The following is a 61,158-nucleotide window of genomic DNA, read 5'->3' on the forward strand; positions in this document are numbered from 1 at the left end:
GATTTGGGTCATCCTCAATTGATGCGCTGGCGGCGGCAATATTCTCGACAGTACGGGCACTTCTTTGTCTCACTGGCACGGAAACATTTTGTACTGTGCCTGTGGATTCAAATTGTTCCACTAGACGCTCAATTGTTGATCTGGCAGGACGATTGTGACGACCATAAATTGAACGTAGCGCTCTTAAAGTTGAGGCCATTGACTCCGAATTTCGGTAGTAAATTTTAATAATCTTGACTCGTTGTTGGATCGCCATTATGCCATTATAAAATGGCAAACATTACTGAAGAGAAATGTCAAGAGAGCTGGAAAAATATGGCGTCGTTTACTATCCCTATCGCCCCTAGGACCCCTGGCACTGAGAAAAGAGTGTCTATTGATCAACTTTAGAAATGTTTGTCCTATTTTAAAAACCGAGACGATAAGAATTTTGCCCGTAGCTCTATTTTACTATTATACACTCGACAAAAAATTGGAGAACAGAGTGTGAAGTCGGAAATTTTAAGTGATTTTTGACATGCTGTAACTTTGTGAAAAATCAACGCATATCGATGGGATGCACATCGTTCTGAAGCTTCAACAACTACAACTCTCAGAATGAACGATTCGTAACTCTCGTCTTTATGAGTTTGTGGGTGAAGAGTGCGTATATTTGTGAAATGCGTATGTAGATTTGAGACTTCTGACACGATTTGCGATTAAATGCTCCTCTAATTTACTCAAAATCTTTAAAAATCGGCTGAACGTGTCAATATGAAACGTTCACAGATGTTTAGGGAATACACTAGGCTAAAAATTGCCTGCAAACATAACAACTTACTGCGATATTTGCAGAATTACAGTGGATTTTGTAAAGCACTATAAAAATCCCGTTATTGGCACTTTTTTGAAATAGATGCAAAAAATTTTAATATATTTTTTTTTCGTCAAAGTAACAAATTATTCTTATGCAAATTGTTGGGGTTTTCAAAACTGGCTTTCGATTTGCGGTGCGATGGTTGCTTATTGAATTACTCATCATCAAAGACGAAGGCGTATTTCTTCATTCAAACTAAAATATCTCTGTGTGGGAAATCCTACAGGAACGTTCTTGGAACTAAATAAAAGCTGGTTAAAAAGGTTAATTGGATTGCTGTTGAGTTGGTTAGGGGTTGTCCACATACCACGTGGACAGAAAAAGCACGATTTCATACACCCCCCCTCCCCCTCCGTGGACAAGCATGGACATTTCTTATACCCATCCCCTTTCTATTTTCAAGAAAATAATTGAATTGCGTTTGAATATCATTTCATTTCCATTTTCTGTTTTATGTTTTTTTTGAAAAACAAAAAAAAATAAGAGTTGTTTCTGAACCATGACTGAATAGTTGACGTATTTTTTTTTTGGCAGACTTATCTCACTTCTTAACTAGGCGAACCTAGCCAGAATTTTCACCTGCCCCCGTGCTTCTGAATGCCAAAGGGGGACTAGGCTCTGCGGAATGCACGTATCTGCATGCTCGTGCTGTTTCAGTCCTGACCGAGAAATTGTCGGACAATCGCGCAGGTGCTAAGGATGACCGACTTTTGGATGCCGGCCAATTCCTTCTCCATATTCAACACCTTTAGCGCTTCCAGAAGTGTCTTCGGGACAATTCCAGTTCCAGAGAGAACGACTGGAACAATTCTTGGGACCTCCCTTAGCCCCCACAGTTCCTTGAGCTCCACGGCCAATGGTCGGTACTTGCAGATTTTGCGACCGTGGGTCTCCTCCAGATTCTGGTTCAGTGGAATAGCGACATCGATGATGGTGACTTTGCGGTCGCTCTTGTCGTAAACCATTATACCTGGGCGGTTGTGGTGGATCGAGAGGTCGGTCAGAACAGTGCGACCCCAGTACAGCTTGGAACGGTCATTTTCCAGGACAGGTGCAGGCAGGTACCGGTAGTTTGGTACGTTGTCTTCCAGTAGAGCACATTGGAGCGCCAGTTGTCGATGAACAATACGGGCCACGTTGTTGTGGCGCTCGGTGTAGGCTGCGTTGGCCAAAACGGGACAGCCTCCCATAATGTACTCTATGTTTTCACCTGGTTGATGGCTCATCCGGCAAATGCCATCAACGTCTTGATGCCAGACGTACCGCCTGCAGTTTCTCGTCGGCATTATCCTGTCCTGGATGGCTATCATGTCGGCTTCTACTACTGAAGAGAGTTCACCACGCGTTAGCCACAGATTAGATGCGGCCTTGTCGACGTGTGGCCGGTCCAGTTGATGGGGGTGGGCACCATGCACTGCCTTCTGCTTCCAAGCTGCAATCTTCTCCTCCACTGTCTGCAGATTGCAGTTGAGTTGGTACTCCGCTTGCGCCAAGTGCAGAGCGCTGTATCCTCTGTCGGCGGCGCAGACAGCCCGGTATAGCGCGTTTTGGTTGGCGCGTTCTGTGAAGTACTCGCGCAGTTGATGTACCTGGGCAACACACAGTGCAGATATGTCGACTATTCCAAGTCCACCTTCTTTGCGTGGCAGTGAAACTCTCTCCAGCCCCGATTGAGGATGGTGCATTCCGGCCTCTTTAAATGCTTTAAATACTTTCCATTGCTCCATTTGACTACACCAAAACTGAAGGTCAGCAGGGGAACCGCGAATGTGTTGATCGCGCGTACCTTGTTCCCCGCGTTGAGGAAAGTCCTCAGGACACAGTTCACTCGACTCAAGAACTTGTCTCGCAGCTCCGTCTTGATGTCGGAGTGGCGAATCCCGGTGAGCTGTCGGAATCCAATATATTTATAGGATTCGCCACGAACCATGTCTCTTATAAACTCGCCGTCATAGACCTCGTAACCTCCGGATTCGGTAAGCTGCCCTTTCAGCAGATGGACACAGCGGCACTTGTCGAGGCCGAACTCCATACAGATGTCCCTGCTTATGTCTTCGACAACCCGGATAGCTACACCTAGACGCTGACGTGAATCAGCGTAGACCTTGAGATCATCCATGTAGAAGGTATGGGTCACTTTTTCGTGGGCGCCGTCGCCATACCTTATTTTATAGCCATGACCGTTTCTATTGACCGTCCTACTGAGGGGGTTCAGTGCCAGACAAAACCAAAGCGGGCTGAAAGAGTCGCCTTGGAATATCCCCCTCTTTATCTGCAGCGTTCTAGACTGCAACACATTTTCCCCATCACTGAGGTGCAGAGACGTACTCCACTGCCTCATCGCATGCTGCAGGAACCTAACGACGAACCAGGAACCGCAGGAACCTAAGCTCTTCTGTGATGATGTGATGCTGTTCGCAGTGAGCAGAAACTTTGGCGGTAATTATGCTGCTCAGTATTTTGTACAGACTCGATAGGCACGTTATCGGTCTGTACTTTGATGGGTTCAATGTGTTGCTGTCTTTCGGGAGGAGGAAGGTGACGCCACGGGTGGCGAATTCAGGAAGGTTGTGTGGGTCACGTAGCACCTTGTTGAAGCACTCAGCTATCTTTGGATGTGCGACGGTCAGCTTCTTGTGCCAAAAATTCTGGACACCATCGGGGCCCGGTGCTGCCCAGTTCCTCAGGTACCGCGAGGCTTCGCGGACATCGTTCTCTCCGACGATGATAGCTGGCATCTCTCCAATTTCACCACAACTCTCCTCCTCCCGTCTTAACCACATTTTCCCGTCGCGATGTTCTACTGGGGTCTCCCAAATACCAGCCCAGAAGTTCGTCACATCGCTAATATCTGGCAAACCTTCGCGGTAGTCGGGCTTCTCGTCGCTAATGTGGTCGTAGAACGCTTTCTCGTTATCTCTGAACATCCGATTTTGTTCCTGGCGCTTTGCAGAGTCAGAGTAACGTTTCAGCCGTTTTGTAAGGACGCTCAATTGCTGTACCAGTGTGTCGAGTTTTTCCGTCAGCTGGTGAGCTGGCGAAGTTCAGTAGGCCGCACGATCAGTCTTCCAATTGCGGCGCGCTTGTTTAGGATCCGTTGCTCCAATCTTCTTCGCCATGGAGGCTCACGCCTTTCACGGAGATGTTGGAGCAGTCCGCCTCTTGGCCTAATACGGTATCCTAAACTTTTGGCGGTCGCCACAGCAGCACAGTAAACTTTCAGTTGCAGCTCCTCCATGTTCTCAGCATCAACCAAGTGCAGCGGAAGAACGTGCTCGTTCATGAGCTTTACTGCACTTGTCAGCCTGCGGGAATGCTGCAACTTCGGGATCCTGGGGCGCGACAAAGGGTCCGTGTCGCGGAACTGTGAGATCGCCTCGTCGTAATGGAAGACCAGATCGCGTAGTAGTTGTTGATCTGGCTGTGGATCTTCCGGCTCAGGGGGTTGTTGTACTGTGGCCTCCACTGGTGCTGATTCGCGTGCCCCACTCGCGAATGAATTGCTCAGCCGTACTGAACTTCGTCTCGACACATCGCTTGCTCTGCTTGTTCTGGAGCTTAGTTCTCTCTGCACCTGCTGCTTGATCTCGTCGACTTGCGTTTGGGAGAGCATATTGTTGCGTACAATCGCTCTACGCCTCGCGTTCATCGCGTTTTGGTCAAGCCTCCCGACGAACTCTGGATACGCGAGTATTCGAGGGCGACCGCTCATGTCCGTCTCCAAAGCAGTGCAGATGTAATAGGCGCGGATCACGAATTCGTTCATTTCGTGTGTCCACATGATCCGTCGCCTAGTAGTACCCACAAGTGTGGACGACTGTCGTCTGACAGTCGCAACACGCCTCGTAGGCGCAGCGTTTCGTTGGTGATGTCGATGGCTGCTGTTTCCGTGTGGCGGTATCTCTTCGGGTTGAACCCGGCTGGTGGCCCGCTCTTGCACATCGCCCTCCAGCCGCTGGCCGCTCGCTCTTACGCCCGTTCCAGGACCAGCTCCAGTTCGGGGACCCTCCTCGGGTGATCGCATTCGTAGTATTCGTCTTGACCATTGTCTGGGTGTATCTCCTTTGCCCGGGAGACAGCGGGTTGGCAAGGCCTCCATGACCCAGGAGGCCTTCCCCGGGAGAGATATAGCGCTCTGACTCGCTCGCACCCCCTCACTTAGCCACTTTCGACACCCGTTCTCGGAGCCAAGACCAGGTGTGTGTTTCCAGTTCACGCCCGATCTAAAAATGTCGTCATATGATCTTCGTGGAGGCGTGAGATAGGAACAATTGAGACCAACAGGTAGGCTCCTACCCTAGTGTTGATCCCCATTTGAGAACCAACTTTTTTATTTCTTTTTTTTTATTCTTTATTTTTGAGACTTTCAGCCTCCTGGGATGGTTCGTCTCAGAATAGTTGACGTAGGATTACTATAAGATTTTTGATGATGTTCAATTAGTAAAGATATGATTGATGATGTTCAAAAAATGAAGTAGTCACGGGCCGAGATTGTGTTACTTGTAGTGTTTTATGAGTATGTTTTGCGCTACATTAGAAGAGAGGTGGTCCAAAATCCGTAATTTTTAGCAATATGGTGCATTGGTGCCCAAAGCCATAGTAGGGATTTGTTCTTTATTCTTTGACCTCTTAAACATTACCCGGGAAGTTTTTTGTATCGCTCTTTAGTTCCTTTCGAATTCTATTTATGTTGTCTTCGGCTAGCTTTTGTGCGTAAAAATGCTATAATTGTTTTTGACAATGGGTATAAATCCTGCATCTCAAAGTTGTTCAGTCATTCCGTTATGAATTTATGAAATAGTCTGCAGGGAATTGCTTCACACTCGTTTGCGTGAAGCTCCCGTTTTTTTCAACATTCCAATATCAAATCCCATGATCGCAAAGCACAATTTCTTTTAACTCACTCTAGTCGATAATCTAAAAATGCTACAGAAAGTGTATTCGATAGCTTCGCCCACATGTTTGTCGAGCCGTTCTACATTGTAACTCTCAAACAAACTGCATCACGCACATTCTCTGCACGGAATTAAATTTCCCAACAGCATTGCTGGCTCGAAAAGTCACGATGATATGGTTACAATAGTAAAATTGTCATCACGCTGTTCAAGTTATGCAAAAGTTTCGTAATGGATGTAATTTTGGATCGTTCAACACCCAAGTTGTCGCTTAATCACAAAGTCGTCAATCAGTGGCCAAACTCAGAGCCCATTCACTTAGCTGATCCGCAGATTCATCACCCCATGAATTTGAAAGTGATATTTGCTATTTGGTATCGTCTTAGCAACAATGAACCCCACCTCTACAGAACACAAAACTAGACTGGGTAGTGTACCAATGATCTTCCTGTGTAATTGCTCGGAAAATATTTGGTTGGTCGGAAAGCTCGCGTAGGTTTTAAGGAAAAACTTAATTATATATATTTTCTAGCGGTTGTTCTACAATCTTTCGTCAAAAAACTATCAATGTGTTTTTTATACTATCCGAAGAATCGCAGTTCTTGCGCTTGAAATAATTGGGCAGTCGTCCGAATCTGGGTCATGCGGATAGAATCAAATTGGTTGTCAAAAAGAATCAAATAGAAATGTCAAAAGAAATCCAATAATCAGGAGGGAGAAAAAATGTTACTTTTCTTATAATAATCCACTACATAGAGAAAATATTATTATTAAAGGCAAAAATAATCGAATTTTGCTTGAAAAATGCTAGCATTAATCAATCAATGCTAGCGTTAAAATGATAAAAGCACAATAGATATTTCGATAGATACTGAAATTTCAGTATTATTGACTTCTAAACTTATCTAAACTTAATTGTAATTCAACTTTACTTCTAGCCAAATGTTTTTATGGTTTTTTATGACTCTGAACACTAGTATTATATTATTTGAACTAATTTCTTTCATTAAAACAACTTAAAAATATGAGTTACCCAATTTAAAATAATTATTTAATTTCTAGTTCGGTCACAAAAGGTAAATAAACAAAGTCCGAGTCATGAAAAGGTTTGCTTCTTCTATGGGAGAAACGTTTGACAGCATCGGAAAAACAGACAGTATGGAGAAAAAAGTTGCAAGAATTTTTTTTTTCAAGGAAAATACCCTTGAAAAATAAATTCAATTGAATCCCCATGACCCATGTATGAATAAGTAATAATCTGAAGGTGCTATATCCGGTGAATACGGTGAGTGGAAAAGCGCATTCCAGCAAAATTCCATTTTTTTACCGGAATGTCAAAGAGACATGAGGTCGCACGTTATTCCAATACCACCAGACACAGAGCATGACTCCCTCCGAGAAAAGACCGGCTTTGCGAGTAGCTGATGGTTTTTGAATTTTCCCAAAAATTTTCCATTCAAAATTGTTGTCACGATTTGCAATAAGAACGGCAAACAGAAGCTGAATAGGAACCCGCAAGAAAACAATGTCGAGCATTTCTAATAAAACAATACTAACAGTTTGTTAGCCTCTCTACACAGTACCAGTAACTGCTGAATTGGTTGAATAAATTAGAAACGAGAAACTTACAGACCAGACGTAATGTATTAAAAAAATCATTTTATGTGTCCACGTGGAAATTATCTGTACCCCCTTCCCCCTCACCGTGGACAAACGTGGACAGCTTCATAACCCCTACACCCTCTAAAGTTGTCCACGTGGTATGTGGACAGCCCCTTATTGGTTGTTAATCCAGAATATTCATGAAAAAACATAGAAATATCGATTTTTCAATTCTTCTCGGTATTGTTGCCCACTACACCTACACACACCAAGATAAAAATATCTACGTAAAATGTTCTAATACCTGAAAGTTGTAGCTTCAAAATGATGCGCATACCATCGATGTGCGTTGATTTTTTACGAAGTTACAGCATGTAAAAAATCACTTAAAATTTCCGACTTCGCACTCTGTTCCTCTAATTTTTTGTCGAGTGTAGATACCGAGCATGTGGATAGCATCGACCGAGTGAAAGCTATCAGAGCAACTGTCATGATTTTTCCAGTTGGTTGGTTCACTTGTTACATATCTTCAGAGAAGTATTTTGTTTAGGTTTGCGTCCCTGATATTTTCCTTCAACGTGTTCTATACTCGCACATAGATGTGATAGTCCGAGAATCAATGAGGTGGCTGAATAAAATGACTATTAAAACTGAATGGAGTTAAAGAAATTTTTTCTGAAGTTCCTTCATTCTATCATATTCTTTTCTCTAAAAAAATACCAATAACGCCTAAAAATACACAATAGTAATATTACAGGGCACGCACAGTCTGTGAGCACATAGGTCAGGCGCGCTTTATATAAGCGCGCGAGTACAGGAGAGTTAAGAAACATTTCAAAAACACTTTAACAACACCATGACATTCGAGCTCGGTCTCGATTCACAAAACACGAAATTTTGCTCGGTGTGATAGTAATAGTCATTGTATCGACTTCTAGATTCGATTTATATAATATGGCCCTATGTTTGTTGTTTTTCTTAGAATAAAAACTTGTCTTCACATCTGACATCACTGATCATACCGAGAAAATGTAACAGAAGTCTTTACAGTCTACCAAATAAAACATTTCAACGAAACTCGTGTACTCGTGTCCTCGTGTATACTCTATACCCTATACCCTATACCGAAAACGAGACGAACAATTCGTCTCGGCTTCAGTCACTGGCAAAATAGTGACTGAAGCCGAGACGAGACGAGACGAATTGTTCGTCCCGTTTTCGGTATAGGGCCCTATATTATCACCTGTCTACATCTATTTTCACGTGAATAAATCCATCTATAGCTATAGATATTCCTAATGCAAACGCGTCACAAAAAACAACGCCGTCTTGATCCGGGGTCTTGATATGTGTGACGCTAACCACTCGGCCACGGGAGCGATATATTTTAGGACACCTCTGAAAATTAAACGCTACAATGCAGAGAGAGGGACGTCTTCCCAAAAGTGTAAACACTACACCACTATGAACTGCCTGGATGCTTTGCATCCAAGTGTGACCACGATTTCATCTTTATTGAAATTTTTTCTGATCACGATATAAGAGTAGTACAAAAAGTATTTGTTTTGGACATTTTTCATTTTTCCTGGTTTCTGTTTTACAAGGTAATGTCTTTCAGCAGTGCCTTCTTATTTTGATTATTATATCTACTCTGCTATATTTTTTTAGAAAGTACTTATCGAAAACGGCCAACAAAATCGCAAGTATACATTAAAATATTTACAGCCGAACGCAATGGACGAAGGTTTCAACAACGGAAAGTGAGCTTGAAAAGTATTGAGATAATGATGATAACGCAGATTTCATCCTGGAGACGCTATGAAGCGCCGCTATGTGTTCTTCAGGAAGTACCGATGTAACGTGTTTTTTGATGTTGAGCTCGGATTTGTTGCGGTAGGCGTGGAGGAACTGGAAGCGATCGGACTTCCCTTTCGCCAATTCTGAAGTAACTCTTGCTGTACGTCAGCTGGCAGTGCATTGAATACCTCTGGATCGACACTTGAAGGTATGTTGTTATCGGTGCAAGTAGGACTGCTGTTCACGCTCACTGTCGACACGGTTGATGGCTTTGCAGGAGTGGACGAAGAAAGATGGTTTTTGAAGAATCCAGCCGATTTGGAGGAGGATGGAATGTCGGATAAAGTTACGTTGCAAGTTTCCTGGTCGTATTCTTTCGAGTTCAGCCGGAGATCAGCCACACGCAATTTACTCGGGGAGGAGGAATCTTCCTCAGTGGCCATCATCAAACTGCTATTTTTACGCACAAGGAATGTTGCCAACCGTCGGCTCTTTTTGGGTGATGGTTCAGCATCCGATTCCGATCCTGAATGAGAAGCCAATGAAGCGCTATCTGACATCCCAGCGCCAGATGATGGATCGCAATCCATTGGGATGGAGAAGGATTTATTCGATGTGAAACTATCACTAAGGGTCAACGACTCATTGCTAAGATTCGTGATTGACTGAACTTCGATATCTGATTTCTTGATAAGAAAATTTGCAATTGATTTAGTGCCGACCTTTCGCTCTTGGAATTTGAAAAATGAGAGCCCCAAAAGAGTTATGTTAAAAGGTTGTTGAAGATCTACCATCCGCTCGAATAACTTCATTACAATGCCGAGAATTCTGTCTTGGGCTCCTTCGGTGAGGACCAACTTACCGTCCTTGTGCCGGAAATTCGAAGGCAATATTTTGTCCTGCTTGCATTCACGATGACTCGTCTTTTTCGCGGAATCGTGTTTCCGGACAGTTACTTTGATGGCTATAGGAATACGACCATCGTCCGCTATATTTTTCACCAATCGAACGAGTAAATGTCGGAACTTCTCTTCTGCGTCCGCACGGATTGAAATAGCAGGACACGAATCTTCCAATCCTACGGATTTAGGTTTCCCCGTAGCTTTCACAGGGGTGTAGTCTTTTCCGAATGATATTTCCTTAAGTCTGCTAGCCTGCTCTTGGCCTAAACGTTTCACGAGTTGCTCCAATGGAACGGCTTGTAAATCGTTTACCGTTTTTATATCACATTCTTCAAGAATTTGGGCCGTCTTCTCGCCGATCCCTGTTATGCTTTTAACTGAACCGAGGGATCGCATGAAACTAGACGCACAATCCGGCAGTAACACAGTTTGCTTGTTCTGCTTATGAACTCCACCAACCAACTTTGCCAACAGTTTGTTATGAGCAATGCCTGCACAACATTTCAAACCAAGTTCGCGGAAAATACAGTCACGAATTTCCTGCGCCATATGCGTTGCAAGAATAAGCCTTCGATCACAGCCACAACCGCATGATTTTTGGAATGCTTCTCGGTCCGACAAATCCGTGTTTTCAACCGGCGGATGTATAAAACCCTCCACCCGCTGCGTTTCTTCCGGACAGACACCCTGCTCAAGCTTCTCGTTTATCTCCTTGGTGACGTCCAAAAAATTCTCATCCAAACCGAGCTTCTCGACGTTGGGCGTGAATTTGTGCATGATTTCGTTAATTCTACCGGACATTTGCTTATACTTTGTCAGATCTTCTCCATTAACAAGCACCAGATCGGGACACAGCTTCTTCGCCTCTGCTATCAGCGTCATCTTCTTGATGCCGTACTCCCGCGCAATATAGTTGGAAGTCACCACATTGAATCGCTGCTTCACTCCCACCGGCTTGTTCTTCAGGCTAGGGTCAAGTACCTCCTCGACCTGGGCGTAGAAATAATCCATATCTACGTGGATTATCACACGCGGATGTTCCTCCGAATCTCCTTGTGCTTCCAGATCATCCATTTTGCACACAGCTTGTTGCCGCCTTCACCGGCCATCCACCATCCAAACGGAGGGCACCTATGGTGGTAGAGATGAGTTGATGTAGAGAGCTGGAAAAAGATATGAAAAAAAGGAAAATTATATGAGACGACTAGCTTACCCGGCAAACTTCGTCCCGCCCAAAATTTGTTTTTGTTATCAATACCTTCAAACATTCCCTTTTTCTTACTAGACGCAAGTTCATGAGTCCAATCGCAGAACTGTTCATTGATTGATCTTCTATTCGACCCCGTTGAATTTACCTTTCACTAAAAAATTCCTAGTACTTCTACCAAAACTCATCGTTATAATATCAGATTATTTACAGACACAATTCTCGTTCAAGATTTTTCAACCACTTGCAAATGACATGTTTCTCCGTTACATGGAATAAATGTTTGATACAGAAAATATGATAGAATAAAGACAGACCCCTCCCCTTCTTCTTGAATGGCGTTAACGTTCCCTGTGGAATTTTTGCCGACTCAACGTATGCATTAACTAGCGTCATTTATTAATACTTTAGTTGAGATTTCTTAAGCCAAATAACACGCCTTGAATGTATTCCGAGGGGCAAGCTCTAGAATACGCGTGACCACAGTGCAAGCCGAAGGAAATTTCTTTGACGAAAAAGTCCCCCGGCCAGAACGGGAATCGAACCCGAACACCCGGCATGATAATGTGAGGAGGAGGAGGAGTGGTCATTCATCATAGAAACGTTTCGTGCCCCCTAAAATCTTCACATGTCAAATTTGGCTCCATTTGCTTGATTAGTTTTCGAGTTATGCAATGAATTTGTTTTTCATTTGTATGACAGCACACTCTAAGAGAGGCGGGAGGAATGTCGAACCACCTTAGAAATGTTTCTTCCCCATAAAACCTCCACATGCCAAATTTAGTTCCTTTTGCTTGATTTGTTCTTGAATTATGCGGAAATGTATGCTTCATTTGTATGACAGCCCCCCTCCCCCCTCAGAGAGACGGGAGGAGTGTTTATTCGCCATAGAAACGTTTTGTGTCCCCCTAAACCTTTACATGCCAAATTTGGTATTTTCTTGATTAGTTTTCGAGTAGTGGAAAAAAGGACATTCCGCCGTCGCCACCACCAAATTGGTTGAATTGCACTACGAACTGTTCCATCCACGGTATTCTTAAGATTTGGCCCGTGCGACTTTTTTTCTGTTTCCAAACATGAAAAAGTCTCTCGCCGGGCAGAAATTTGAGTCTAATGAGGAGGTTATCGCCGCCACGGAGGTCTACTTTGCAGACCTCGAGAAAACGTATTCTTCAGATGGATTAACGAAGTTGGAGCATCGCTGGGTCAATTGTATCGAGCTAAAAGGAGACGTTGAGAAATAAATCGCCACTTTCCATTTTTTTTTGTAGGCTAAGTACTTATCGGACTGCCCTCGTATATTCTCGTCTCGGCATCAATGATTCACTCCTTCTTTAACAGAACACAAAACTAGGTGAGGTACCTAGCGGAACCTAGTCAAAACAAAACACCTAGAGTATCATCGTAAGTGCCGATTTCATCTATCATTCATCTACCAATTTTTCTATATAGTTTCGAAAACCTCGTAAAATATTTGTTTGTACCAATTTCAAGAAAACAAACAAAAATCATTATATATTTACAAACTTTATATATATTTCAACAGATGGCGCCACTAAAAATTAACAAGATTCATTTCGAGAAATTCATTAATTCATTAGATGATTATTAGGGTAGCAGCGAAAATGGTCATGTCAAATTTCAAAAACCGACCGGTTCTCGAAAATCTTCCAAGGGGGGAGCAAATTTGGAAAATCGATTTTTTTTTCGAGAATGAAAAAATCAAAACTTTGAGCGCTTTGAGGCACCCCTATATCATGTCCGATTGAGCTGAAACTTTGCACAGATAATTTTTTGGGGCCAATAAACAAAATGTACATGGTCGGTTTTTGAAATTCGATGATGAAATTTTTCCCATACATCTATTGCCACCCTAACGATTATGTCTAAAGTTTCATGACATTTCGTTTATCTGTTCACAAACTACTGTTGTTTTCGTTTGAGTGTCACTACCTGAGCATTCGTATAGAAAATGGAAAAAGAGAAATATCGTATTTTGATCAAACATTGTTTTTTAGGAGAAAAACTCTTGAACAATCAATGCAGTGGTTGATGAAATGTTATTCCACTTCTGCTCCTTCAAGAACAACAGTTTATCGGTGGCTTAGTGAATTTAAAATGGGCCGTACAAGCACCGCAGATGCACCTCGCTCTGGAAGGCCAAAAGAGGCTACGAATCCAGAAATCGTGAAACAAGTGCATCGACTCGTTTTGAACGATCTTAGAGTGAAGTTACGCGAGTTAGCTGAGGCCGTAGGCATGTCAAAGAACGAGTGGGATATAATTTGTACGACATTCTGGACATGAAAAAGTTATCCGTGCGATGAGTGCCGCGTTTGCTGACCGTCGACCAAAAACATCGGCGCGTTGATGATTCAACAGCCGGTTTGGCGTTGTTGAAGCGTAATCGTGTGGACTTCGTTTGTGATTGTGAATGAAACGTGGATCCATTACCACAATCCTGAGTCCAATAAGCAGTCTGCAGAGTGACACTGAGGCATATTTCGAAGCCAAATTGCCAAATTTTTCATCTTGTACGAACATGTGCACGCTCATCGACATGCTGACATGCATTACGCTTTGCTTCGTACAATCGGTTAAAAGGCCAGCTTAGGCCAGCCTCAGAGAACAATCGTTCACTGTAAACACTACTGAAAGGAGCTGAATGATAAACTCTGGTAAACCTTGTCAATTTGGGGTATTGATTAGAGTTTAATGACCACCGCGCAGCAGCGTTATATGTATGAACTGCGGCGTTCAATTCCTCTCGGTAGCTTATTCCATTTGTAGACGCTGTGATCATGGCTTTTTTCACCGGCTTCAGAGTTCTCTGCTATACCGTTCTACTGAGGATATAAGAATCTCGGAAAGAGTGGCAGTTATACTGCGTTTGAGACAGTCCTCTCTATTAAAGGAGGGCCGTAGTCTGATTTCATGATTTCCGGGTAGCCCTCTTTTTTAAACACCCCAACCAAATTCTTTAGTGTACGCTCGCCGATTTAGGGATCACGAATCTTTTGACTTTTTCGCCATACTGGTTCACCAAACTCGCTCTCTCAAAATATTTTCATCTATCAAACGCGGTCGTCTCAATCCGCTATCATTCGTTCCAACCATCTCGTCTCGCCTCGCGGATTCGAACCGTCACAAACACTCAACGCGCGGTCGTCTCGATCCGTTACAAACTGTGCGGTCCTCTCGATCCGCTACAAACTCTGCGGTCGTCTCAATACTGCCGGTTTTACAAACATTAACCGCTTAACTAAACCACATAATTGTAATCGAATAATAACAACCGTATCACGAAAACCGAACTAATTTACTACGAATAAAAAAAATCATCTTGACTACTTGTCACTACACACATTGGCTGCCATTGTTGAATCTCCATAGGTTCCCCACAGGCCATTTTTTCTCACCATAATTCTGAACTTAGTGGTAGTCGAGTTCGCCGGTGAACTCATGGCCCACTGAGAACTAACTTCTCAGTCCACCGGTAATCTCATGGCAGTCAATGTATTAAAAGGCGTCGCGTAACTTTCAAATGTAACAAATTAAGTTAATAGTTGCACAGAAAGCTTCTTTTATTTGTGTTTCGAGAACCGGCCGCAGGATGAACATCTGGTTCATCGTCAAACAATTCGGCATGAATTTGGTCTGATGTTTTTCCACAAATGTGCTGGGAAACAATGTTGTAGACACCTTACAGGATCGTTACTGCCCGGTAGTTACTATGATATAGCTTATCTCCTTTATTAAATAAAGCAGATTACCCCTTCATTACTCTTCTCAGGTAGCTTTTCCGTGTCCCAAATCCTGACTATCATAACATTTATAAGTTGTGCAGGGCCCACCTTCAAAGAGCTCCGCTGCGAGGCCATCCTTACCAACTGCTTTGTGGTTCTCTAGCTCCAACGTCGTTTCAGTCTCCTCGCATTCGTTCGTCAGATTGTACCATTCGCGCTCCTGCACATTTCGACCCGCGACTCGAAGCATTAATGAGAGGCGTTTAGGTTCTTGAAAAAAAATGCGTTTCCCGAGGAAGAAAAGGCAACTCCATCATCTTTGGTTTGGAAGTAGTTATTACGAATTCTGTCTATAAAGATTCGACTGATGTTCACATATTCACATGTTTATGTTTCTGAAAACAAAGCAAAACAAAACAACGAAACACGAAAAGAATAATAAAGAATCCAATCGGCCAACAAAAAGAACAATTTTTGTTTTTTTTTATTTCAGCTGGAACCTTGATAGTCAATTAAAAAAAACCTCTTAAAATACAAAAAAAATAGGACGATAAAAAATAGCGAGAACAACACTTACAGTTACAGAACCTTCGCGAGGGGTAGCAAATAAATAGGAGATCTATCGATGACTGAACTTTGATTCCATTGCTACAGAGATCTCAAGTCATGCATTGGAATGTCCACAAAAATCGTATTTGTATCAATGCGACAATTTCGACATCGATGGAACCGTCCAAGAAAACAAAACAAACATCGGAATCAGCGTCACTAACCGGAAAATAAATGACAGCTTGCTTTGCTTGTAAAAAGTGCTCGTCTTTTCTTGTCTTTTCTGTATGTTTTGATGAATCCTCAATTGGATAAAAGAAACAGTTGTAAATATTATTCGATGTTTTTATACACGTTTTGATTATTGGTTAGAAAACCTATAACTTGATACCGACATGAGGCAATCCACGCAAATAGTATTGAGGAAGTTTACAACAAATATCCATCACAGAATTCTGGGCCAAGAACGGTACCCCTATCAAATGTCAATTTCTTCTTTCATAATACACCGAATCTCGATACCCAGCATCAAACAAAACAAAGCTGCAACCCATTCTCCGCAAGCATGCATGCTGTAAACAGAGCATCAACAATCACACTCATCTGAGCCGCATTGTTTTGTTTACCTTTTTGTTGTCACTATTTCGGCCCGAGTCCGAGATGCTCTCTTGATTTTGCTGTCGCTGACTTCTCACTCTCCCGCAATGTTTCGCACTTACTCACGCCACAAACTTTCCCGTTCTTTTTGGAAAGTTTTTCGTCGTCGTCGTCGTCGATGTCAAAGCTACTTTCCCTCCTATCGCCTATAAGAATTTTCCGAATTAGAAAATGTCAATGCAACCGAATTCTACACGAACCTGGATATACCCATCCGTATCAGCACTGGCATATATTTCAGCGGGATCTATTGTACAAAAAGCAACGCAAATTCATGGTGCTTCACTGTATTCACTCCAATTCCAGTGTCACTATTTATGTTTACGGTGCGAAATTATCATCAATATAGATACTTCACTCTCCTTTCTTCTACAAGAGAAACTACAATTGGATAATCTGAAAAAATACACAATCTTTTTAATTAATAGCGTACTGAGAAGCAAAACAGCAGCTATCATCGCTCGTAATCTTCGTGTGCTTCTTTACGTTTTTTTACGGCGGCCAGTATTATACTTATTAGTATTCTGTAGTGAACCGTTCACTGTTGCTACTACTACTAGGCAGCAAATTTACCGTGGACACGAAACATACTCGGGACAATACAGACGCACTGTAAATTGAATTGTAGCAAAATAGAATACCTATCTCAAACATTTAGAATAGTGTGAGTTACGTAGCGGCTCACACCACTACAAGCGGTAATTTTGTTTCACTCATTAATGTTGGCTGCAGAAAAATCGGTTTGAAAGGTGGGATTTAGGCCATCTACACACTAGGCAACCTAAGTTGGAAAGCAACTTAACGAATCTGTCAAAAAAGTTGAGAACATGTGTAATCAAATGGGAGCATACACACTAGGCAACTGGCAACTTTGGTCGGACCAACTTTTTCGATTCAACTCAGCATGTCGAGTCGCGCGCGATTTGTGTCGGCAACCTTTTCGTTCAATTTCTGTTGACATTTCAATTTATGCGTCGTTAAGTTAAATATTTGTCAGTGGTGATAGCCAGCAGCATTAAACAGTCAAAAGAGGCCCACTTCATAGAAACACGAACAAAAGGTAAGTATTTTGCTACTTCAATATATAATTTTACAAATGATATATGTATGTTATTTTCTAATAAAGCGATCTAAAATTGAAGAATTTTCAGGAACATGAACGAGCAGCAGATCAACATCATGCTAGTGCAGGAAGTGGAGAAACATCCAATACTGTACAACTTCACACTTCCTGGCTATGCAAAAAAAGATGAAACTGAAATGGCATGGATAGAAATTGGAAAAAAAAGTACAGATGTCAGGTATGTGATTAATATATTTAAACTTTAGTTTATACAAATAGAAAAGCTACTGACTCTCCATCTTGTTTTTGGTTTATTGAAGAATTTTTCGTTTCGTTTGTAACTGTTGCAGGTGGAGCTGATCGTCTCCACGGTGGTTCTACGTTGTGTTGTGTGTTGTTTCTTGGGCTCTCGTGGCCCGGATGTAACCACGTATGGTGGCATTTTCCGCAAGTTCCACAGTAAACAATTACTGCATAATCTCCTCATTTGAATTATATTCATCTTTTCCTTATGCGGCATTTTTTCAAATGCACTACATTTTATAATGTGCTCCTTCTTGCACAATGCACGACGAAGTACTTGTTTTTTGTTGGCTAGTACTATACAAAACAGTTGGAAGTCTATAGAAGTTTAAATCTATCCCAAAATTCGGAGTATATAACAGCGATAATGGATAATAAAATGTATTCATAGGTTGGTGGTTTTACCTCAGAGTTATAAGCAACCTTTCCTCTCCATCCACACATTCTCTCAACTGCGTATTCTTTTTTTGAATTGCAGGAGAAATTAGTTGGACCAAGTTTAAAGTGACCAGATGGTCAGAGGTCTAACGCGGGACACAAACAACAAAACGTTATGTGAACATAAAGCATTGTTTAGCGAGTCTAAACTGGCCTGTATTATTTTTTTCTAAGTTTAAGATTTTGTATACGCCTCAAAACCACACGCTCAATCAGAGCATTTACGCCTGGCAAGTAAGATTCAAACTCTACAATTTTCTTCAAATTACCGAATGGGATGCTCGAAAATTCCAATTCATTTTTCATCGATTTAACACTATGCATTCAAAAAAAAAAGAAAAAAGTGGACTAATTTCGGATGGTGATGAAATATAATTTTATGGAACAAATTTTCCTAGAATCTTACGTTTATTAAGCCTAAAACAAAAATGATTCAAGGTTGTTGATTCGCAGCAGCAGCACTGTCAAGCAACTCGATGATTTTTTCATACTGCAAGCTCCACCCTACAGCGAAAAAGTTGGACATCCTGAGGCACTGCGTGTCCACCACGTATAGCCGAACTGGTATTTACAACATCATCTCCCTGCCGCTCCTTAAGCCGGAAGATCGAAGCAACCGGCCAAACGGTGAAGGAAAATCTGGCCAAAATGGACATTTTAATGCGGAAGCGCCAAACAAGACCGGCCGTATCTGAGCAGCATGCAATCATCCAGAAGGAGCAGCATGAGGTGCTGGTGAAAAACTTCTTTCCTTGCTCATAATGAAAGATGAGACATACTTGATGCTAGAATTCAACGAATGGCAGAAGCCCGGATATTTTACGTCCTCCAGGTAACCGATGACGACGAATATATCATCCATATCAAGTCCTCGAAGAAGGTTCTTCTCTGACAGACGTGAAGGGGATGTCCAAGCCGCTCTTCTTTCGAGTCATATGATGAACGAGGAGATATATAGAACGAAGTGCTTGCCGGAAGTGGCGAAGGTGATGTGGTCCTTATGCCGAACCTGGGATCAGTCCATTATGCCAAAAGATCACTGGAGGATGGATCGGCTGGAGATAAACATTGTCGCGAAGACCGTCAACCTTCCAACATTCCCCAGCTGCGACCGATAGAAAACTTTTGAGCGAATGGCTAAAATGGAGAGACATTTGACCACCAAAGCCACGAAAAGGTAAAAGAACACGTCGACTTACATCTTTTTATCGGCCATGGTTGAAGTTCCGGCCAAATTCCGTAAGATCACCCAGCGCTTCATTTAAGATACTTCATCAAACAACCCTGCCTCTTCCTGTCGAGTATACACTATTTCTTCCGGCTTATTTAAAACGTTAAGCACTAACCGAGCTAGGGGACCAAAGATGATCTTTTCGTCTGACTCGCGTTGGTCCCTGCGGATCAATAGGGGACTTTTATAAAAATCATTTTCCATTTTAGTTGCTGTCGCTTCCAGTTGACACTCTTAAACAAAAAGCTCACTGTCGGTGCGATGAAACCAGCTCAACGTATAAGTCTTAGGATGCATCAGAAGCGCTTTTGAACAGTCTACCAAATAAAAGTTTTTTTTTGAGGTTCATCTATTTAAGAAAATCAACATGGTCAAATTGTGATATTGAAATATACTGATATCGCGGGACATTTTCGTTTCTTTTGCCAAATGCGGGACGTTTCGCGGGACGGAATCTTACGCGGGCGGGACGTCTGGTCAGTTTAACCAAGTTGGAATACGTGCTCTTCGCCATCCGGTAGAAGCACAAAAATTTATTATCCGGAATTTGCAACTCCTTTGCAGCTACAAATAATCTTCTGGTGAAGTTTTTTTCCAGATAGGGATGGACCCACAATTTTCTTCGAATGGCATTCCTTCGTCTGACGTAGTATCTAAATAGTAATTCATCACTGGAATCATCGCTGGAATCGTCTCCGTCAGACCATAAATCTGACGTTAATGATGGATCAAAATCATTATCCACAACATGTACATCCTGGATTTGATTATACGTCATGTTTCTCGCAGTACAAAGACAGTAAAACGGTCGCTGAAATTTTATACAATAGAATAAAACAAAAAATTAAACGTTTTCTCAAAGTATCAAAAATGTAAAGTCCATATGGTTCATTAACTCCATTAGTTCGATGTTCTATCGCATGTTCTTTTTCCTTTTCAAGTTCAACATTTATATGTTATAGTTTTCGAGAAATAATCGACCAAAAGTTTTCTGATTCGAAAATCTACAATATTCTTGATTCTAGCACAAAATACTTAAAATAATAAGTATAAATTCTATTGGGTAATCATTTATAGTTAACAGATAGATTGCACAAACGTATAGTTAAATTTGTGGTATCGTAACTACGAGAAAGAATTCAAAACTATAAAAATAATACAGAATTTCGCAAAAATACGATTCTGAAATTCACTTACGTTAAATTTTGTTAAATATTGACACGACGGTATGCTTTTCAAATCAAAAATCAAATTTGAATTTTTGTTTTGTTATATGAGCTGTAGCACTTTCAATAGAATGTCATTCAGGAATGCCAGATAAACAGATTTTTCTGTTATAGTGCAAATTGTATTTTAAAGCAGCCCACTTTGACTTCATTTTAGATTTCAAAAACTCTCTTGACAGTGATGAACACAGAGTCAACAATTCAGCAATAGCTAGATTTTCAAATGTCGTCTTCTTCTTCTAACGTTCTCAGAGGAACTTTAGACCATCTCAACCCAGCAAACATTAAATCGCATAACTTGGCATATTCTAAGTCGCATATAAAGTTAGGTCGAATAGTCGATGTCGATGTCGATAAAAAAAATACATCTAAAGTTGTCTAAAAGGCGAAGAACTCGATTTTATTTATCACAACAGAATGAGTCTCAATCCGGAATAACAAACATCAGTTTTATGATATACAGTATCGTAAAATCGATCTATACGAAATCATATATTCATATCGGCCTGATGCAATTTGTGAATATATAAGTTGAATCAATATAGTACTGCGAAAAATGATATTACATGCTGTAGAAAATCGTTCAACAGTAAATCATATTAGATCGTAATTGATATACATCGTAATAATATTACATCTTATCAGGAACTTGACATAATGTTGTTGTATTACAGTGTCCACGTCAGGTGGTGATATGGTGATTTAGGGAGGCAAATTAATCTCTACCAGATCAGCAGGCCCGAAAGCAGTTATAAATTGGTAAAATTCGAATGGAAATTTTTACTTCATGTTATTTGATCACTTAATACACGTAGCAATGAGCCTTACTTGACCATTCCTCTATAAATTTCGATCTATTTTCACTGAAATGCGAGTTTTAACTGTTCTTGAGTTATATTTGAGATAGCCGTGCGAGATAGCTGTTGCTTATCATCCAAATAACCGGAGTTCGAATCCCATCGGAGTGAGTTTTCTTAATCAACAATGCTACTAGTTTTAAATATTTATACCTCCTCTCCCACTGAATGGCAATTGAATAATTCATATTTCTTGGAACATAAATACTGCCATATATACATATGGCAATTCGAACTTTTTCCGCAATTCGTTTTTTTCGTGCGCCTGTAGTAAATCGTATATACGTATGACGATAGGCCTAATGTTTACTGGGTATTAACTTGCGTTAAAGGGTGTGTCACATCAAATTGCTTCACGGAAAAAACGCTGTAGAAATTTAATTTTTAGGAATTATATCTTCAGCTTTCGCTTATAGTCAGATAAGAGTGTATAGATCACGTTGGCCATGCTCCACTGTCAATTTTTCGTAAATTTGGAAAAATGTCGTCGAACGAAAAAGAGCGTCGTGAATTAATCCTGCGCACTCATTTCGAGAATCCGGAGTTGTCACATCGGGACATCGGTAAGATGCTGGGAATCGTCCAATCCACGGTCAGCAGAGTACTAAAACGATACTTCGAGAACCTAACCATCGACCGGAAGGTGAAGAACGGCGAAAATGGATGCTCCGTCAGTGAAAAAGATCACAAGCGCGTAGTTAAGCAGTTTAGACGTGATCCGAGAAGTTCGGTCCGGGATGTCGCCAATAAGCTGAATTTGTCAAGTTCATTCGTCCAGCGGACAAAGCAGCGGAAGGGCCTGCGTACATACAAGGTTCAGAAGGCTCCTAACCGCGACGAAAGGCAAAACATGGTGGGGAAGACGCGAGCCCGGAAGCTGTACACCGAAATGCTGACGAAGCCGCATTGCCTGGTAATGGACGACGAAACCTACGTCAAAGCGAACTTTCGTCAGCTGCCGGGCCTGTTGTTCTTCTCCGCAGAGGACAAATTCAGCGTTCCGAAGGAGATTCGCAAGCAGAAACTATCCAAGTTTGCCAAAAAGTACATGGTGTGGCAAGCGATCTGCTCTTGCGGAAAGCGGAGCGCCCCCTTCGTGATGACCGGCACGGTAAACGGGCAGGTTTACCTTAAGGAGTGCCTACAGAAGCGCTTACTACCACAATTGAAGCAGCACGAGGGCCCGACCATCTTCTGGCCGGATCTCGTTTCGTGCCACTATTCAAAGGACGTGTTGGAGTGGTACGAAGCCAACGGGGTCACCTTCGTGCCAAAGGAAACGAACCCGCCCAACGCGCCGGAGCTTCGCCCAATAGAGAAATATTAGGCGATTATGAAGCAGGCCCTCCGAAAGAACCCAAAAGTTGTCAAATCGGAGGCGGACTTCAAGAGAAAATGGATTTCTGTTCAAAAAAACTACAACCTGACGTTGTACAGAACCTTATGGACGGGGTAAAGAGGAAGGTGCGAGCATACAGGCTTGGGCTCGAAGTATGAATAAAAAGAAAATGCCAAAAGTTGTTTAATAGTTTTTATTTTACTGTCTAAAATTTTCAAAAGGATCGGTCTACTGAGCGAATTTCTACAGCGTTTTTTCCGTGATGCAATTTGATGTGACACACCCTTTATTTTTATTTATACATAGTTGCAATTGCTTATGCCAAATAAAACGCCTTGAATGTATACTGAGTGGCAAGCTTTAGGATACGCGGGACCACAGTGTAAGTCGGAAGAAATATCACAGTCGAAAAATCACAGGCCAGAACGAGAATCGAGCCAGAACTCCTGAAATGATATTAAATACGAATGAGATGAACTTGGAAGCATCGTCCTTCCTTACACAGTTCTTTTTCTTCAATTCATTCCTGTTCAATTCTATATTTTTATTCGTCGCCTGTGTTCGTATTGAAACAGCCAGATTTTTGCTGTATTACTTGTGAGGTATAAGCTCATATTTTTACACTGAGTAATTTAGTGGAGTTTCATCGCAATAGTTACGTCTTTGATATAACTTCGGTTTATCAGCGTTCGCTTTTAGTGAATATTTGCATTGAGCTGAATAGAGTGATTCGTGTAGAATTCATAGAACCAAGGGATTCACACTAGGATCCCAAGATTATATAAGATCAGTCGTATCCCTGGGAACACTTAACCGTATGTAGATTTTTGTTTGTGAGACGATACATTACAATAATATGTAGATGTGTAGCACTCCCATTTTCCCGTGAATTGGTTCAGGTACTTCTGTGCTCACCTACCCACTCCGTCTGTAACGATGAGCCTGCTGTTCAAATCAATCGCTTGTAAATCGCTCACTCGGAAGAGATTCTTCGTTCTTCGAAAGTTTGTTCTCTGTTTTTGACGAACTAGTTCTTCCGTACCACCCGCACCCATTTGATCTCTATTGTCCTAGTCTAAATCTGAGAGGTTCGGTAGAGTGTGGTGAATGAAATGTTCGATTCCCGTTCTGGCAGGGGATTTTCGTCGAAGAAATTTACAAGGTTAAGAATGAATCATGAACCAACTAATCTTTCGCTATTTCCACAAAACCACGCACTAATCACTCATTTTCAGGGCCATCAGAACATTCTAGTAATAGTCACTTCTAAAATTTCGATGTATTCTAGAATAATATAAGTAATACACATGTGAATTGTATAAAATAAGTCTGTAGTCCTACGTCAATTATGCAGTAATGTCTTGGATATCAGCCCCAATATTTTCGAGCGTCATAGGACTGTTCATGATTTTTAGGCGCTCGTGATCAACAACTATTACTTCCGCTTAAGTAAATAGTCTCCCTTCCGCTTTCTGTTTTCCATTCTGTTTTCATATAATTTTGTGACCAAACTGTTACAACTAATGTCATTACTTCTGGCTGACTCACGATGCCGATAGCTATCTTATCACATCCTGTAAAAGGGTCAATTTATCATTGGAAACAAGGCGGAAAAACACTACTGTCGATCGGAAGTCTGGAAGAGCGAGCAAGGTTGGTGTGATTAGACTCCAAGCCCTGTCAAATCACAATAATAAGGTGTGAAGTGACCCGAGGGATGATTTGCAGAGAGGGTTCGAAGGGTTCACTAACGAAGTCTGTGGGGTACACAGGGAGTAACCTCCCAGCTTCTTCGAATTATGGAAAGAACTAGAAAAGTAGGAGACGTGAGTGTAAACCATTCTATTTAAAAAATCGTAGGCAAGACACCTCAAGTAGCTTTGAACCCGCTGGATATGACGCAGTGGATAAATGTGGTCTAGGGTATATCAGAAGACACCGTACCAAACGATCGGTACCAGTCTGCATCTGTCCTGAAAAATGATCATTTCAAGCTGTACTGGGATCGCACTGCTCTGACCGAGCTCTCGATCTACCACAACCATCCTGATATACTGGTTTACGACCTGTCACTGTCACGTCGTTGTCGCTATTCCTCTGAACCAAAATGTAGAGGAGATCGATTATCGCAAAACTTGCGAGTATTTGACCGTGGAACTTAAGGATCTGTTGGGGGATGAGTACTGTGTCATGGGAATCAATCCACAAATCAACATGTTGGTACGTGAATCGTCAAGCGCCAGGTGCGAAAAGTGAACGACTTGGGGGGAGACGCTCAACATTTGCTTTATCTCTAATTTCCACTTTCACCGGCAAAGATGTTGAACATGGATAGGAAATTGGCCGGCATCCAACCGTCGTACAAAAGTACAAAATAAAGAAACAAGAGGCTTTGACTCGGTGGCTCTTCTTATTGCCTCGATCCATTCTGCGCCATCACGTATACATAGCATTACATCAAACCATTGGAACAACTAGGGAAGAGTTATATCTGTGATACAACCACAAGGTTGATGTAGGATTACCGTTGGCTTAGTAATATTTTGAAAGATTCCAGAAGTCCAAGCAAGTGCAAACATAGAGCTTCTTCCGTGCATGTTCTGCAGATGCATTCTGAGGGAAAAAAATGCAGGTACGTTCAACATAGTAGCAAAATAAAAACAGGATTGGCCAGAGCGAAAATAACTGGCCCATCGAACAATCATGATAGATATAATTTTTTATGATTCCAATAGTTTATTTTCAAAGCAATTTTTGAGCTACTGAAACAAACTTTTGGATACGTATGAAGCAAACGTCACTCTTAGGCCGTTCATCTTTCGAATGAAACATTTGTTATACCACAACCCTCTACCAGCAAAGAGTTTTTTTTTATCCCATTTATTTATTAGGCTCATTAGCATTTAGCTGTAACAGAGCCGGGTTTAATCGTGTACATGTACATATGTTTAAGTATCTATAAATTGTGAATTACACAGTAGTTAGTAGTAGCCATTTAGGCGTTAAGTTTTTTGTTCCATTACATTATGGTAAATTACACAGTAGTAGCCATTTAGGCGTAAGGGTATTCTTTCTGTTCTTCCATTGTTCAGCAGACCGGACAGCGGAGACAGTTGATATTGATCATTGTTGAGTTATTTATAGAACAGCAGCCCGATATTTCTTGCAGAGCAGAGCAGTTGTATGGATGAATCGATCTTTGTTCCACCGTGGATCGATTTCCATCGCTGATGATGGTTGCGTGGACGTAGTTATTCTATAACAACACAAAGATGGTCAATTGAGGGCCCTGAGTTTGAACTCACGATCGATCGCTTGGTAAGCGTAACCAAGTGGCTACGAAGACCCCCGACCAGCAAAGAGTTATTAACGTTCAAAATATTCACTTGATAAAATCTCACCGCACTGTTTTAGATTCACAAATATGGATAATTGGCTGGTACTAAGAGAATAAGCCATGAAAACAATGTTTCTGAAATTCCAGATTACATAGAGGCTTCCGCACGGATCCTCGAAGTGTTCGATAACGTTGGTGTACAAACCAGCTGTCCAACAAAATCTCCGGTATAGGAATCGATTCCTCTTTGAAAATATCCACTGTAAATTATGAATTTCCGTCCGTCCGTATTTGATTATAGAGACTATAAACTTCTACAGTTCATTCGTCTCTAGCCCTGAGAAGGACCCTTGTGGACAAACTTAATCCAAACTCCTTCTCCACTTGTCTTGAGTGAGACAGTTCATTCTCATTCGACGCTCGTCAGCAAACAATGTTCACTCTACAAACATCAAACGAGGTGTCCTGAGTGGATTTCCGAACTGCCCAGCAAACATTAAATCGTATAACTTTGCACATGATAAGTCACATATAATTTCGTATCAAATCACAATCGCATAAAATATCAATCAAAATATCGATCATATATATCTAAAATCGCATAAAATGCAAAAACACGATTTTCCATGTCATCGATGGATTGAGTGGTAACGTTGTCGTATCAATTCGCATATCAGTCCAAAAAGCATCGCATATCGTTATATACGGCTTTATATGCATACAAAATATGGCATATACGTATATCGCCTCCACTTTTGTGTGTATATGCTAGTTATCTGCTTCATATATCATACAAATGTGTCTTGGTTGTATGTATATCGCCTCCAATTATAGCTATTCATACGACTTAATGTTTGCTGGGTGGGACCCGCTTATATACAGATTTTTGGGATTTTAATAGCTTGCTTTCGAAGCAATTGTAAACTGTGTGATGCAAATCGGACCGCTGTTGTATCGATGCGCTGTGTTAGATTATGGCTAATCGATTGCTCGTTTCGTACATGGAAATGGGATCGCCAGCTCGCCAGAGGGCTGTACGCTTGTGAGTTGAGATTTCGTTCGATATTGTTCGTTTCATCGACTGCATGTAATACGACGGGAATAGTGTTGGTGCATGGCCGGAATGGTTTTTGTGTACTGTCATTAAGTTAATAAAGCGAATTTATTGTTTTCTTAAAGTAGGAGAGAGATTGTTGATCACAATAGTCCGAAAATTTAAGTTTTTCAATAGTTCCAGAAGTACGTATGCTTCGCGAAGATAAAACCAAGCGTCCGTAAATACTTATAGAGCTATATTTAAAAACCGTCGAACCATCGATATTGAAGAAACATATTTGGTAGAAATAAATACGTTTTCAAAATGAACCACTATTTTTTTACTTAAAAATATTATATGAAACAAGATCATTGATTGCATGCATCACTCTCGAATAAAAATTATCGCAGCTGTTTAAGTTGTCTGTAGCTTCCGTACTTCACATTCGCATTTTAACAAACCTTGACATCTCCAGAGCTACCAACATTCGCAATTGTGCTCAATGGTGAACGCTGTTGTCGCGAAGCTGAAGATTGAATGCAACCGATCGTCAACCAAGAATCCCCAAGCAGCAGCAGCAAAGCGAAGGAAGCAAAACCCCAAAGTAACAGCAAACGGCACGGTAAGGCTACGAAGAAGAAGAAGCGCAGTGAATCAGTAGCCTTGCGGAAGATCATCGAATTCGCGTTTCGTATGTGCTTGCAACTTCCGGACAGCCAGCGGGACAAAATTTTTGACCGGTGCTCCCAAGTGTGTGCCCTCCGTGAAAACGAGAAAAGAGGTTTTCTTTCTTTTTCTTCTGAACTACAATGTCGCGAGATATCGACGGTAGAATGTGTGTGTATATTTACTAGTGTGATAGTGTGATGGCCCACGGGAACGAAGCGAAGTGTTGGATGGTTCTGTGTGCATTTGTGGTAGTGTCTGCATCGGACGAAACTTTCCCCGCGGTAAAAGAAAATCTGCGTTCCCACTAGTGCTGCCAGTTTTATTTCGAATGATCGATACAAGTGCCCATAGTTCTATTCGGAACTGACATGACATTTTTGATTTTTATTTTATTGCTCAGAAGGGGAGATATTACAGTAACATTGTTCTTCGTAGGGCGATATCTTGACGTTGCTTCTCGTAAGAATGTTTGTAGTGGACATTATGAACCATGATATGAAGTGTTAGCCTGCTAAAACAATCACATACTCATGTCGCTACCCAGACAATCACTGGTGATTAAACTTACGTTAATCAGCTGGAATAAAGACAGATAAAAAATAATCACATCTTATTGAATAATGGGGCCTTGGTTCTTGACTGGGCTTCATGTATTCTAAATAACACCTGTCGTAGAATTGCTATTCATTTATCAATCTTGGTTTTTATTGGAGCGAATTTAATCGAACGCATTAAAACTGGCAGCACTGTTCCTACCTACCTTTGGTAGCGAGATTACCTCGGTGCGACTAGGTATGTGAAAGTGATTTTTGTCAAAATAAAAATCTCCAGCTTCGATTATTTCTACATTAGCGTTTCTGATGTTAGCCGAAAAGTGAGACTGCAGTGTGTACCAAAATAATTTAGCGTCTTTCCATTCTGCATGGACTGAGGAAGTCGGCGTTTTGTTGTGTGGTCACTGCCAGAAAAAGCGAAGGGGAGCAATTTTCGAACGAAACAAGTTTTCATTCATTATCTTCCAAAGTTGCTGCTGCGTATCAAATATTCACCAAAAGTGCGAAAGAGACACAATTTGCGGGAAGAGATCAAAGCAGCAATCGTGATTTTTTCTTGTTCGTAGTGCTGCTGGGCAACGATACCACGAGAAAAAAAAAACAGGCAGCCGAAAATTTCTAAGCTGCTAGAATATAAATTCTGCATCTGCCAGAGACACAGCTTACATTAGACAAAATGACAGAGGAAATCTACCCGAAAACCCTCTATGTGGGAAATCTCGACCTGTCCGTTACGGAAGACTTACTGTGCGCCCTGTTCGGTCAAATGGGTGCAGTGAAAAGTTGTAAAATTATCCGAGAGGCCAGCAGTGATCCGTACGCATTTATCGAATATGCCAGCCATCAATCTGCCCAGACGGCCCTTGCCGCGATGAACAAGCGATTGTTTTTGAAGAAGGAAATCAAAGTGAACTGGGCCACCAGCCCTGGGAATCAGCCGAAAACGGACACAAGCCAGCACCATCACATTTTCGTGGGAGACCTCAGTCCGGAAATTGAAACCGAAACTCTGCGCGAAGCGTTCGCCCCGTTCGGGGAAATCTCCAACTGTCGGATTGTGCGCGACCCACAGACTCTCAAATCGAAGGGCTACGCGTTTGTGTCCTTCGTGAAGAAGGCGGAAGCGGAGAACGCAATTCAGATGATGAACGGCCAATGGCTCGGCTCGCGAAGTATCAGAACGAATTGGTCCACAAGGAAACCACCAGCGCCGCGTGAGAATTCAAAGGGTAAGTGAAAGAGCTAAAATGATCATGGTTTCGATCTATATTTTGAGGGTTTTTTTCAAATGTTTGTTAATCTCTACATATAATCTAGGCTTGTTTAGCTTCAATTAGTTCAACTTAGAATGAGTATAGTACAGTGACACCCGAGTCAATGTTTCTGAATAGTCTGTAATAAGTATAGTATGTACGTTCACAACGATAAAAACCGGCTGTTTTGTAGTTCTATAATTTTTACATAGACTTCTGAATTGGCCCTTGTTATTTCACTGCGCATGTAGTCGTTGATACTGCGGTATATTTTGGTTTATGGCACGTTAAGGCATGAAGCATCTGGATTATCGTGGATAATACATTGGTGGCTAACTGCAGATTGGCTCGTTTGAATGATTCGGTATGGCTCCTGCAGGAAAAATAGTGCACACTTCTTCTCGTCAATAATTGCATCTAGAATTTTCTTCAATAATCCCCTACGAAAACTTCTGTTCGCCTCATCCAGGGTTTCTAGGAATATTTTTATACTATGTATTTTGTGGAGGACAATTTCTTGGTTCTTTCTCGGTTCTTCATACTGCTGTTGGAATTTATATCCCATGCAGTTTTCATTAGACCACAACGCAAGAGTTTTCCCAATGAGTGTATTTGGGAATGGTTTCAAATTGGAAGGTAACAAGAACGTTAAAATCAAACAGATAAAACACGGCATTAAAATGACGCATGATTGCTCGTATTGGTTCATTCCCGCTGTAGTCCTGTCTCCATCGTGGCAGGCGAAAGAATGCGAAGGTCCTAAGTGCGTAGCCAGGAACGTTTATGTCCACTAGTGCCAGGAGGTTAGGAGCGTCGAGTTCGGCGTTCAGCAGCTTAGCGGCAAAAACAGCTTCCGCATTCTTCCTTCTTTGTTCTAATGTTTTCAGTCCTAGTAACTAGGTAGGGCGGCAGATTGACCGGATCGTTCCACGGCTAGTTGCGAAGCGCAAATCTCACAAATTTTTGCTGAATGGCCTCTATGCGATCGGTTACGGTACTGTGAAACGGATCCCAATTGATCGAATCCGTCTCAAGAATGGGACGAACCAGACTGACATACAGCGATTTCAGTGTGTAGGGATCTTTGAACTCTTTCGTTACCTTTCCAATAAAACCAAGCTGTCCAAGCTGAAATTACTACTACATATTCTACCTGAAAAAATTTACCTCATTTCCTCCTCCGCAAAATCTTTCGCGATCAGATTTCTCGAGAACATTCGATACATCTTTCTGTTATTTATCAATATATTAGGCTGTCAAAAAAGTCCTGCGGTATTTTTTTTGAATTTTCATTTGTTCATAAAATTAGTTACAATAATCTGTTTTAAGTCAAATATGCGCCGTTTTGTTCGATGACTTGTTCCCAACGAGATGCCAACTTCATAATACCCCTGTTATAGAAGCTCGCTTCCTTATTGGCAAAAAACTCGGATAGCCAATTTTCACAGGCCTCTTTTGTGGCTAACTTCTGACTACCTAGCTCGTTCGCCATGGACAAAAACAGGTGGTAGTCACTTGGTGCAAGGTCCGAACTATACGGCGGATGCAAAAGAACCTCCCATCCGAGCTCCCGGAGCTTCTGGCGCGTCAGCAAAGAAGTGTGTGGCCTGGCGTTGTCCTGATGGAAGACAATGCGGCCTCTGTTTATCAAAGATGGCCTCTTCTTCATGAGTGCTACCTTCAAGCCGTTTGGCCATGGGGAAGCAGCTCATAATAGATTATTCCTTGACAATCCCACCAAACACACAGCAGAATCTTCCTGGCCGTTAATGAGGGCTTCGACCACGACCGTTTGCGCTTCACGTTGTCGTAAGTGACCCACTTTTCATCGCCAGTCACCATCCGCTTCAGAAACGGGTCGATTTTGTTGCGATTCAGCAGCGATTCACATGCGTCGATACGGTCAAAGATGTTTTTTTGAGTCAACGTTTGTGGCACCAATACATCGAGCTTCTTTGTGAATCCAAGCTTCTTCAAATGGTTAATAACGGTTTGATAACTTATCCCCAGCTCTTGGCCGATGCTACGGCTGCTACTATGCCGGTCTTTCTCGGCTAATTCAGCGATTTTGTCGCAGTTTTCGACGACAGCCCTTCCGGAGCATCTTCGACGACCTCTACACCAGAACGAAAACGTTGAAACCATCGTTGTGCGGTGGAAATGGAAACTGTATCGGGTCCATAAACTGCACAAATTTTATTGGCAGCTTGAGATGCATTTTTGCCTTTGTCATAGTAGTACTGTAAAATATATCGGATTTTCTCTTTATTTTGCTCCATATTTGCGACAATATAACTCACGAACGACTTAACCAAAACACTGTCAAGGACTATATTATAGCGCGCAAAAATACCTTTCCAACAAGCTATAGTATGACTCGATACAATGAATACAACTAGAACTACGCGCTTACAACGACACCTCGCGGAAATACCGCAGGACTTTTTTTTTATTATTAATTCGTTTATTTTTACAGACAACCTAATATATTTGCAAAAAACTCAGACAGCCTGTTTTCGCAAGCCTCTTTTGAGGCCAACTTAGTATCACCAAGAGCGTTTTACATGGGCTGGAAGAGATGATAATCACTTGGAGCCAGGTCCGGACTATTTGTGCTCCCTTGGCCGAGTGGTTAGCGTCATAACTAACATGCCGGGTGTTCGGGTTCGATTCCCGTTCTGGTCGGGGGAATTTTTCGTCAAAGAAATTTCCTCCGACTTGCACTGTGATCACGCGTATTCTAGAGCTTGCCACTCAGAATACATTCAAGGCGTATTATTTGGCATAGAAATCTCAACTAAGTACTAATAAAAATGACGCAAGTAATACTACGTTGAGACGGCGAAGTTCCTCTAGGAACGTTAGTGCCGTTGAAGAAGAAGAAGGTCCGGACTATACGGTGGGTGCAATAGGACATCCCATCCGAGCTACCGTAGCTTCTGGCGGGTCATCAAAGATGTGTGAGGCCGAGCGTTGTTCTGGTGGAAAACAACACCATTCCTATTGATCATTTCTGGCCGCTTCTGGTCAATCGCCTGCTTCAAACGGTCAAGCTGCTCACAGTAGAGAACCGAGTTGAGGATCTGGCCATAGTTGAGCAGCTCATAGTGGATGATTCCCTTCCAATTCCACCAAACACACAGCAAAACCTTCCTGGCCGTCAATCCGGGTTGGCGATGGTTTGGACGGGCTCACCGCGCTTCGACCACGACTTTTTTCGCTTTAGGTTGTCGTACGTGATCCACTTTTCTTTACCAGTCACCATCTTCTTCAAAAATGGGTCGAGTTCGTTCCGTTTCAGCAGTGCATCGCAGGCGTTGATTCGGTCTAAAAGATTTTTTTTGCGTCAACTCGCGTGACACCCATATATCCAGCTTTTTTTGGAATCCAATCTTCTGCAGATGGTTCCAAACGGTTTTATGATCTATACCTAGTTCCTGGACAATCGAGCGAGTGCTCACATGCTGGTCTACTTGGATGATTTCAAAGATTTTATCGGTTTCCACGACGATTGGCGTACCAGTACAGTATCGGGTCCATAAACTACACGATTTTTTTTTCGGCCGCCTTCGTTGCAGTTTTACCTCGCAGGTAGTAAAAACGTAACTCCATCTTTGACGCGCTATAACTTGAGACTGAAAAGGACAATCACAACACTGTCAAAACGACACTTGTAGCACAGATTGTCGTCTTTGAATAGCCGTATATTATGACCCGATGCGATGAGTACAACACAAGATATGTTGCCAAATATTGACAATTTACGACATTTCTTTTTCCCCAACCCAATACTTGTAACATATCATCAAAAGACCTATCCGGGGAAACCATAAAGACTGTACATACACTGCATAATGGTCCAGGAGGTGCATTTGAGTGGAAATTAGCATCTAGAGCTCGACAATTATTCTCTAGACAAAAACTGTCTTCGACAAAGTTGTTGCATATGATAGAGTGTAAATTATAAATACAAACTGTCTTCAGAAGACTTTTAGAGCTTACTAATACAAACATTTTGCGATAGAGAACTTGTCAATATCGCAACTCTACTCAAAGTTAAAAAAAAAAAGACCCAAAAAATACGGTCTCTTCATTCGATTGTCATTCGTTTTGGGGCAAACATAAAAAATGTTCGTTGACGGCATTTGAAAGAACATACTCGACTCTACATAATGTGGGATTTCTAAAACTATGTTATTTTTTGTATTTGAGTAAACTAAAACTGAAATCATGAGTTTTTGGGTGATAAAGAATTTTGATATAGAGGTTGAAATATAAAAGTTAGAGCAAAAAAACATTTTTTTCATGGTGACCCTAATGCAACTTAGATAGAAAGCGCTATAAACAACTTTATGGAGGATCTTTATTCTCTAGACAAAAACCATCATGAAAACAACGGTTTTTTGCTCTAGCTTTATATATAGTTAAAAGATATGAAAGTTTTTATTTCATCGAAAAATTTTGGTCACATGAAAATAAGCGCCCTATCATATGTAACAACTTTGTGTAACCCTATTTTTGACAACATAAAAATGAGCGCTGTAACAACTTTGTCGAAGACAATTTTTGTCCAGAGAATAACTGTCAAGCTCTAGATGCTAATTTCCACTTAGATGCACTTCCCGGACCATTGTGCTATGGTACAGCATTTACTCGAGTGAAGAGGTGAGTTTGTATGTAGTACATAGGTTATATCGTTGAAAAATAAGAGACACTCTTCCAATCCCACACACACATCAAAGGTTTCACGTTAAAATACAGTTGTTTACACTCTCCGTTTTACTCTCAGAAAACGCTTTCCGTGTATACTTTTGAGATCCAATTCCATTTTATAATGTGGTGTAATATCATCGTGCATTTGTATGATGACGCCAGTGGTTGTGTTGTTAGAATGGTTATGTAGAACAGCCTCACAACCCCAGTTTGGCATCATTTGGATTCTATTTTCAATCTCAGTTTGGCATCGTTTTAATTTTTTTGGGTACAATTCCAAGCTCACATTCAGTCTGAGAAAATGTGAAGGCTGTTCATTTTACATTTTAAACTCATAAAACAGCACACGACGCGGCACCAAGATGCTTTTTGGTGCATTTGTCGCTGTAACACAATAAAAAACATCTTTTCTGCTAAAGCAAGTTTAGGTGTAGAGTGCATTGATTGTCGGGATAATATATAAGCTTATCAGCTCGTTGTAAATAAATATCAGCTTAAAATTTTAACTTTGTCAATGTTCGTCTAAACTTGAACTCAAAAGAAATTTATTCCGAATTTCGGATGAAATTCAATAAAACGAACCGGAAGAAGCCCCCAGACGACATACGATTACAAGTTTGCGATGACCCTGCTCAGATATTTCTTGATATATTTATTTTCAAATCTTCCAGGGTATCGACTACCCCGAAAAACCTTGAAAATCAGGGAATTCAAACAATGTCAGGGAATTTCAGGGAAAGTTATAATTTTGATTGTTACAGTAATAAAAAAGGTGTATTTTCCTAGTTTGACTCTCTGTAAGTTTTTCAGTAATTTTTGGTGTTGAGTACTTTTGTACTCGCTTGGCGTTGTGCAAACCGGAATGTTTCCCTAAAGCGTACTTGTAAACTGAGAAGCCTGGGAAAATCGTCATTTCAGATACTAGAGGTGAATTAGCTTTCGCGGCTCGAGAACTGCGGTCGAAAATATGCAGTCGTGTCCTAGATACAACCCCGTACATTTTTTTCTTCTTAGAAAATCAAAGCTGCGATCCTGTGATGCCTGAAAACAGTTATGTGTCACAAATCACTCCGCACTGTTGGAAAAAAACACGGTTGATTGAGAAGAATGTTTTATGACAGTCAAAAAGTTGAGGCTGAAGCTTACGTGACGTCAATGTTCTTGAGACGTTCTCAAGCATCAGAGATCAACTTGCAGTTTTTAAAGAAGGCATAGGAATGATATATTTGAACAAAACTCTTGTGTCGATGGACGTTACCAACGTGAATTGGTCATATTACGCGAGCAGCAACTGGACTTTCAAAACGGAGAAGAAGAACTCTTGAATTTGGGTAGCTATGGATTGTATATTTTAAACGGTTCATAAAAGGATAAAGGGTGTCCCACATCAAGATGCATCACGGATAAAACGCTGTAGAAAATCACCTAGTTTTCAAACTCTCAGACAATAAAATATAACCCATTAGTAAGCTTTTTGCATATTTATTTCATTTAACTTCAATACCATAACCGCATGCTCACACCTTACGCTTAACTCCACTTATAAGGTTTTTTACAACATCTGGCTGCAGCTTCTTTTATACAGAAAATCCATTTTTTCTTCATGTCTCCATCAGGATTGACCTCTTTGGGATGCTTCCGTCTAGTGCATTGCATTGCAATTGCATTCTTCGCCACTGTTTCTTGCGGCGAAAAACTCCCTTTCTAGCAAATCTTGCCCCCCTGGTATCTCTCAGTGATTTACCTTGGGTATCTTCAGATGTGCTTTCGAATATTTCAGCGGGCAAAGTCACATATTGCCATTCCTCTGGATGCGGCTAGTGATCCCCGATAATCGTTCGATTAATCGATTAATCGGATACTTCCTACAGAATTCGATTATTAATCGAACGAATACTGCACAAGCAATAATCGAAGCGAACGAATAGTTTACGTCGATTAATCGATCCAAACTAGGATTGGGCGATCTTTATAAAAAGATCGATCTTATCGAATCGCTTTCCCAAACGGCGTTGGGATCGATCCACTGATTAAATCGGTACCAAAGCATCGATCTTTGCTGAATCGATCTTGGCCGAATCGATTTTTGAAAAATTGAAAACTTTTTTTCGATTTATCTTTGTATTCTATATGAATACCGTCTTTTCTTTAAACAGGGAATACAAAATTCATTTTTCTATTCAAACATCAAAAGCATTTTGTTTTGTTTCTCAGCATGAAGACCACAGCCACAGGACATTCACCTTGTGCCGTCAGGTAGTCGTTTTTATTAAATAAAGTAATTGAAAATAGCATTCTTAGAAATTGAACAATCGCCCAGCATTCAGCCGACAATGATCTCATAAAAGCCAATCGTGCCATACATCTGTCATTCAGTCGAAGCCGATTCTTGATGTTGGCACCAGTTCTAGAAAACAACCTTTCGCCTGTAATTGATGTCAACATCAGATTCAGTGATCCTATCCGCAACCGGTTACAGTTCACCCCCTCAGTAGCTGCCGCTAGTTCAGTCTCTGTAAGCATTTTTACAGAAGTAAATCGTAGAAGAAGTGATCCAAATGTTGACATTATGTTTGAAAAAATGTTTGGTGGCCTTTGGTAAGATAAAACATCGATATATACTGAAAAACAAATATACAAAAAGATCGAAAAGATCGAAAGCAAAAAAATCGATTATCTCGATTTTCTCGAGTACGAAAGATAGATCCAAAAAATCGGAAATCGGAATGGAAAAGATCGATCTTCTAAGAATCGATTCGAGATCGCCCAATCCTAATCCAAACCCAGAGAAAAAAAACATATGGCCGATGCAGTTTTATTCTGAAAATCAATCATTATCTTTGACGCTCCCCTAAATTCGTAAACGAAACTCAATACCGTAAACGCGAATTGAGCTTCGTTTACGAGTTTAGGGGAGTATGTGACGATCAATCGATTAATCGATTAATTGGGGCGATTAATCGTACCGAATAACAAACTGCTGAAAAGTATTCGATTAGCTTATGAAGCTTAATTTCAATAATCGGGGCCAAACTGGTCATTGTCGGCCAGTGAAAACATTTAGTTATCGGCGTTTTTCAATGCTACCAAATGTTTGTCCATTGAGCAAACTGACTTTCTATTGTTCGCTTTGTTCACGAATCGAACTATGAAAATTGCGTGGCATGTGCGTGAACCATGATAAACAGTAGTCGTTCGTTAACTGGACTGTTTTTTAACTGTACTGCAGCACAGTTTAGAAGTGGTTCAAAAGAGGTGTCAATTACAGACGTCATATTCAATTTGAAGTTTTGCTATCAAAAAATGTGACGGGTATTCGAATACAATTTGATGTTATAATTATTGACATTAGTTTCGCATGACAAAAACATTTGACGTTATTGTGATATATTTTATATTGTATAGAGTAAATGATCTTGGTTTGTCCGATTTAGTGTGTTTTTACGCAACTAGTAAATACAAATTGATTTTTCTTCGTGAAAATCACATATAATCAATACGAGTTTGGGTTCGTTGAAAAGCCCCAAGTCTCTAGTTGCTAATACTACCATAAGGCGTTAAAATTATGGAATTATTTTATGCTTTTTTACGATTTACCTCAAAGAGAAATTATGGGCCTGATCACGAACATCACTGTCACAAACGTTTGCACGATAATATACCCTATGCAAAATATTAGCTCATTCGAACTTCATTTATTAGTGTTGCAGACGTCAAAGTTTGAGTTTTTTGAAACCCGAAAAATCACGCAATATTTTGGTTTGGAGTTCTTTGGAAGTTGATATATCTGACGTATGAAATTTCATACGCTGAGCCGATACAGTATCAAAAATGGAAATCATTTGAATATCGAACAAAACGGTTCTATTTCATAAAATTCAACTTCAACAACCATTTTCATGGATTATTAGCGCTTTCGTGTACTGCCGTTCTACACATAATTGTCCCACGGTACATAGGGATTGCATTGGACATAGTACAGTTATGCCGTTCTACAGTGTATCGGATTTAGTATCACTGAGTATGGCACCGGAAAAAGTACTCCGAAGGGTGCAAACCCACATCACATTTCAAGCAAATATACGCCGTACGTCGGTTGCAATACGCACACCTTCGTTGGGTACCAGTTGGATTCGTATTAATGGAATGATTTATTCCGTAAAACCTAACTTCCGATGACTTCGACTGTTTGGGCTTGATATGCATGAACTCGATCCTTGCTGGATTTATGTCACTCATCCGAATTTAAGGTCATTTTTTCCCAGTTTCTGGCTCTCCGCTTCTTGCTGCTGCCCGAGGAGCATTCTTGTGATTGGCCTCGTTCAATGTTGCTCACGACATTCACTTGTTTGCCAAAACCGGAAGAGCCGTCCTCCGAGTCACTATATCCAGCATCCACATCGCTGTCTCCACCGCTTGGGGGCACGATGACAAAGACAATATCATTTGTTGACACTAGATTTTCGAAAGCGTCTTTGTCCAAATCAACCAGATAATTGTACAGCTCTTCCGGATTATCGGGAAGCTGATATATCCTATTGAGAAAAAAATATACCGTAGTTGCACAGCGTATTAGAGGTGTGCAAATCAGCTCATCATGATGAACAGCTCTGATCATATCAGCTCATCTAAATGAGCTGTTCTTTATGAACAGCTCTTCAGCTCAGTTGTCAGTGCCGACTTTCAATTTGGGTCCCAAACTCGATAGCCACGAAGCCAGTTTGAAAATGTTAAAATTCAAATGAAATTTTTCACACCATATTATTAATTACTTGAAACACGTATTCCAGACTATTATTTACAACAGACTCGGCGAGTACAACATTTCCGACATTTTTACTGAGGCTTTACATTACAATAGAAAGTTTTCTTCAAAAAAAAAACATCTTATGAGATTTTTGCACCGCCTGCAAACAAAGTGTTTTTCATTGAAATAGAATACTCATTTGATACACAGAAGTTAATTTTCATTAATAATTTGAATTTTAAAAACGTGTTCATTCTGCCTGAGAGCCAATTATTATTTTTGGCGCCCCCTAAACTGGTAAACAAAGCTCAACGCCGTCAACGCGAATATAACAGTTGAAAAGACGAGGGACAAATGAAACTAAACTGATGTCTTAACACGAAGAGCGAGAGACGGTCAGTTCATTTGAATCTTACAGCTCACACACTCTCTTCAATTCTACAGCTCTTTTCTCTCCTTCATCATCATCAAAGTGAGCTGAAGAGCTGTTTGATTTTTTTTGCGAGCTGTTCCGCGTCAACTCACTTCAAAGAGTCGATTCTTCGGAACAGCTCATGAGCGGATGGCACATCTCTACAGCGTATGAAATTTCATACGCTCAAAAGTAAACATAGATTTTTTTGCGGTATCATAATTTTCTTCGGATATTTTTTGCTAGATATCAGTGTTGTGTCACAGATTTCAGCAATTACTTTTGCGACTCCATTAAACTCGAATTTTGCAAGCTTCAATACACTACAGAACAAAAAAAATGATAAAATGACACTGACACAAAAAAAGCTCTTAAATTGTCATGTGGTATCATTTAAAATGCGCTTCACACTTTAGTTTCATCAAAAACAGTTTTTCAAAAACGGGTAGTTTTGCGTATTAAATTTCATACGCTGGGCACTAATGAGTTAATTGAAGCTGACACCAAGCTCGCTCCGGATCAAACGCTATTGCTCCCATAACATGGAAAAAAGAAGCGTACGTTCTTTTTGGTTTGCTTGTGACAAAAGATCCCACCTGAGTTGAGGCATCCGATTCGCACGAAGGTTGCTTGTATTTGGGTTGACACCACGGGGTTTCTAATAGCGAATTCGTTTTTGTTCAGTTTCAACCCCAGTGCTGCACTAACTGCTGTCAAAACGTTTTTTTATTCACTCAGTTGCGCACTCAGTGTCGCACTAGTTCGCCCCGAAAGCTGCTAGTTTCGCACTGAGATGCTTCACGGGTTGGCACTCGGGTTCACCAATACAACTATACTGAACTGTCAAGTTCCGAGTATTGTTTTGGAAAATCTAGAAATGAAGACTATGAAAATGGAAAAGCTACTGCTCTTGCTTTTGTATTATTGGAATCGTAATCCGATTCGGATTCTGATTTTGAAGAGTATATTCGTGTAGACGGCATTAAGCTCCGTGTGTTTTCATTGGGAGGCGAAAATTATTATGGATATTCAGGAGGAATAAACATGCTCTCAAAATCAAAATTATGAATGAAAATTTACCTTAACGTATCGAATATTTATTTTATGTTATGAAATAAGAGGTTTTTTTTTCGATATAGCAGAAACATTGAACGAAAACTGTGTCTAACGATGATTTTATATTATAATAGTAATTATTTGTGGAACAAACAGGAAATGCATCGACAAATGGTTAAGTGAGTGTCAGGACTACATGTGTTAGGTAATCAAACAATATGAAGTAAAAAATGTCATTCAAATTTTTATATTTTTACACTGCACTTGGCCCTTCTTATCTGATAGAGAATAATTTACCTCCCAAGCACTAATATCGCCACCAGACGTCGACACTGTACATTTGTCGTCGCAAATATAAACAAATCAGACTATATAACGCACACCAACAAACCACCGCATTCGTGAAACTGAAAACTTTTTTTATTACAGAGTCAGTGTGGCACTGACTCAGTTTTAAAAACGAATTCGCTATAAGATAGGAGTTGATTCAAAAATGATTCCCACAAATCCGAGGACACGTCTTCATAGTACGTTCACTTACTAGGGAACTTAGTTCGTGAGATTGATCCCAAAATCCTCATTCGAACAATCTTCTAATTGGCTTCGTGAGTTGCAAATGATGTACACTAACCTTTCCATAGACGTTAAGCTGAATACTTCTCATCGGGGTTTTGATCCGCGTTGAGTGTATTGCGTAAACATTCAAAACTTTTTGTGCCTCATTTTGAAAAAAATATATATTCTTGTTACTCTTCTCCTCATGTGTATGATTTTGTAGGTTAGGAGAAGTTAATGTTAGTTTAGAAAACGTCAATACCAGAACTATTAACGCCCACATGTAATATACAAATCTAACATTCCAACACTAACTTTCTATTCTGTAGGAATCAAGTGTGGCAAAACACCTGGCTTCGAGGAAATCTACAACAATACTGGTCCGACGAATACTACGGTTTACTGTGGTGGCTTTCCGCCCAACACCATTTCTGACAACCTTATCAAGAGTCATTTCGGCCAATTCGGGCAAATTCATGACGTGCGGGTATTTAAAGACAAGGGTTACGCATTCATCAAGTTCACATCGAAGGAAGCGGCAGCCCGAGCAATCGAGGGCACTCATAACAGCGAGGTACAAGGCCATCCAGTTAAGTGCTATTGGGGCAAAGAAAACGGCGGAGAAATGGCGAGCAATGGTATCAATGCAGCTGCAGTCGCGGCAGGAATGGTAGGCATTGGGATGAACAGCATAGGTGGTAACCCGCTGCAATCTCAGAATGCGGCGGCCGCCGCAGCAGCGGCTGCTGCAGCCGCGGCAGCTCAACAACATGGTGCAAATCAGCAGCTCTCCCAGGCAGCGGCAGCAGCCGCCGCCGCTGGAGCTCAGTATCCTTATTCGGCTTATGGACAGATGGGTTATTGGTACCCGGTATGTTTGCGTTTGATAGCATTCCATGAAGCATGTTTTTATTTTTTTTTGTTTCTGTTCATTATAGGGTTATCCACAGATGCAAGCACAGTACATGCAGCAAAGTTATGCGTATCCATATGCATATGCTGCAGCCAGCCCGCAGCAAGCAGGAACTGCCGGTAAGTTTACCTATTATATTGGCACCAGTAGTATCTCCAACTAAAAGTTGTTGCTGTTTCAGGATACCGTATGATGCAGCCGAACCTCGCTGCCGGATGGGGCATGCAAACTGTACCAGGAGTTTCCTCGAATGGGGCAGCCGCAGCAGCAGCAGCCGCCGTTGCTGCTGCCTCCAACCAGCAACCGATGATGTATGCAACAATGCCACAGTTTCAGACGCAATGAGAAATATTGAAAAACTGTCCCAACAACAGCATTGTCAACAAAGTAGTAGGAGCAACGGCAGCAACAGCTCCATCCAACCACCAATCGGCCGCCCATTTCAATCTAATTACCAATCCGACAGCAGCAGCAGTTGCGGCCGCAGCGGCAAATCCACTGACTGTCGCTGCCGCCGCCAATATAAACAACAGTTTTATTTCCGCGCCATCAATTATGACAAACACCAATAACGCAATCATTCTAGCAGCTCATCATCAGCAGCATCCGGCAGCCCTTCATCAACACCATCATCCCTTTGTTACCCCGACGCATCATTTGATAGCGACGTCCCTGGCCAACTCCGTAACACCCATATCGCAAATGGCAGCTGCCGCTGCCGCTGCTAAACTATACCATCACCAGCCAACCGCAACCATCGTGAACTCTATTCTAGCACCATCGTCCAGCTCAACTTCTTCCAATGCTACCCACACCAGCTGTCAGTTGCCGGTGCGAACGATCACCGCCGTTGTTGGTGCAATGGCCACTGTTGCCACACTTGCATCAACAGCGGCCACGACGGTGCTAACTCCTTCCTCTTCCGCAACGGTTAACGGAATTGTGGTTCCTCAAAGCAATGGTAGTAATAATGATAGTAGTAGCAGTAACAGTATTGCAGCCGCTGTCGCTGCTATCATCAACAATAATCTTAACATTAGAAATAGCAACAGTAACAACAACATCAGCAACAGCTCAGGCAACGCTGGTATCAAAGTTCCAAATAGTAACGGTAACAGCGGAAATAGTCGCAGTATTGATCACAACCATCTCAAACACAAAATGGACAATGAGAAAGAAAGCTTGAATGGGGAAATTCGGCGGGAGAATGGCGGTGAAGAGGATGATCCCGTCCGAAAGAAGATGATGCTGGGAAATGGAGACAGTGCCATTGGTGCTATTGGTATGGATAATAACACCAGTATCAGTACCGGGGTAGAAGGGACAACAGAAAGTACGACCACAGCAACAACAGCAACTTCAACAAACTCAGCAACAAGTAACAACAGTCACGCCGACGTTTGCCAGATCATAAAACAAGAAAGATGAAAGGCGTTCAGTTGAAAAAACTGTGGAAGCGAATGCATAGAATGTTTTGGTTCACTATTTTATCAAAACATCCAGCTGCTCGCCGGAGGTTCACGTTAAATGTATTTTTTTTTATTCATTCGAACTTTTTGTTGATCTGCTCATAGTTGAAAGTGGATTATCACTTGTTAAAATTTTTGACAGACGTAGAGCACATCGTGTTTTGCAAGTTTCGTTTGTTCGCATCATTTTCCCAATTTGTACGGGGATTCAGAGAGAAAATGCCAAGTTTACCTAGGAAACAAACAATAGTGTGAGGAGAAGTTGCCGAAATCTGTAGCAATAATCGAAAAAATGGATGTTTTTGTTAGATTCTTTTCGTTTTTATTTATGCTGGAGTATGCGAGAAGAATGTATTGGGTACTGTAATATATATATACTAGAGCAATCGATACAGGTGTGTAAGCTTTACACGTGTGTCAAACTTTATCGGATGAATGCTAAATAAAGGAGGACGAATAATACATCTGCCAATATGTTGATGTATTCGATTCGTTCGAAAAACGACACAAAAGCTATTATGTCAAAAACTGAACAACGCACCTAAGTACGACTGTACATATCGGTGAAAATCAACGAAGAGCCGTGTACATAAAAGTCCCTCGCGTAGCTTGGTTGATTGCAAATTGTAACCGAAAGAACTGAAATTCGCGTTTTGCACTGTTATTTCAAGCATACATATGCTTCTTCCTGTTAGCTGGTCTTACGCTGCAGTATGCTAGTTGAGATGTTGACCACAGAGACTCGGAAACTAATTTGTTGTGCAGCTAGAAGCTCGGAATGAAACGTTGATATAGAGAAAGGAAAAGGTACAATCGCATTATGCTATAGCACACAACAAACGCGCATATTGAGCGTTTTAAGTCGTACTACTCTCAGAGTTCAGTTGAGTTCGTTTAGTGTTGAAATATGTTTTTAAAACAGCGTATATTTCATTCCATAAATAAACCAGATTAAAAGGATAACAACTCATATCTCAGCACAAGTAGACAAAATCAATTATCGTTCGAATCTGCACTCGGGTTTATTTCGTTGTTGCATTAATTTGCGAAGACACTTCATATTCTACTGAATTACAACTTACAAAGAAGTCTAAATAGTCAATTGCAGCCTTGCTGTTTTTCTTTTTCGTTTGATTTTGTTACCCTAATTCTCAAGTTGGAATCACCCAAAAACGCCATTCCTTCGCATTTCGAATTTTTTTGAGGTCGTTAGAAATCTTGGGGTTTATCCCCGCAAGCGCAACAAACTGTTTTTTTTTTGTTTTTATTTATTTGCATGATGGCAAGACAAAACGTGCGTATAAAAAACAAACGTGATTTATTTTCCTCCTATGAATAAGTGTTAAATGGATGTCGGTATGTGGACAGTACTTTGGAATGACAACTGCTGTGAGATGGATCCTCTGAAATTGGACTAGGAAACAAGAAGCCAACTCTGGTACTAGTGTGTAGATTGATATGATGAGTGCTCTTTGTTTTATGTGTGTGATATCGGATGGATGTAATGGAATTATGTGTGGATGCCTACAAGAAATGTGCTCTTGAGGCGACAGTGTAAAACCAGGGGAAAGTTTAATATACTGTTTAAATGTTTTTGAATGGTAAACATACGGCGATTGATGTACGGATGAACTACGCAACATAAATTTCTATTTAAGCACATACGAACAGAAGTTGACATAAATTAAAAAGAAACAAAGCTAAAGCTGATAAGTTAGAAATCAAGGTAATATAATGTGAAGATGGAGCAATCCTGCTGTAGATTAACTGTTGGGCTGGTGATGTGAAAGAGAACCGTCACGAGCCAGCATTATTGTTTTTATGACGTTTACACACCTCCCGTCAAAAGTCACTACTCATTACTGAATGGACACAAACTGCAAACATACCATTTTTATCAATTTCATGGAAGCGAATCGGACAGTGGAATAATTTATAATTTGCACGAAAGAGGTGTGAAAATGCGTTAATTTAAGAACTAGATGAAAAATTGAGAAAATATTAATCTTAGAAGGTAAGCATCAATTAAAATAGTTAATAATTAGAATTTAATGTAAACTAAGATGAAAAAAGGGGAACGACAAAAAGCAAGAATGAAGCACGCAAGCGTTGAATTGAGGCGAGCAAAAGAAGAAAAAAAAACTGCATAAAGCCGATGTGGAGTTTTTCTTTTATTTTAAAAAGAAAAATCGAAGGCAACTGCAGTAATAAGACGAAATGAATTTAAAAGACAACCAGAATGATTACAACGGCACCCTGAAGAACGACCATAGCATTAAGCGAAATCGAAAAAAAAACACTAGGACCGACCGAAAATAAAGTCAAAGAATCCTAGCGTGTGAGTGAGAAAGGAAGTAACCACAACGAGCGACATCGTGTCTGTGTTTAGGCCTGGAAGGATATTAAAATGCCATGTCCGAGCGTAAACATGAGAATAGAGATCGACACTGAAAAGGTTTAAAATAGGGAAGAGTACTGTGTGATATAAACAAAACAAAAACAAGAAAATCAATTATAGTTATTTTAAAAATCATATAAAAATCAATAAAAATTAAGAAAAACGATCGCAAGACATAATGCTACGTAGAACGTAAAGAAAATTTCTGCGCCGAACGAATTTCGCATGAAGTGTGTCATTTGCATCCAATTCTTGGATTTTCATCGGCAACTGCAACTCTGGTAATTTTCTAGCAATTTTGTCAAATTTGCTTGGGACATCTCCTAGAGCAGCGGTACTCAACCGTTTTTGCATAGAGGCCACAAACACTCGTTAATATGCCACAAAAAAATAAAAAAAATAGGGAGGGGCAGTATCCAAGACACGACGGCATTGTTAACGTAGGAAATTATTGCCGGCGAGAACAAATATTACAGAGATTTAAGAACAAAATTGTTTACTACAAACATTTGATAGCATTGGCAAGGACCGATGAATTGATGTTTTCACTGAGTGAAGGTCGCGAACGCTTTGCGAATCAATAAAACACAAATTTAAGCAGATAGCACTACTCTCATACTCTCAGAACTCACATATACTCTTGGTTGCTCGCTGTCTAGAGGCACATTGAAACACTGTACTTGATAAATACTTGGATACTCAACAAGTTCAGAGTTTCCTTGTATCTCCTAGCAAAAGTACATTTCAAACGTTCCCAAAAACATCGGCCCAATGGACACGCAAAATGGTAGCAAAAAATCCGAACCGAATCGGTTGTATTGAGGCGGTAGTGTCAACAGCACCGCTGCGGAATGAATTTTCACATTATTTTTCACACGTCCAGCTTGAAATGCGCTGCAGTTTGACGCTACTTTCAACTTGGAAACAATGCTTGAATTCATGAAAATTCAATTATCCATCGGATAAAAGTCAAATGAAATAATACACGATTTATCAGTCATCCAGGCCGAGGCTTTCCAAATGGCCATCCGAAATACCTTCAGTTCCATACATCATCTACAATTCAAAACATCATCATCACCAAGAAATTCGAACGTATTTCAAAATTCACACCAGCTTCTTCCTGCGAAAAAAAAATTAACATCAATCCTAATTTTATTACTTGGGATATTATTTTAGAATAGTTTGGCTCCTTTAAACTTATGTAACTGAGCCTGTAAAAATAAACGATTTAATAATAATAATAATAAAATAATTATTTTAGAATAGTATTCTAAGAATACATCGAAATTTTCAAAATAATTCCGTCGAAAGTTTTGGTGGTTCTGAAAAAAGCCGATGGGTAGTTTTGTAGAAGCAACTGAAGATGATTGATTTATGCTTCATTCTTGTTCTCGCGGAAAGAAAAGACGATTGCCAATTCAAGTACTGCACTCAGAATGCACAGCGAAGATTCTTCTCGTGCTAGACGCAGCGCGACCTCATTTGTCTTATGGCGGGTTTACATTAGGGAGATCTATAGCTATAGATGGATTTATTCACGTGAAAATAGGTGCACTGAGAGAAATAATTAGTAAATATAACAATTTTTTTGGTAAATACTACCAATCTATAGTCATTTTCGACCGTACTAATAAACACATATGTCAAGCAGAACAATGATTCGGAAGCCCAATATCGGCTACATTTTCTCGCCGAAAATGCACGTATCAGAATTATATACTTATTATACCTCCGTATTGCCTTATAGGAACAATGAAAATGGTTAATACGCGCTTTTCTCACCAATTTTCAGATATGACAATATCCAAGCTTACTAATGTTATCGAGTAAAATATACTAATCTCTGGTAGGGATGCGGGTTTGTTGACAATTTGTACAAAAAATTTGTACATTCTACTAATTTTGCATTACCAAATGTATTTAGTAGTTTTCGACCGAGGATTTTTCTAAGGGTGTAAACGGGTGAGAATAAATATGATACACTTATTCGAGGTATATATAACTTGAATAAATTCAGCATATGTAAACGCTTGTGAATTTCTCACTGGTGAGAAATCACTAAAGTTGGATGCAGTTCTACTTCAGGTGAATACGTTCTAAGGGTTTTTCAATAGGGACGCTACAAAAGTAGACCGATAGGGACAGCAAACGACGCCATATTTTCCCCGTTCTCTTCACATTTCTCTTCAGTAAGGTTTGCCCTTACATAATGTATAGATCAAGACGGGTCTATGGTACTAGGTGAGGCCGTTTCGTCACTAAGTTGGTTAGGGGAGCGGTATATGAAAACAGTACGGAAGAAAGCAGAGGGGAATTTTCCCTTGAAGTGTGAAAGAGACAGACTGATCACGAGCGAGCTTGGGCACAAGCGTATTGTGTTTTGTTTACAAATAAAGTACAGTAGACTTCCAAGATGGCTGAAGAGTGGTTTTAGCAAGTTGGCCCACCTTAGGATATACTTCTACGCGCCTTGGTATAGATATTCGATCCAACAACGAGTCGAGATTATAAAAATTTACTACCGAAATTCGGAGTCAATGGGCTCAACTTTAAGAGCGCTACGTCCAATTTATGGTCGTCAGAATCGTCCTGCCAGATCAACAATTGAGCGTCTGTGGAAAGAAATGGAAAAATTTGAATCCACAGGCATAGTACAAAATGTTCCCGTGCCAGTGAGACAAATAAGTGTTCGTAGTGTCGAGAATATTGCTGCTGCTAGCGCATCAATTGAGGAAGACTCAAATCAGTCTCTCACACGTCGTTCTTAAACGTTGGGCACGTCGTTGTGGCGAATTTTGCTTTTGATCTTGGCCTACATCCTTACAAGATCAAATTGACGCAAGAACTGAAGCCGCTTGACCATCAGAAGCGTCGTATGTTCGTAAATTGGGCTGAGCGACAACTTGAAAATGATCCGGATTTTAATCGAAAAACCAATTTTCAGCGATGAGCCTCATTGCTGGCTGAATATGCCGTATTGGTCAGGCAGCAATCCACACGTACTCCATGACTCACCATTGCATTCCGAAAAAATATGGTTTGGTGCGGTTCATAGTCCGGCGGCGTCATTGGGCCGTACTTCTTCCGTGATGATCAAGACCACCACGTTACTGTGAATGGGAATCGCTAACGCTTAATGATAACCGAATATTTTTGGCCCGAATTGGATGATATGGACTTGGACAATATGTGGTTTCAACAGGACGGCGCCACAAGGCTCACAGCGAATTTAACAATCGATTTATTGAAAACCAAGTTTGGTGAGCGTGTTATCTCACGAAATGGCACAGTCAATTGGCCGCCTCGGTCGTGCGATTTGACGCCGTTTGACTGTGGGGTTACGTCAAGTCTATGGTCTATGCCAACAAGCCAACGACGATTTATGAACTTCGTACGCATATCGAACGTGAAATTGTAGCAGTATCGACCGATTTATGCTTGAAAACCGTCGAAAATTGGGTTCAGTGTCTGGACTTCTGCAAGCGTGCCCGTGGTGGCAATGCAAAATCGAGTTCCATACATAATGGCATCAAATGTACTTTCACATGAACAAACAATTTCATTGATATCCGAAACCGTTTTTGTTTTATTTAAAAAAAAAACTTCTGTAGCGCTCTTATTGAAAAAACCCTGTATTCAATATTTCGCTTCTGCTTTGCTTCTGGCCGTTAGTTCAAGCTCTGCATTATGCTTGCTTCGCGCATATTTTGAGAATGTATTCTGAGGCACTGTAGCAAAATAAAAACTGGGGTTGGTCAGGACGAGCACGATATTTATGATGCTATCAGCCGATAACAAGCATTAACTGCTGGACAATCTTGACAGAGATGGACTTTCAAGCAAACTGTTGAAATCTCAAAAATCTGTAATATGATCACCCTTCATCTTTAAGCTATCAAAACAAGTTTTTGGGTCAATAAGTAACAAACATCACTTTTATCTTTTTTCCAAAACTTGAAACTTCCACCCCAGTACAGATGCAAAAATACATAAGCGGCATGAAAATCGATGCGGTGTCATCACCGAACAAAAATACAGCTCTGTATGCGATATCTTTCTTCCATTCTTCCTTTGCGTTGAACTAAATTACATCAGCATTAAGAAAGACTGCAGACTGCTAGCTAGAGCGAGAATGTAACTTGAATTGTGATGATGTTTTGAATTATAGAGGTTTCAAAATTTCCCAGTTCATCAATCGCCTCTAACCTCGAGGCCAATTTTAAAAAAACTATTCCTAGCCTTCAAAATGACCATTTGGAAAACCACGCTGCCGTCTGATCGCTAGTTGGATGATTCATGAATGCTGTGAATGAATCTTAAATCGCAAATTGATTGTTTGTATTCAATAAATTAAAAACGGGTGGAGCTTAAATTGCAATATTTTCTCTATCTACATCGTCCGTAGAATGAACGTTGCATTTTCATTTCGAGCGAGCCATTCACGCGCGCCGGATTCGCAGTGGCATATAAATGATGTGCCTTGTTGATACATTAGTTGCTCGATATTGACATCACGAATAGGTAAACACACAAATGTATAGAAAAATAGGAATGCTTCCAATTTTATGTTATTTAAACCATTTACGAAATAGGGAGTCGTAATGTAAAGCATATCAGACAAATTTTAAAGAAATTCTGATTCGATTGGTATGCAGATCTTCAAAATATGGTCACAGTTATAAAAGTTGGTTTCTGATTTACGTTAAAATTTAAAAAAAATTGACGTTAAAAATAGGTAATAATTCATAGGTTTTCGCGATGATTACACATGCAAAATGGTTTAAAATGAAGTAACACCAGGTGGGCCAACCAGAGTCCAGAGTGCCACAGATTGAGTATAGCTGACCGAGAGGCATACGGAACTTTGGACGTAGGAGTAATAACAATAAGTAATAGCGAATTCGTTTTTGTTAAGTTTCAACCCCAGTGCCGCACTAACTGCTGTCAAAACGTTTTTTTATTCACTCAGTTTCGCACTAGGTTCGCCCGAAAGCTGTTAGTTTCGCACTGAGATGTTTCACGGGTTGGCACTTGGGTTCACCAATACAACTATACTGAACTGTCGAGTTCCGAGTATTGTTTTGAAAAATCTAAAAACGAAGACTATGAAAATAGAATCCTGCTGCTTTTGTGTTTGTATTATTGGAATCGTAATCCAATTCGGATTCTGATTTTGAAGAGTATATTCGAGTAGACGGCATTAAGCTACGTGTGCTTTCATTGGGAGGCGAAAATAATGATGGATATTCAGGTGGAATAAACCTGCTTTCAAAATTAAAATTATGAATGATAATTTACTTTAACGTATGGAATTTATATTTTATGTGATGAAATAAGAGGTTTTTTCCGATATCGCAGAAACATATTGAACGAAAACTGTGTCTAATGATGATTTTATATTATAATAGTAATTATTTGTGGAACAAACAGAAAATGCATCGACAAATGGTTAAGTGAGTGTCAGAACTACATGTGTTAGGTAATCAAACAATATTAAGTAAAAGTTTTCATTCAAACTTTTATATTTTTACATTGCACTTGGCCCTTCTGATCTGATAGGGAATAATTTACCTCCCAAGCACTAATATCGCCACCAGACGTCGACACTGTACATTTGTCGTCGCAAATATAAACAAATCAGACTATATAACACACACCTACAAACCACCGCATTCATGAAACTGAAAATGTTTTTTTGATTACAGAGTCAGTTTCGCACTGACTCAGTTTTAAAAAAGAATTCGCTATAAGATTAAGGGCTGTCCACATACCACGTGGACAACTTTAGGGGGGTAGGGGTCGCGAAAATCTCCACGGTTGTTCACGGTGGGGGAGAAGGGGGTTTAGATAATATCCACGTGGACACGATAAATTTTCAAGCTGTGTTTTCAAGAATTATTGAACTTTTCGTCAACTCAGTATTCTGTGTTTTAAAAAAAAAGGTTGAGCTGCTTGAGTGCATCAAACATCCGTATTTTTAATATGACAGAATTTCTTCCCTGAAATGTGTATTCTGAAGTCATTCATATGAACTGAGAGCGATCGATTTGTTTCCATTGACAGGAGAGAATCGAAAAATATTACTATTGTATAATACACTCGACAAAGAAATTAGAGGAACAGAGTGTTAAGTTGAAAATTTCAAGTGATTTTGAAATGCTGTAACAAAATCTTCAGCTTCAACATTTCGAAGATTCCAAGAACTTTCCTGTAGAACCTTTCAATACAAAGTTATTTTTGTTTAAATGAAAAAGTGCTCCATCGTCTTCGATGATTAATAATTTAATAAATGATGAACGCGCTGCAGTTTTGAAAATTCCAATAAATTGTGTGCAAAGTTAATTCGTTGATTCGATGAAAAAGCGAACGAAATTTTATATAATTTTTTGCATCAATTTTTAAAAAGTGCCAAAAACAGTTTTGCTATAGTGTTTCAGAAAGTTGTCTGTAATTTTAATATGAATATAATGTGCTTTTAGCCACTCAAAACAAGTTTTGAGTAAATTAAAGAAGCACTCCATCGCAAATTGTGCCGGAAGTACAAAATGCCTTGCGTACCCTGGAAATAAACGATTATTAACTTTAGTTTTCATGCGTTTGTGTTGAAAATTAATGCTTCCAATTATGTATGTCCTATATTCATGCGTTGATTTTTCACGTAATTCCAAAAATTACTTAAAAATCTCGTCTTTAAACTCTGTGCCTCTAATTTTTTTGTCGAATGTATTCAAAGCACGACTTGATTTTTGTATGCGCGGGTTTCGATTCAGCTTCCGCTTCTTCGCTTCTATTTATTGAGGTTTTGCGAAAATGAAGGCAAACAATACATTCTTTGATTCATTGGTCATATCTCTGGAGATGTATTCCTCGCAGCGATGCTCTTTTTTTAATGAAGTAATTTTTGCAATACAGATTCACTACAGATATCTAAAACCACCGTTCATTAGAACCTGGTGAATAATGGTTCATAAAACGCTGCAATTGATGGGTTACATATTATTAGATCAAAAACATTTGATTGAATGCATCTCCATTTGCGATTCACTTCATCAACGCAACTAATGTGCGATTCACATAGCACGTTACGGAGAAGAACGTCTATGTTCCGTCAACGTCTCCACCAATTCACACATGCAGTCAATGATTCCACCAGCACCGTCATGTCAAATGCCAAACGAATGATTCAATTAATTTTATTCATGGTGTCGCCACCTACAACAATTTTGAATTGCAATGCACTCATTCAAATCAGCATGCCTAAAATCAGTCTCGAATTTTGGAAAATTCAATGAGAATCATTGAATTCCATTATTTAAATGCTTAAACCCCGTAGTCCGACCCTTATTCAACAATAATAATAAATAGAATAATTCTCTCAACTAGTCGCGAATGATTTTCACTCCGAAATTTGGAGCTGAGAGATATGTTGGCATGAAAAGTACAGTAAGTTACTTATAATGCGATATGCTGAGGCACCACTCAGTGTCGCATTGGAGTCGATTTTGACCAGTAATTGGACTTTCGCGACTGGTGGCGACTTTCAATGTGGGGCCATAATTTGGGCCCCGAAATCAATATTTACAAAAATGTCCAATTAGAGGTAAAAATGTCTAATTAAACGTGTTGCATCACAGATCTGTTCAATTAGCTTAATGTCGATTTAGATGTAAATTACTGTACAACCAAATCAAAACAAAAGCCGAGACACAAAGCCCAGACAAAAACCAAACGAGCCGTCCGTCTCCGTCAATTATTCTTCTCTACAAATCCTGCCGGTCGTTTTCGTTGAACGTATGCTGACGGGTCGTTACGTTGCTGGTGTATGTGAATGTTTTCATGGGAATTGCATGGTAGAATCATTGACGTATCGTGACGTGATGGGACGTGAACGTGACGTGTATGTTGTATGTGAATCGCACTTAATGCGGGCGCTACAAGATTCGTCCAACGTTTCACTCGAATGTTGGACTCAAACATTTGGCTCGATGAATCGACAAATGTTGTGACGAATGTGCTGCTACACGGTGAAGTGAATGTTCGATTCAATGCACTCGGTCCAAACATTCGGCGAGTATTTGGATCGAATGTTTATTGTTTTTATTTACCATCAAAAACGTTAGGAAACAGGATGACGATGCGAGTATTGAAATTGCTGCCGTAGCCGTTGTACTGATATCGGGCTGTAAATTAAAAATGCTTGAAATCAACATTATTAAACTGCAATATTTTGCCGAATATTTTGAATTTTATGAATCAATTTCATAGTTCCTTCATCTAAAACTTGTAAACAAACCAATCTGTCAAAGATAGATTCGGACGAATCGTGTAGCGGTGTATCGAATGTGTGCCGAATCAACGAATGACAAAAATCCTTTGACTCGTGCCACTCGCGTTGGAAGGTAATCCACAACGAACGGATTACCTTCCAACGCGAATATTCGACACTCGACATTGGAGGTTCGTAGCTCGTCAGTCGACTACACGATGCGTCGAATCATCGAGCGTCCAGCATTCGAGGGTGTTCGTAGCATCGTGTGGCGCTGGCTTAAAACACGTATCGGTTTTTGCCTCGAAGAAATCATACACTGTGTCTGTGTCTGGATTGGAAAAAAAAATCTGTATTGCGAGTTCCTACTCGTCCAGATGGAATCCCCTATCTTACGGGCCCCGCTCAGAAAATGCCATATATCAATTGCTAGTTGGTTTAAGAAACTGTTGGAGTGCCCAAATCTGAGCTTTCAGTGGAGTTCGAGAGCTGTCCAGGTGCCTACATGGCACCTGAACACTTCTGAAGTGAGTTTGATCCAATAATGATCCAATATGTATTCCTCCAGAACAATGCCAAAACTCATTGACAGTTCGGCAAACATTTTTTGTAGTTTGGCTTGTACTCGCCGTATTTACCACATATTGACATCTTTAGATTATCATTTGTTCAGGATCTTGTAAGAACTGTGGCTCACCAGATAGCACAAACATACAAAACGGTGCATATATTATATAAGAAATGCATGTCTATAAAAATTATGCTTTTGATTTTTTCATAAAATCGGCACGAGTTTTCCGGGCAACCGAATATTTTACACGATTAATGAATCTGTACAGAAAAATATTGACTAATGAAATCATCAATCACGATGATATTGTAGGTGTTTTGTCTTGACTAGGTTCATTGTAGCCGCCATGCACTACCCAACCAAGTTTTATTGTAATGTAAATGATGCTTAAGGTGGCCGTACACTGTTTGCCCGGAGGTCAAATATTTGATATATTTTGACAGATAAAGTTTGATTTGATATTTGTACAAACACTATTTTGTTTGCCACTCTTAAATATTCAACAGTGTTAAACAATGTCAAACACCGAACATGGATAAAATCGACTGAAATATTCAAGGTAACCTAACCATGTACCGACAGGTTCGAAGAACAGACTAAAAAAGTATTCGAGGCATCCAAAAATTAAATATTTGCTTGTTGTGTTTTGTGTAGCATATATTTGATCAGTACACGTCGACCAAATTTTATCTGTCAAAAAGAGTCAAATATTTGGCTCCGGTCAAACAGTGTATGAGCACCATTAGAAGAGAAAATATTCTACATTGATAAATTAATCTTGATAGGTATGATGAATCTGTTTGAATACATCTATGAGTTTGAAAACTCAAAAAACTCAGCGTCGGTTTTAAATAAAAATGTACGAGATTAGATGCATGAGTAATAATTTCGTATGGACTTCAGCGGTCAAAAAAACTAAAGACCTTCCCGCGCTTGGTAAACAATAAAAAAATGACAACAAACCATTTAATAATAATAACTAACATTTTTACCAATAAAAATATGGAATAAAACATACGGCCTCATTCTACGCGGCGTGTGAGGTGAGATGACAATTGTCAGGCATATCACAGTGCTAAATAGATAAAGAAGTGTTTATCTTCAATTTTCACAGTGCTATTGACAAATTGCAAGTAGTTCGAATTTCTTGTGAAATCTGTTATCCCTCGATCGGACGAATAAGCATTCCGGAAATATTTATATTACATGAAATTAATTTATTTTCTCTTAAATATATCTATTACATGGATCTTGTGTTTCATCTATATAGTCGCGAGTCATCATCACCGAACTTCATATCCATTCCAGAAGCCGTGGTAAACGCCGGAGCCGGAGCCAAAGCAACAACTGAGAGCGCAGAGAGCAACAGCAGCCACGACGGCACTGACTGTAGCAAAACAAATATCTAACCTCTCTGAGCGAAACAAATAAAATTCTGGGCCAGATGTTTTTTATCAAATATATGCGATAAAAATCTGAAATGTCTGTAAATATGTCCTAATGTCTACAAAACCGGCCAGCTCCGTTGATCATTTGGAACCAGTGTTTGCCAGATGATCCACTCATTGAAAAAATCGCTTTCGTTCGTTCAAATATGATCTTTCAGGAAACATTTCCCCCAGCGGTATTCTATTATTGTTATGTGCTGCAAATCACGACACAAAAGAGAACGAGACAACTCTGCATCGGCTCGCACTTCATTGCACACCAGCATGCAAGCAAAGCTATCATATACGCTTTCAGTGCAGAAAGCTTATTTTCTTCTTTGCCTCTAACATATGCATACCGACCTCTCCATGCATCATGAAACAGCAGGATCATACGGACAACGCAAAGCGAAAGATTCATATTCAGCTAATGTAGCAGATCCTGATTTTTAAGTCTCAGAGAGTGCAAACTATATGATTATTTAGCTCGATAGAGGCTAAGGGAAGGGTAGTCAGATTATATTTTCCATTTTTAACGCCGCTATCCCTTGAAATGTGTATATTCATATAGACCGCATAGTTTTACTAGCAACACCGCTCCAGTGAGAAGCAAAAACTCTCGCGTTTTATCTCTTTTCCTATTCGCTGCTCTCCGCAAATGGTGACGTAATGATGACGTAATTTTTCTTGTATCATTTATTGCTTTACACTTGTCTGTGCAGTGGGTTTCGCTATAGTAAAATGAGACGATATATGCGGTTCAAACTTGTATGCAGGCTTCGAAAATAGTGTGCCATGTTTGATACAACTCGAATATGCAAACAGCAGTCTTCGTTCCTCTCTTAGTTTAATCACTAAATGTTACAAAAGTGATTGCTGACATTCATACAAGTATCTGAATGATCCTCTCATATTTGGTTATATGTTCGTGAGAGTTTACTTGCATGACACATTGTGTATCATTTGATTTTGATCGAAATCCAAACACTGTTTGGAACCAATAATGTTTTGTCATTATTTTAAAGAGTCTCCAGCAAGAATAAAAGGTTGTGACAAAAATAAAATGTCTGCAAATTCGTGAACAAATGTGCGACTGTGGCATCTCTGATCTGATTTGGCAACTAGCAGAATGGACACCTTGTCACTTGCAATTCTTGCATTCTCTCACATACATAAAATAAATCTCTCACGGCATCCGATACGACTGTAGGAATAGAGTGAGGAGAACTGCGTGATGATGATGTGACAATTGTCATCTCACTTCACACGTCGCGTAGAATCAGGCCGATAGAAAATTCTATTATTCTCTCTAAAAAATGGAGTGATGTCCATGTGGACAAGAGGTGGAGGGGTATCAGGAATGTCCACGCTTGTCCACGGAGGGAGAGGAGGGTGTGTGAAACTGTGCTTTTTCTGTCCACGTGGTATGTAGACGGCCGGGACGGCCCCTTAGCTTCTTTTCTTCTTTGACACAGGGAATGTAACACACCTGGTGTTCTATTTACTTTGGGCTTAGTGTGTGAGCAATATGTAAACAAACCGCATAAACTGTTCAATTGATTTCATATTGGATTTAATTTAATTCTCCGAACAATTTAGTTTTTCAGTACTATTTTGGTTATTTTACAATATTCTCGAAAGAGAAAAATGGATGTTGTGATCAAAAATGAACCTTCTCACGAGGCTTGTAAACCTCGTGACGAGCATTGTGAAACTCTTTATGAGCAGTGTGAATATCTTGATGAGCCTTGTGAACCTAGCAACGAGTCTCCCGAAGAGCATGTCACGGACAGTTGTGTGCTGCCGGCAAAGTCTAGAACGGTATGCATAGTTCCTGGGTGTTCTGAGCGGTACGGCCGAGGTGTTTCGTTCCACACTTTTCCCAAAAAGGAAGATAAACACCGATGGAAAGCGTGGGTGACGAACTTGCGTTTGAAATATGAGCCCATTCGGACGTCGAGAGTTTGCAGCTCGCATTTTAGCATCCAGAATTTTATTAGTCCTAGTAGGTGTTTTGTGTTTTCTGTGTAATCGAATGGTAATAGGTTGATAAATATCATTTTAGCTGCGAAATATCTTACCGATCGAATATTTCTGAAAAGGACAGCTATACCGGACATTAACCTACCACAACCGACTTCAGACCCGAGAAAAGATGAAATTGCTAAGGGTCGCGCTGAACGGGTAGCCAGGCGGAGTGAACTTGATTACAATCTAGAAAACACCCACAAGCTCATCTGTGCAGACACAGGAGACTCTCCCGGAAGAAAAATTCCCAATGGGATGGAAAGTGAACCTTGTGAAGCAAACGCCACGATCACTCCCACCGTACCAATAAAGTGTAGGACGGTATGCATAGTTCCTGGATGTCGTGAACGGTATGGTCGAGGTTGTTCATTCCATAGATTTCCCAAGCCGGAAGATAAAAAACGAATGCAAGCTTGGGTGACAAATTTGCGGTTGAAATATAAGCCGACTCTAACGTCGAGAGTATGCAGCTCTCATTTCAGCGTTCAAAACTTTATTCCTCCTTGTAAGTTTTTTTTCTTGTGCATGTTGAAAATGAATTGTGGATTGTTTTTATTCCAGTTACACACAGAGTTACTGATCGGAAGATATTGAAAAACACAGCTGTACCGGATGTTAACTTACCTCAACCAAAATCTGAACCGAAGAAAAGCAAATTAGCTAAGATTCGCGCTGAACGAGTGGCGAGGCGAAGTCAGATTGATGATAATGGAAGGACAGCCAAATGCCCATCTACGTAAATAAGGTTGAAGCGGAAGATGCGATTTAAGCTCCAGAATCAGCTGTTCAGGTTGATGCGAATGATTTGGATAAACTTTTCATCGGTCGTCGTAAAATTGAATCTTTATACTTCAGTGTCACCAACGTTTAGAAGAAAATAAGAATGAAAGGCGATCCTAATACTACTTGCTGAGTGATTGGCTAGTTTTATAACAGTATTTATTTCATCCATCGCCACAACAATGTTCAGAAAATGTATAAAAACTCTTTATTTCATCTGGTGGGACTGAAGGTTTCGTTTCGTTCAAGGCTGCATAGAAATCTCTTGTTTGAATGCTGCGAAGCCTTGAGGTATTTTCCTCCCAGTTGCCAGTGTTTAGTAGATCTGAAAAAGTGAACATGACGTTTTCGTACAAGTATGATCACTGAAAACACTTACCTCTTATTGGTTCTATTGAGGCTATTCGAACCACCAATGCGAGGTCTGATCCAGTATAATCTGTCGTTAGATTAGCTATTTCTTTAACTTCATTTTCGGTTAAAACGTTGCACCCATGCTGTTCAAGTAATTTTTTGAACAGTTCCATTCGTTCTTCAATGTTTAAAAATTGAATATGAATCCGAGCGGTAAACAATTCAAGAATATCGGAATCCACTTCACGTGGGCGATTCGTTGCCGCTATGATTGCCACGTGGGCTGCGGAATCCCTAGCTATTTGGTGCATTTGACGGATTATTTCTAACTGGATTTGTGAAATTACAACATCATTATCATGTTCACAAGTCGATATCATCTCGATATCGTCCAGGAAAACAATTGACGGTTGCTCCTTTGCCATATCAAAGAGGGTTTTGAGCAAATGTATTTTGTAGCCGGAATATTTACTGGTGAGCATTGATGTAGATAACTGGAAAAAGAACGCCGAACACTGCGAAGCAAGAGCTCTCACTAGTAGTGTCTTGCCAGTGCCGGGAGCACCAAACAGCAGCACACTTTCGACCGGAAAATGTCTCCCCTGCTCAACCGGTAGCACAATCGTCTTTCGCAATGCATCTTTTGCTGCTGCATTCCCTATTACATCATCCCATTGGACATTGTTTTCTTTCACAAGTATTTCGTTCGAAACAATATTACGCATATTGTTGGCGGCTGCCATAACGGTTCAGAGATCTGGAATAGAGTAATTTCTATCGAAAAAAGGATAATAAAAATATGTTGTATTACTTGTGTGTGTATTGTGAAAAAAATAATGCTGTTGCCGACCAGCGATGCCAGATGTGAAGGTAAAAAATCTGTTGTCAACATTAGATTGAGGATTTGGAGCACGCCATTTCGTCGTATGAATGTGTGATGAACAAAATAAGAAGCTGTCCACATACCACGTGGACAGAAAAAGCACGGTTTTAGACACCCCCTCCCCCTCCGTAGACAAGCGTGGACATTCCTGATACCCCTCCTTCTCTTGTCCACGTGGATATCACTTAATTTTTTAGAAAGAATAATTGAATTTTCCATGTTTTATTCCATATTTTTGTTAGTAAAAATGTTAGCTATTACTATTAAATGATTTCTCGCGTAACTTTTGAAAACGTCCTATGTAACAAATGTAAACAAATCGAGTTAATGGATTCACACTATTAGTTATCAATCATTAAATGCATTGAGAAAACAATCGTTCAAGTATCTATCCTTTTCACCTTTTTATCGCCGATACAAAAAATGACCAATGTACAGATTCGAATTTTAAGCACTCGACTGTTACTTCGGACACCACTTTCCTCTGACGCTCGATACATCCGAAGTAACAAAGCAACCAATACAACACGAAATCGCACTTCTGTCATTTTGAGTTTTTGTTATTCTGGGTGTTGATATCGTTTTTAGTTCAATTCAACGAGTTATAACAATAATGATCCGCTTTTAGCACGAAGTGCAAGTATTTGGATCGTTGTTTAGTAGTTATTTTCAGATTCTCATCGTGCAACGTTATTTGTCCAATGTACAAAGCGGGCAGTCAAAACGTCCAATGTAACATTTTTCGCTCGAAGGCTTGAATTTCTAACTAAAATCACATGACAACAGTTACGATTGGTTTTTCAGAGTTATTATTGACTGCTAGTGGTAAAAGTAGTGATAAAGATCGATTCCTTTTGAAACAATTCGCGGAACAATATTCCGATCTTCAACTCCATTTTTCTCGAGTTGATGTGAATGTTACATAGGACCTTTTCAAAAGTTACGCGAGATTTGTTGTATTTTTTTTAATTGTTTACCGAGCGCTTTAGTTTTTGACGTAGGACTACGTCTTTCATTTCTATACCGGGGTGTAAAATCAAAGTTTCGAAAACGAAAGCGTTACGCC

General features: G+C 40.3%; 4 protein-coding genes across 16 annotated transcripts; 2 read left to right on the forward strand and 2 right to left on the reverse strand.

Annotated features, from left to right (window-relative positions):
- Window positions 1-8,816: 8,816 nt before the first annotated feature.
- On the reverse strand, window positions 8,817-16,819 carry LOC129777158 (DNA polymerase iota). 4 transcript variants are annotated; one of them, XM_055783280.1, is made up of 5 exons: window positions 16,412-16,770; window positions 16,181-16,357; window positions 15,583-16,126; window positions 15,147-15,400; window positions 8,817-11,215 (listed from the first exon to the last, which is right to left on the reverse strand). In XM_055783280.1, the coding sequence occupies exon 5, from the start codon at window positions 11,124-11,126 to the stop codon at window positions 9,183-9,185; it is 1,944 nt and encodes a 647-aa protein (XP_055639255.1). In that variant the 5' UTR covers window positions 11,127-11,215; window positions 15,147-15,400; window positions 15,583-16,126; window positions 16,181-16,357; window positions 16,412-16,770; the 3' UTR covers window positions 8,817-9,182. The 4 variants fall into 4 exon arrangements, with proteins under 4 accessions (XP_055639255.1, XP_055639245.1, XP_055639236.1 ...); XM_055783270.1 differs by lacking the exons at window positions 15,147-15,400; window positions 15,583-16,126 and having other exon boundaries at window positions 16,412-16,607; window positions 16,698-16,819; XM_055783261.1 differs by lacking the exons at window positions 15,147-15,400; window positions 15,583-16,126 and having other exon boundaries at window positions 16,412-16,580; window positions 16,645-16,796.
- A 10,699-nt stretch (window positions 16,820-27,518) lies between these two features.
- Window positions 27,519-42,258, forward strand: LOC129778682 (nucleolysin TIAR). 9 transcript variants are annotated; one of them, XM_055785772.1, is made up of 5 exons: window positions 27,519-27,663; window positions 28,563-29,493; window positions 41,330-41,871; window positions 41,939-42,032; window positions 42,095-42,258. In XM_055785772.1, the coding sequence occupies exons 2-5, from the start codon at window positions 28,941-28,943 to the stop codon at window positions 42,256-42,258; spliced, it is 1,353 nt and encodes a 450-aa protein (XP_055641747.1). In that variant the 5' UTR covers window positions 27,519-27,663; window positions 28,563-28,940. The 9 variants fall into 9 exon arrangements, with proteins under 9 accessions (XP_055641747.1, XP_055641731.1, XP_055641726.1 ...); XM_055785756.1 differs by having other exon boundaries at window positions 27,529-27,991; window positions 28,542-29,493; XM_055785751.1 differs by having other exon boundaries at window positions 27,529-27,991.
- A 15,107-nt stretch (window positions 42,259-57,365) lies between these two features.
- Window positions 57,366-59,013, forward strand: LOC129762546 (uncharacterized). The gene is made up of 3 exons (XM_055760935.1): window positions 57,366-58,052; window positions 58,113-58,580; window positions 58,637-59,013. Exons 1-3 carry the CDS (start codon window positions 57,695-57,697, stop codon window positions 58,813-58,815), a joined length of 1,005 nt encoding a protein of 334 aa, XP_055616910.1. The 5' UTR covers window positions 57,366-57,694; the 3' UTR covers window positions 58,816-59,013.
- LOC129762547 (spastin-like) lies at window positions 58,991-60,112 on the reverse strand. 2 transcript variants are annotated; one of them, XM_055760936.1, is made up of 3 exons: window positions 60,021-60,112; window positions 59,235-59,966; window positions 58,991-59,180 (listed from the first exon to the last, which is right to left on the reverse strand). In XM_055760936.1, exons 2-3 carry the CDS (start codon window positions 59,950-59,952, stop codon window positions 59,020-59,022), a joined length of 879 nt encoding a protein of 292 aa, XP_055616911.1. In that variant the 5' UTR covers window positions 59,953-59,966; window positions 60,021-60,112; the 3' UTR covers window positions 58,991-59,019. The 2 variants fall into 2 exon arrangements, with proteins under 2 accessions (XP_055616911.1, XP_055616912.1); XM_055760937.1 differs by having other exon boundaries at window positions 59,235-60,063.
- Between the last annotated feature and the right edge of the window lie 1,046 nt (window positions 60,113-61,158).

Source organism: Toxorhynchites rutilus, chromosome 1 (genome assembly GCF_029784135.1).
Source record: "Toxorhynchites rutilus septentrionalis strain SRP chromosome 1, ASM2978413v1, whole genome shotgun sequence".
Lineage (NCBI taxonomy): Eukaryota > Metazoa > Arthropoda > Insecta > Diptera > Culicidae > Toxorhynchites > Toxorhynchites rutilus.

Coding starts and splice junctions, on each gene's coding strand:
- LOC129777158 (XM_055783270.1), bottom strand. CDS start 11,126: ATGGATGATCTGGAAGCACAAGGAGATTCGGAGGAACATCCGCGTGTG.
- LOC129778682 (XM_055785772.1), top strand. CDS start 28,941: ATGACAGAGGAAATCTACCCGAAAACCCTCTATGTGGGAAATCTCGAC. Junction 29,494..41,329: donor GCCGCGTGAGAATTCAAAGG/GTAAGTGAAAGA, acceptor TCTATTCTGTAG/GAATCAAGTGTGGCAAAACA. Junction 41,872..41,938: donor AGATGGGTTATTGGTACCCG/GTATGTTTGCGT, acceptor TGTTCATTATAG/GGTTATCCACAGATGCAAGC.
- LOC129762546 (XM_055760935.1), top strand. CDS start 57,695: ATGGATGTTGTGATCAAAAATGAACCTTCTCACGAGGCTTGTAAACCT. Junction 58,053..58,112: donor CCAGAATTTTATTAGTCCTA/GTAGGTGTTTTG, acceptor ATATCATTTTAG/CTGCGAAATATCTTACCGAT. Junction 58,581..58,636: donor TCAAAACTTTATTCCTCCTT/GTAAGTTTTTTT, acceptor TTTTTATTCCAG/TTACACACAGAGTTACTGAT.
- LOC129762547 (XM_055760936.1), bottom strand. CDS start 59,952: ATGGCAGCCGCCAACAATATGCGTAATATTGTTTCGAACGAAATACTT. Junction 59,181..59,234: donor CTCAATAGAACCAATAAGAG/GTAAGTGTTTTC, acceptor TCACTTTTTCAG/ATCTACTAAACACTGGCAAC.